At 43.6% G+C, this 72,089-nt stretch overlaps 1 protein-coding gene across 1 annotated transcript; it reads left to right on the forward strand.

Moving 5' to 3' along the window:
* The first annotated feature begins 34,678 nt into the window (after window positions 1-34,678).
* Window positions 34,679-39,906, forward strand: LOC123448066 (MACPF domain-containing protein CAD1-like). The gene is made up of 7 exons (XM_045124835.1): window positions 34,679-35,344; window positions 36,037-36,275; window positions 36,391-36,586; window positions 36,663-36,740; window positions 37,583-37,769; window positions 38,109-38,272; window positions 39,074-39,906. Exons 1-7 carry the CDS (start codon window positions 35,081-35,083, stop codon window positions 39,707-39,709), a joined length of 1,764 nt encoding a protein of 587 aa, XP_044980770.1. The 5' UTR covers window positions 34,679-35,080; the 3' UTR covers window positions 39,710-39,906.
* Window positions 39,907-72,089: the final 32,183 nt, after the last annotated feature.

A 72,089-nucleotide genomic window follows, 5' to 3' on the forward strand; every position in this document is an offset into this window, starting at 1 on the left:
CCTAGCATGTCATCCCTTACTTGGAATTCTATGCACTTATGATTGGAACTATTAGCAAGCATCCGCAACTACTAACGTTCATTAAGGTAAAACCCAACCATAGCAATAAGATATATTGGTCCCCCTTCAATCCCGTATGCATCAATTTCTATGCTAGGTTGAAGCTTCTGTCACCCTTGCCCTCCAATACATAGTCCTATCAACATACTACTAACCCTATGGTGTGATCCACGCGCACGCTCATATGATGGGCATCAAAGGACAGCAACATAACCACAAGCAAATTAAACCAATCATAGCAATTCATCAATCACCGATAGGACAACGAATATCTACTCAGACATCATAGGATGGCAACACATCATTGGATAATAATATGAAGCATAAAGCACCATGTTCACGTAGAGGGTACAGCGGGTTGCGGGAGAGTGGACCGCTGAATATAGATGGGGGAAGGTGATGGAGGTGTTGGTGAAGATGTTGGAGGTGTTGGTGTAGATCGCCGTCACACGATGATGTCCCGGGTGGCGTTCCAGCGCCGCCGGGAGAGAGGGGGAGAGAGACCCCCTTCTTCTTCTTCCTTGACCTCCTCCCTAGATGGGAGAAGGGTTTCCCCTCTGGTCCATGGTCTCCATGGCGGCGGAGGGGTGAGAGCCCCTCCGAGATTGGATCTCTCTGTGTGTGTCCTTTTGTTTCTGCGCTCCTAGATTCTGCCTTTCACCGTTTCTTAAATTCCCAAAGATCCGTAACTCCGATTGGGCTGAAAATTTAACACGATTTTCTTCCGGATATCATCTTTCTTGCAGCGAAAGAAGGGCTCCAACCGCCTTAGGGATTGGTCACAAGCCTGCCTGCTGCGCCCTAGGGGGGCCGCGCCTCCTCGGCTTGTGACCTCCTCGGGCATCGTTTCGCGTAGATACTTCTTCCCAAAAATCATAAATATTCCAAAAAAAATCATCGTAGGTTTTTTATTGCGTTTGGACTTCGTTTGGTATGGATAATCTGCGAAATAAAAAACATGCAACAAACAGGAACTGGCACTGGATCGATATTTTAGTCCCAAAAATAGTATAAAAAGTTGCCAAAAGTATATGAAAGTTGTAGAATATTGGCATGAAACAATAAAAAATTATAGATACGACGGAGACGTACCAAACATCACATCAAATGAGTTACCGACACTTATGATCATATGCAATGGAAATACTTGCTATCTTAACATGCAATGATGGAACATTTTTAAAATCAACCAAACAGAAGCAAAACTATTCCAATTTAGTCATTTTTATTATTGCAAAATAGAATAGTTGTTTGAAAAATTCATCTCAAGGTCTTATTAAATACTACATATTTTTAGAAGAATAACAGTGGAAAAAATATATTTTTACACTGGTTAAATGTTTTTATAAAAATCTTAGAAATCGGATTTTAAAAATAAAAGAAAAATGGCTAAGTCCATGGGCTCGCTCGGCCTGGAACTGTGCCGGCCCGAGGCCAATCGACAGCCTGCCCAGGCACGCACGCCGTCAGGTTTGAACCTGATGTGCGGAGCCCTGGGGTCAGCGGCTGCGAGCATCGCGGGGGAGGGAGCTGGGCCACCGACATGTGGGGCACACCTGTCAGGGTCGTCTCCTACCTCTAGCCAGAGAGGAGGAGGAGCACGCCGGTGAGGCTGGCGACGTTCTCAAGCCCCAACGAGAACAGAAATTGGTCGGCATGGTGCTGCCTACCTGCTGGTGGTCGGAACAACGACGGAGAGGCAAGGGTTCGCCGGCGACGGGGAGGCCGCGGTGGAGGAGTTTCGGGAGGTGATCGAGGAGTCAGCTAGGGGCATGGAAATGCTCGGAGAAGTTGGGGGAAAGCTTCCTGGGGTCGAGGGACGCAGGAGGCATCATGTAGCCGGAGATCGACCGGAGCTCCGAGGTGGAGGGCCTCGGTCGATCTCGAGCACCGGGGCTCTGCTGGTTCGCTCGGGTGGCTAGGGAGGTGCTAGTGGTCGTGGTGAAGTTGTCTGAGGGGTGCAGGAGCGAGGGGGAGGGCTATAAATAGGCCCGCGACGGTGAGCCGATTCGGGAGTGCCGGTGACTCACCATGGCGCGCATGGGGGTCCAGGGAGGAGCTGGGACCGAAACCACGGTCTCAGGATGTGGTTTTGGACTGCTAGAACCATCTGCAACAGAGGGAGATAGAGAGGAGACGAGCATCCGTGGCCGCGCAACCTTGGTCGGTTCTGTCGCGCGCGGGCACGCGTCGCACGAGCTCTAGCGCGGGAGAGAAGGGGCCCTGATGGTTGCTCGATGCAGAGGGATTGTCGGGGAAGAGGTTGGACACTTCGGGGGATGCCGGAACTGGCCGAGAGCGTCGCCCCCACCTTGGTGGCTTCCTGTAGCGCGCCCAAAGCGCAGTTTTGGCATGACACGGCATGCTGGTGCGCTCTGAGGCACTTTGGAGGTGTCTAGCATGTCCTGGCACTGGCTGGGAGTGAGGCTATCCGTTTGGGTCTCGTGGGAGCTTTGACAGGTCAAGGGAGACAAGGAATACTGGTGTTGTCAGCTTTGAACTGAAGCTTAGATTGGGGTTTTTTGGCATTTCCACTTTGAACCAGTGAGGGGCGAGTTGACTGGGGTTGGGCATTGATACTGTCCACCTAGTCTATGAGCTTGGAGCAAAGGGGTTGGGTTTAGATGTGGCTAAGAGGGTTTTTTCCCATCTGACAGAAGGTGCTCGACAATGGTTTGAGGGGGTTGCACCCCACCACTGGTGCTGCAACTTAACAGGTTTGGGTGTGGTGCTAAAACATGGGGTTTCACCAAGTTTGAGCTCCATTGGACAAATTTAGCTTTGTAAACTTGAAAACACCACTATTTGACCAGATATGTCCCTTCCAAAGATAGTGTGGGCAAACTAAGTCCCACAAATCCGATTTTTGGTGTGGAACCCTCATTTGAGGAATTAGGCACTCCTGCAAAGTTTCAGCATCATAGGACAAACTTTTCTATGTAGAGTTGCTCTAACTCCAATATGGACAGAAGGGTTTTTTGGGTTATTTGGGGTCCTTAATCACCTTGGATCAAAGTGATACTTTATGTGGACATCAAATATGGCTTAGGGATACCACTGGAATTTTCTAGGATTTTATTGAGAATATTTCCTTTGGAAATATTTCAAAAGGTCAAAACAGACAGAAATGGTTTTCAGGGTTTTACTCAAATAATTGTAATATAAATAGGGGTTTAAAATTTTATGTATGGAAAATATATGTCCTTCTGATCATCTCCAAATTTAATCAGATTTTTCTAAGGCAGAAAAGTATTTTTCCAAGTAGGAATACCAATTCTGGCCTCAGAAATGGACATGTAATTTAATTAGGAAAATAATTCTGAAACTAATTATCTTGTGTTTTTGAAATACTAAAATAAGTTAAAATCAGATCATCAACTTTGGGTAGAAACTAATCTTGCCATCAAGGGGAAGTAGTGCAACTCAAAGTAGGGTTTTACCCTCATTAGAAACAAGAAGAAGGTTTTAAAAATAATTCAATATTGTGAAATGGGGTTTTATCATCACATGATCATCACACAAGTCATTCAATAACAAACATGGTACTCACATAATTAGTTTTGAAAAAAAATTAACAAGCTCAGATTTTTGCATTACACAGAAAAGTGGTAGCAAAAACAGGGTGTGACATGTTGTCGGGCGCGTACCTCGGCAGGTTCTGCGAAGCCTCCGGCAGCGATGCCAGGATGCGTAATCTCCGCGCGCCGATCAGCTCTAGATGGCGGAGGAGGCACCGATACCCCACCGGCGCTCAGCCTCCACGAGCTCAGCATCCTGCATGCCCGTGGAGCCGGGTAGTCCGCCTCATAGAGGAGGCGGGCTTCGGGCTTCTCCAGGCGGCGACAGCCGAAGCCATTCGCCGCCGCTTCGTTGCCGGGGTAGTGATGACCCACAAGTATAGGGGATCTATCGTAGTCCTTCCGATAAGTAATAGTGTCGAACCCAACGAGGAGCAGAAGGAAATGGCAAGCGGTTTTGAGTAAGGTATTCTCTGCAAGCACTGCAATTATCGGTAACAAATAGTTTTGTGATAAGGTAATTTGTAACGGGGAGCAAGTAACAATTGTAACAAAGTTGCAGCAAGGTGGCCCAATCCTTTTTGTAGCAAAGTACAAGCCTGGACAAACTCTTATTTAAAGCAAAGCACTCCCGAGGACACATGTGAATTTCTATCAAGCTAGTTTTCATCATGCTTATATGATTCACGTTCGTTACTTTGATAACTTGGTATGTGGATGGACCGGTGCTTGGGTGATGCCCTTACTTGGACAAACCTCCCACTTATGATTAACCTCTCTCGCAAGCATCCGCAACTACGAAAGAAGAATTAAGATAAATCTAACCATAGCATGAAACATATGGATCCAAATCAGCCCCTTACGAAGCAACACGTAAACTAGGGTTTAAGCTTCTGTCACTCTAGCAACCCATCATCTACTTATTACTTCCCAATGCCTTCCCTAGGCCCAAATAATGGCGAAGTTTCATGTAGTCGACATTCACATGACACCACTAGAGGAGAGACAACATACATCTCATCAAAATATTGAACGAATGCCAAATTCACATGATTACTTATAGCAAGACTTATCCCATGCCCTCAGGACCAAACGTAATTACTCACAAAGCATATTCATGTTCATAATCAGAGGAGTATTAATAATCATTAAGGGTCTGAACATATGATCTTCCACCAAGTAAACCAACTAGCATCAACTACAAGGAGTAATCAACACTACTAGCAACCCACAGGTACCAATCTGAGGTTTTGAGACAAAGATTGGATACAAGAGATGAACTAGGGTTTGGAGACGAGATGATGCTGATGAAGATGTTGATGGAGATTGACCCCCTCTCGATGAGAGGATCATTGGTGATGACGATGGCTTTGATTTCCCCCTCCGGAAGGAAAGTTTCCCCAGCATAATAGCTCCGCCGGAGCTCTAGATTGGTTCTGCAAAAGTTCCGCCTCGAGGCGGCGGCACTTCGCCCCGAAAGTTCTGATATGATCTTTTCAGGTCAAAACCCTTCATATAGTAGAAGATGGGCACCGGAGGCCTGCCAGGGGCCCCACAAGCCATAGGAGCGCGACTAGGGGGGTTGGCCGCGCCCAGCAGGCTTGTGACCTCTTAATGGGTCCCCTTTGGTATTTCTTTCGCCCAATATTTTTTTTATTCCAAAACAATTCTCCGTAACTTTTAACAACTTTTGGAGTTGTGCGGAATAGGTCTCTCAGATTTTCTCATTTTCCAGTCCAGAATTTCAGCTGCCGGCATTCTCCCTCTTCATTTAAACCTTGTAAAATAAGAGAGAAAAGGCATAAGTATTGTACCATAATGTGTATTATCAGCCCATAATGCAATAAATATCTATATAAATGCATGATGCAAAATGAACGTATCAGGTAGCGTTCGGCCATTGCTGGAAAGGGGAGAGGAGGCGTCGATGAAGAAAAGGGCGAAAAGAGGAAAGGGCGTCGACGGCGAGAGTCTCGCAAGAGGTGTGTGGTCATCGGCGAGGGGAGGGACGGCTTATATATCCGCGGGCGGGCGACACACGGGACGGTAGTTGTGTGAACGCGTGGTGGGAGTGGACGGGACGCGAGTTGCCGCGCCTTCACTGCGTCGTCCGTGAAGAATCAATGGAAGGCTGACCAACGAGGCAACGTTCGCATTGACTCCCCCGTTAAACGAGGCGATGAGGACGACGAACGCGTCTATTCGCTGACTCGATGGTCCACACACGTTTCGTGCAATCTCGCGTCAAAAAGTTTCCACAGACGCTCCCGGGCACCCCGAGTCCGCTGGGTTCGGCCTGGGACAGCCGAGGCTAATTTCCACACTCACCAACGAAAAACAGATTCCGAGGACGCAACTATACCGTTTTTTGGACCGGCGATAAAAAGAGCCTTGGGATCTTGTTGGGGGCATGCTAAAGATGCTCTGCTGTGATATTGGAATGCATGGTGTGGCAAAATTGACAAAAATGACCTCTGTAGCGAAAGAATTCACGAAGTGAACGCGAACGCAAAAAAATTCACCCGTCTAACCCTTTCGTGTGGCGCTCGACACCTAGGCGCCACACTACACTGTGTGACGCCTAAGTCGTCGGTGCCACACGCCCCGGCCACCTGGCAGGGAGGGCCCACCCCCTAGGCAGTGCGACGCCTAAGACTCACGCGTCGCACACTGTAAAGTGTGGCGCCGAAGGCTTAGGCGCCACACTGCCACTTATCCAGCCACGGGCCAGCCCCCCTCCCCCACCCCCCTCCTCATTCCCCTCCCCCATCCCCCTCTCCCACACTGTGTTCAAATCGCCCCTTCGTCAAATCCCTCTCCAAATCACCAAATTTGAAGGTTTGGACCGGGCATTTGTTGTCCAATCCCTCCCCTAAGGTAATCCCCACCTATCCCCTCATTCTCATCCAAACAAAAATCTCTTGTGGTCATTTTGTTGCAAATTTTAGGAAACCCTAGTTTTTCATGAAATGTGGGTTGTATATGATATTGTTGTATTTGTTTGTATGTTAGGATAAGGGGTATGATGGGGTTAGGATTAGGGTTGTTTGGATGTTTGCATTATGGTTGTTTTAGGGTTAGGCTAGGGTTAGGCTAGGGTTAGGGTTAGGGTTATGGATGTTTGGTCGTGTTAGGGTTAGGCTAGGGTTAGGATTAGTGCTATGGATGTTTGGAAGTTAGGAATAGGGTATATTTTTAGTAAGTAGATATTGTAGTATTTGCATGATTGCTTATAAAAAATATTGTATGTTGTGTTGTTTAGGGATGGGAAGAACATGTGTTTTTAAAAGGCAATATTGATCCGGACCCGGATGAGCTTGACATGGTGTTCAATTTCTGTCCTAGGTATGCTAAATTGTTGGAACAAGTCCGAAAGGATTTGAATTGGATGGACCCTAGTGATGTAGTTAAGTTTGATGGTAGGCATAATGTGGGATTCGGAATGCACATTCGGTGGAAGACCATGCGTGTCAACTCCGAGCAACGTTGGCTTGCATACAAGGATACGGTGGCCGAATCACTAGACAAGTCTCTAGAGTTATTTGCCATCAAAACAAATGTTCCTAACTTGCAGTTAGATTTGAACCGGGTTGCCTCTCTGATTGTTGAAGCTAGTCCTCCACGCATCAACGAAGAGACCAACATTGAACCTCTTTCAGCACAACTATCTTGTATCCAACATAAACCATTGCTAGAGGCTAATGATGAGCACGATGATGATGAGAATGATGGTATTGTTCTTCATGACAAGAGCCTTGGTGATTTGGACAAATATAATTTGCAAGAGACAATGGACCATTCTATTCCGTACTCATGTGGCTATGCATCTGAGTCTGATGATGAGGGTCCCGATGAAGAAGTTGATGAGGAAGGGTTCACGACAAAGGAGGCTGAAGCTTTCACGAAGGTATTAGGGCGGGATCACCGGACACCATTGTTCGAGGATCCTAGCCTTGCGGATGAAGCCGTGGTTGATGGAGGCGAAAGCATATTGTTTGGAGTTAGGCCACCTTCTCACCGGGACAAACATGGGAAGAATATTATTTCGCAGGGGTCAAAGTTCCAAACATTCCTTGAACTGAAGATGTGGTTGGATGAACATTCTGTTACACATTATAGGCCGCACAAAGTTGTTCATTCAAACATGAAGTTGCGTTACACGGTTGCATGTGAGGATAGAGGATGTCCTTGGATTGTCCGTGCAAGACCATGGAAAGGAGGGCCAGGATGGAACATTGTCAGTTGTATGCCTCACACGTGTCGAGGCAAGAGGGTTGATGGTGACCTTTTGTCGCAAAGCCATAGACAACTCACCTGTGAGTTCATCGCTTATAGGCTTTCCAACTCCATCTCCTCTCTTCCTATAATGAGCACAAAAATCGTACAAGACCTTGTGAAAGCCCTCTTTCACTACGAGGTAAAATATGGTAAGGCATGGAAAGCAAAGCAAGACGCATTCAAGATGTTGTATGGTGATTGGGAGCAAGCATACAACCGACTACCTAGGTTGTTGGGAGCTATTGTCGCCACTAACCCGGGCATGGTTCATGTGGTCAAGCCGTATGGGGATAAAACAAGGATTCTGAATGGATATAGGGTTCGCGTATTTGGCCGTGCATTTGGGGCATTTGAGCAATGTGTGAGGGCTTTTCAGCACTGTCGACCTGTCATCTCCATCAATGGCACGTTTTTGACCGGACAATTCAAGGGCACTTTGTTGGTTGCAATAGCAAGTGATGCCAATAACCGGTTGATGCCTTTGGCTTTTGGGCAGAGAACAATGTTAACTGGGAATGGTTCTTGCATATTTTGAGAACCAAAGTATTACCGTTTGAAAGGGAAATATGTGTCATATCGGATCGCCATCAAGACATACTTAACGCGGTTGACATTGTCATTCCCGGCCATGCTCCTTTGCATCATCGATGGTGCATGAGGCATTTCTGTGCAAACTTCTACCGGGCATGTGGTAGCAAGGAGTTGGCGGATGATCTTCAAGGTTGTTGTCAAGCATTTTCGAACAAACGATTTGCAAGATTGTACAACACTTTGCTTGCAAAGAAAAAACTTGATGCACGTGGGCTTCAGTTTCTCAACAGGCACATTCAACTTCGGCCCAAGTGGGCACGAGCTTATGACGAAGATGGCCGAAGATATGGTCAAATGACAAATAACATGGCAGAATGCTTCAACCGGGTGTTGAAGGGTGTCCATGCGTTGCCGGTGACGGCAATAGTTCAATACACATTCGACAAGTTGAGAGCATACTTTCTGAAGTACTCGCAAGAAACGGATGATCAGATTGCGGGAGAGAACAAGAAAAAGTACAAGTACCAGTTTCCACCAAAGGTTGACAAATGGATGGTATTTCAATCACGGAAGGCTGACTCCCAAATGGTTACGTTGTACAACAACGAGGATTGGACATACCAAGTGAATGAGCCCGGAGGAACGACAAACGATGGCCAGCAACACGGAAACATGGTGTTCAAGGTATCTTTATCGTTGTGTGATTGCTCTTGTGGGAGGCCAAGGTTGCTTCATCTCTCATGCTCGCATTTGTACACGACAGCTCGCACTAGGAATGTTGACGTCAACCATCCACTAACTGTGAGGGAGTCTGAGTTCTCGATCATTACCACAAAGCATACATGGGCTCCTAGATTTGAACCATACTTTGATCAATCACAATGGCCGGAGTATCATGGAGTACAACTATGGCCCGACCCGGAGTGGAAGGTTGTGAAACGGGGAAGACGAAAGAAAAGCGTTTTAGAGGAGACATGGATGGATGGGGCCATGGTGGTGGCAGAGAAATGGGGAACAACCAATTCCAAGAGCCTACTGAGAGATCACATTGTGGAGAGTGCGGTGTAACAGGGCACAACACAAGAAGGTGTACGAAGCCAAAGAAGAAGTCCAAAAACAATGATTCCAGGTCAAGCCAACAAAGTCCTAGCCAACATGGTCATAGCCAACCAAGTTCAAGCCAACAAGGTCCTAGTCAAGCAAGCACAAGCCAACAAGTTCCTACTCAACAAGTTCCTACTCAACATGCTCCTAGCCGACTTGGGCTTACTAGAGGACATGGTGGTGGTGATGGTGCTAGAGGCAGGGGTGGGATAGGTCGTGGTGGTGCTAGAGGCAGGGGTGGGATAGGTGGTGGTGGTGCTAGAGGCAGGGGTGGGATAGGTGGTGGACTTAGTAGGATTGGTATCCGTGGATACCTACGAGGACCATTTCCGTATGTCACATATTTGGCTTATCTTTATCATGTTGTTTTTCATGCTCCTTTGTATGTTATTTTACTAACTCTGAGCCTTGATGTTTTTATGTAGGTATGGCGGCGTCTTAACCCAACAAGGCAAAAGCGGAGTGGGGGAGGAGAAGGATGCAACCAGTGAGGAGCAGCGGTTGATGGAGAGGGCTGCAAATAAGTTGAGAGAGGAGGACGCAGCCGAAGCGCGGAAGAAGAAGGAAGAGGAGTATAACGCAAGGATGGAGGAGGAGTTGCAAATAGACCTTGCGCACTGGAGATATGAGAAAAGGATGAAGGAGCAGCACAAGAAGATGATGGAGAAACGTCAAAAAGAATGGGAAGCTAACTTTAAGAAGGTGATGGCAGAGGGCGCAACAAAGAGAGAGCGGGAGCGTTAACACTTTGAGGAGAGGGTGATGGAAGAGGCTTCAAAAATGCGCAAAAGGGGAGAGGAAGAGGAAGAAGAGAGGAAGAAGAAGGGAAAGGGGCCTTGCTCGACCCAATAGATCCGGATGCTTCTATTCTCATACGCGCTTTCATCTTCGTACCCTATGTGTTGTTGAACCCTATGTGTTGTTGAACCTTGTTTGCTTGCGCGCTGTCTTACTATGACACTCCACTATTATGTACTTTTGGACGTATGTACTTTGAGAACCCTATGTATGTTTGAACTCCACTATATTTGTGTTGTATGTTTGAACTCCAGTATTGTTGTGTTGTATGTTTGAACTCCACTACTATGTGATGTATATTTGAACTCCACTACTATGTGCTGCAGTTTTCAGCATGCCAGAATGTGTGGCGCCTAAGCCTTGGGCGTTGCATATGTGTGGCGCCTGAGACTTAGGCGCCACACATGTGAAACAGAGACTAACAGAAAGTCCACTTCAGATGCCAGTAGGTTTTCACATGTGTGGCGCCTAAGCCTTAGGCGCCACACATGTGAAACAGAGAGTAACAGATGCTTGGCTACTCTCTTTAACAAGAATTATTTTTGAAGTAAAAAAAGCTTGGCTACTCTCTTTAACAAGAATTATTTTTAAAGTAAATAAAGTTTCTCTTCTTGGTTTTTCCTTTTCATCTCATCAAGAAAAGCCCTCTGCTCCACATAGTACTCTTCCCACTCTTTCTTCTGCGCTGCTTTCTCCTCTGCTTTAGCCTTCTCGCGGCACTCTTCCAAGTCCAAGCTAGCCCATGCACGGTGACCTCTTTCATGAATCTCGGTCACCGCCCAGTCCGGCATTTCCGTGTCAATCCAGCGATAGTACAGGCAGAGAGGAGGAGGAGACTACAAATATATATATATATATATATATATATATATATATATATATATATATATATATATATATATATATGAAATAAACAATAATATCAGGTAAACAATAATCTGGATGACTTGAGCATACTGGAGGCCTGATGTACGCAGAAATAGATTCGGGTGGATCAGATTCATAATTGGCGCACATGAAAAATTTCATGCCCAACCAATCTGAAAAATCCGTCACCTCCTTCACCTTGCAGAGATCACCGCACCAACATCGAACTGCTTCCACCCCCCGAGGCAAACTCGCACTCTTCATTTTCTTAGGCCTGATGCTTTGATCCGAGCAAGGCAGACCCATATTGACTAAAGCGGTGGTAGTGTTCTCAAGTGAGGCTGGATGATGGAGGAAGACAGTCCAATGACTCCTTTTATAGACTCGGATGACCACGAAGATGGCAGGAAAATGAGGAGGGAAAATTTTGGCGAGAAAGAAGACGTGGAAATATTGGCGGGAACGGAGGAGGGAAAGGTGGCGGGAAAGGGTGTGCTCAAAATTTGGCGGGAATGGAGACGTGGAAATATTGGCGGGAACGGAGGAGGGAAAGGTGGCGGGAAAGGGTGTGCTCAAATTTTGGCGGGAATTGAGACGTGGAAATATTGGCGGGAACGGAGGAGGGAAAGGTGGCGGGAAAGGGTGTGCTCAAAATTTGGCGGGAACGGAGGAGGGAAAGGTGGCGGTAAAGGGTTTGCTCAAAGGGTTAATACACTGTCGCGCCTAAGTCTTGGGCGTTGCACATGTGTGGCGCCTAAGCCTTGGGCGTTGCACAACACATGTGAAAACCTACTGCCATCCCTACTTTCACATCATTTTCACAACAATTGACAGCATATATTTCACACTAGTTCCACAGCACTTGACAGCATATATTTCACACTTGTTTCAGAGCACATTTATGCATAGCAATTAACACAACAACCACAAATGCAACACGCACGGTAAGCAAATGAATCACAATTCATACCATTAAAACAGAAAATGGTTCACAACACCCACGGTAAGCAAATGGTTCACAATTCATAGCATTAAAACAGAAAATGGTTCACAACACCCACGGTAAGCAAATGGTTCACAACACCCACAAGTGCAACACCCACAAGTGCAAATGCTTCACAACTGCAAATGACTCTAGTTCACATCTTGGGGCCTCGTCCCCTCTTAGAAGCTAGCTTCTTTCTTCTCACAACTACAAATGGCTCCGGTTCATCCAACTCATCGTCATCCTCATCCTCATCCTCATCGTCCATGCTTCTCATCCTTGACAAACGAGAGCCCCCGGCGACCGGGTTCTTTCCTTTGTGCGCATAATCATCCGGTGAGTACCGCCTAAATTCCTTCCTAGGCTTCAACATGTAAGCGGAGCGTTGGAAAGCCTTCAACGTCATTTCGTCCGAAACCTATGATGCGAAAACGATATCGTCATACATATGAAGGTTGAAAGTGCACAATGTATGATGGCTAGGTCATACCTCTGAAGTGTGAACATCATCCTCTAAATGAGCTGCCGAGGTAATGTCACCATCGTCCATACGAGCTCCCGAATAAGTTGAATCGTCTAGAGTATTTCTTTGGGATGAACCGGATCTCGAAGGTGAAACATATTCAGGGTCACGACAACCTAAAATGTTGGATAGGCGCCGCAACTTCTTGCCTTGTTCCTGTTAGATTGAAATATAAATGACATATATAAGGTAGCGTATGTTGCATTCATCGGCAAAATCTTAATAATGACACAACACCTTTATGAAAAGTCAAAGTGCAGATTCTCCCTTTTTTTCCTCCAGGTGTCTTGTCTAGAATAGCTTCGGTTTCTTGACCTCTTTGCGCTATGATCACAAGAAAATGACATGTAAGGCAAGCGCATATGTGTACTAGCGTTCATACTTAACATAGGTGAGCACACTTACCACAAAGTTCAGGACAGGGGCGAAGGAAGTTTGGTACCCTTCGCGAATTAGCCTATTGTATTTGCCATGGGCAAGTGCATCGTACTCAGTGGGTTCTTCCAATATGTCCTCCTCGTAAGCCGACGGACAAATCTCGACACGAGTACTCTCCTGAAACCATCTTACGTAGTTGTTGAACGCAAGCGGACAATGCTCGCGGGGCTGGGTTCCTTGCGTACTCGTAGCTGCCTGCACACTTTGCTCGAACATGATGACATAGTTCTTATGATGCTTCTGCCAATCCTTGATCTTTCGCTGCATCCTCCTATCCAACCTGCTAAACACAAAACCCATCAGTAGCTCGCTCAACACTAAACACAAAACCCATCAGTAGTTCTTTATTGTGCATGATTTGTTACCTGTGAAGTTGTGTGTCGGTGTCCACCCACTCCGGCGGGTGTGGCGGAAACAACCCAAATTGATGCATCACACGATGCGGGAGATGAAGCTCAACCGCCCAATTGCATATAAGGGGACAACGCATTAGCCAAAGATGTTTTTCCTGCAGGCATATTGGATTGAGCTGAAACGTGTGTGCATCACCAAAGCTTGCCCCGGCACCATATGGCTGCCATTCCACCTACAACACAACATAAAAGGCACAATTCATTTTACTCACAACAAAAGTGGGAGTCAACTCTGAGATGTTTACCTGCTCGGCGGTAAGCGAATCCATCTCGTTGGTGTATTGCTTGTACAATAGATTCACTTCGCTCGCCACCTACGATACCACGTCCCACTTGTAAGCCCAGGTAGGAAGCTGTACAGGGTTGCCGTGGTCATCCCAGGTATTCCACTTTGCGGCTTTAGGGCGTCCAACAGGAAGGCGTTCCCAGCTCCATATCGAAAGTAGGAGCATACAACCATCAACTCCACCGTCCTTTGTGGACATGCGACAAGCATCGTCCAACTACAAATAACAACAAACATGGATCAGTTTAGCAGAAAAGTATAACATAGAGTACTTACTATTAACAGTTTATTACCTGCCGATACAAGTAGGCCAGTGCGGCCGAGCCCCAACTGAACTTGTTGTCGAAAACAGTCAATGCCTTCAGCCACATCCATGGAGCATTCTTGCCAGTGCTGTAAGCGAAGATAGTCCTAGATATGACATACCACATGTACACGCGAGCATAAGTCTGGATGACCTCGTCATTTGCGTCCTCGGGAAAATGAGCAAAGTTGACGGCAATCCAAGTGAAAGGAGCGCCGGCCGGGACTCTATCTTTCTTCCCTCCATCTTCTACCTCCGGCTCTGGAGGTGACATACCAATAAGGGCCTCCATTTGTTGCTGCCATCCCTCGGAATCAGTGCTCATACAAAGAGGCTTCCTCTCGATCGGAAGTGCAGTGATCATGGAAACATCTTGAAGAGTCACTGTCATCTCTCCAGTCCGGAGGTGAAAACTATGGGTCTCCGGCCTCCACCGATCAATAAGTGCAATGATTGCCACAGCGTTCAGGTTGGGCGTTGACCGACTCACAAGCTGAATGAATGGAAGGAGTCATGTCATCTCGATATATGGTGTGTACCGCTCATCGTACTGCATTACAGTCGATTCCCCATGAGACCGGATCTTCAAGGGCATAAGCTCGTGCAAACAGATAGGAGTGAGTGATATCATTACTGTTGGAATTATGCCCTAGAGACAATAATAAATATAGTTATTATTATATTCCTGTATCAAGATAATTGTTTATTATCCATGCTATAATTGTATTGAATGAAGACTTATATACATGTGTGGATACATAGACAAAATACTGTCCCTAGCAAGCCTCTAGTTGGCTAGCGAGTTGATCAAAGATAGTCAGGGTCTTCTGATTATGAACAAGGTGTTGTTGCTTGATAACTGGATCACGTCATTAGGAGAATCACGTGATGGACTAGACCCAAACTCATAGACGTAGCATGTTGATCGTGTCATTTTGTTGATGTATCATCGTCGAGCTGTACGTGTGCTAAACGCGGAGGTGCCGTCCGTTCGGCACTAGATCGTGGGACGGATCGCGGGACGGTTCGCAGGGCGGATCGAGGGACGTGAGGACGTTCCACTACATCAACCACGTTTCTTAACGCTTCTGTTGTGCGATCTACAAGGGTACGTAGATCGAATATCCCCTCTCGTAGATGGACATCACCATGATAGGTCTTCGTGCGCGTAGGAAAATTTTTGTTTCCCATGCGACGTTCCCCACAGTGGCATCATGAGCTAGGTTCATGCGTAGATGTCTTCTCGAGTAGAACACAAAAGTTTTTGTGGGCGGTGATGTGCGTTTTGCTGCCCTCCTTAGTCTTTTCTTGATTCCGCGGTATTGTTGGATTGAAGCGGGTTGGACCGACATTACTCGTACGCTTACGAGAGACTGGTTTCATCGCTACGAGTAACCCCCTTGCTCAAAGATGACTGGCAAGTGTCGGTTTCTCCAACTTTAGTTGAATCGGATTTGACCGAGGAGGTCCTTGTATAAGGTTAAATAGCAATTCATATATCTCCGTTGTGGTGTTTGCGTAAGTAAGATGCGATCCTACTAGATACCCATGGTCACCACGTAAAACATGCAACAACAAAATTAGAGGACGTCTAACTTGTTTTTGCAGGGTATGCTTGTGATGTGATATGGCCAATGATGTGATGTGATATATTGGATGTATGAGATGATCATGTTGTAATAGATAATATCGACTTGCACGTCGATGGTACGGCAACCGGCAGGAGCCATAGGGTTGTCTTTAAACTAACGTTTGTGCTTGCAGATGCGTTTACTATTTTGCTAGGATGTAGCTTTAGTAGTAATAGCATGAGTAGCACGACAACCCCGATGGTGACACGTTGATGGAGATCATGGTGTGGCGTCGGTGACAAGAAGATCGTGCCGGTGCTTTGGTGATGGAGATCAAGGAGCACGTGATGATGGCCATATCATGTCACTTATGAATTGCATGTGATGTTAATCCTTTTATGCACCTTATTTTGCTTAGAACGACGGTAGCATTATGAGGTGATCTCTCACTAAAATTTCAAGACGAAATTGTGTTCTCCCCGACTGTGCACCATTGCTACAGTTTGTCGTTTCGAGACACCACGTGATGATCGGGTGTGATAGACTCAACGTTCACATACAACGGGTAGAAAACAGTTGCACACGCGGAACACTCGGGTTAAGCTTGACGAGCCTAGCATGTGCAGACATGGCCTCGGAACACATGAGATCGAAAGGTCGATCATGAATCATATAGATGATATGATAGCATAGGGATGCTTACCTCTGAAACTATACTCAACTCACGTGATGATCGGACTTGAGCTAGTTTAAGTGGGTCATGAACCACTCAAATGACTAGAGAGATGTACTTTTTGAGTGGGAGTTTAGCAAGTAATTTGATTAAGTTAAACTCTAATTATCTTGAACATAGTCTAAGTCCACTTTGAATATATTTGTGTTGTAGATCATGGCTCACGCGACAGTCACCCTGAATTTTAATACGTACCTAGAGAAAGCTAGGTTGAAAGATGATGGAAGCAACTTTGTAGACTGGGCTCGTAATCTTAAGCTAATCTTACAAGCTGGGAAGAAGGATTATGTCCTTAATGCTGCGCTAGGAGATGAACCACCCGCTACGGCTGACCAGGATGTTAAGAACGCTTGGTTATCACGTAAGGAGGACTACTCAGTAGTTCAATGTGCAGTCTTGTATGGCTTAGAACCGGGACTTCAACGTCGCTTTGAGCGTCATGGAGCATATGAGATGTTCCAGGAGTTGAAGTTTATCTTTCAGAAGAACGCCTGGATCGAGAGGTATGAGACCTCCGATAAATTCTATGCTTGCAAGATGGAGGAGAATTCGTCTGTCAGTGAACATGTGCTCAAAATGTCTGGGTACTCAAACCGCCTAGCTGAGTTGGGGATTGAACTCCCGCAAGAGGCTATCACTGACAGAATCTTTCAATCACTGCCGCCAAGCTATAAGGGCTTTGTGTTGAACTACAACATGCAAGGGATGAACAAGTCACCCGGCGAGTTGTTTGCGATGCTGAAAGTCGGAGAGTCTGAACTCCGTAAAAAGCATCAAGTGTTGATGGTGAATAAGACCACTAGTTTCAAGAGAAACGGCAAAGGCAAGAAGGGTAATTCAAAGAAGAGCGGCAAGCATGTTGCCAATCCGACGAAGAAACCCAAAGCTGGACCTAAGCCTGAAACAGAGTGCTACTATTGCAAGGGTATGGGTCACTGGATGCGCAACTGCCCCAAGTATCTGGCTGATAAGAAGGCGGCCAAAGAAAAATCAGGTATATTTGATATACATGTTATTGATGTGTACTTAACGGGCTCTCGTAGTAGTGCCTGGGTATTCGATACTGGTTCTGTTGCTCATATTTGCAACTTGAAACAGGAACTGCGGAATAGACGAAGGCTGGCGAAGATGAAGTGACGATGCGCGTAGGAAATGGTTCCAAGGTTGATGCAATCGCCGTCGGCACAGTTTCACTTCAGTTACCATCAGGATTAGTTATGAACTTGAATAATTGTTATTTAGTGCCTGCGTTGAGCATGAACATTATATCTGGATCTTGTTTATTGCGAGACGGTTGCTCTTTTAAGTCAGAGAATAACGGTTGTTCTATTTCTATGAGTAAACATCTTTTATGGTCATGCACCCAATGTGAGAGGATTGCTCATATTGAATCTTGATAGTGATACACATATACATAACATTGAGACCAAAAGAGTTAGAGTTAACAATGATAGCGCCATATTTTTGTGGCACTGTCGCTTAGGTCATATTGGTGTAAAGCGCATGAAGAAACTCCATGCCGATGGACTTTTGAAGTCACTTGACTTTGATTCACTTGACACGTGCGAACCATGCCTCATGGGCAAGATGACTAAAATTCCGTTCTCCGGAACAATGGAGCGTGCCAGTGACTTGTTGGAAATCATACATACTGATGTGTGCGGTCCGATGAGCGTAGAGGCACGCGGCGGATATCGTTATTTTCTCACCTTCACTGACGATTTGAGTAGATATGGTTATGTCTACTTAATGAAGCACAAGTCTGAAACATTTGAAAAGTTCAAGCAATTTCAGAGTGAAGTTGAAAATCATCGTAACAAGAAGATCAAGTTCCTACGGTCTGATCGTGGGGTGAATATCTGAGTTTCGAGTTTGGTGCTCACTTAAGACAATGTGGAATTGTTTCACAGTTGACACCGCCTGGAACACCACACCGTAATGGTGTGTCCGAATGTCGTAAACGTACTTTATTAGAGATGGTGCGATCTATGATATCTCTTACCGATTTGCCGTTATCATTTTGGGGTTATGCATTAGACACAGCTGCATTCACTTTAAATAGGGCACCATCAAAATCCGTTGAGACGACACCATACGAACTGTGGTATGGCAAAAGGCCAAAGTTGTCGTTTCTTAAAGTTTGGGGATGTGATGCTTATGTCAAAAAGCTTCAGCCTGAAAAGCTGGAACCCAAAGCGGAAAAGTGCATCTTCATAGGTTACCCAAAAGAGACAGTTGGGTACACCTTCTATCTCAAATCCGAGGGCAAAGTGTTTGTTGCTAAAAACGGAGCTTTTCTCGAGAAGGAGTTTCTCTCGAGAGAATTGAGTGGGAGGAAGATAGAACTTGATGAGGTTGTGGAACCTCTCATCCCTCTAGATGGTGGCGCAGGGCAAGGGGAAACCTCTGGCGTTGCGACACCGGTTGAGGAGGAAGTTAATGATGATGATCATGAAACTCCAGTTCAAGTTCCTGTCGAACCACGCAGGTCGACGAGACCACGTGCTGCTCCAGAGTGGTACGATAATCCCGTTTTGTCAATCATGTTGTTAGACAACAATGAACCTGCAAATTATGAAGAAGCAATGGTGGGCCCAGATTCCAACAAATGGCTAGAGGCCATGAAGTCCGAGATAGGATACATGTATGAGAACAAAGTGTGGACTTTGGAAGTACTACCTGAGGGCCGCAAGGCTATTCAGAACAAATGGATCTTTAAGAAGAAGACGGACGCTGACGGCAATGTGACCATTTATAAAGCTCGACTTGTGGCAAAGGGTTTTTCACAAGTTCAAGGAGTTGACTACGATGAGACATTCTCACCCGTAGCGATGCTTAAGTCCGTCAGAATCATGTTAGCAATAGCTGCATTTTTCGATTATGAAATCTGGCAGATGGATGTCAAAATGGCGTTCCTTAACGGTTTCCTTAAGGAAGAGTTGTATATGATACAACCCGAAGGTTTTGTCGATCCTAAGAATGCTAACAAGGTGTGAAAGCTCCAGCGATCCATTTATGGACTGGTGCAAGCATCTCGGAGTTGGAACAAACGCTTTGATGAGGTGATCAAAGCATTTGTGTTTATACAAGTGGTTGGAGAATCCTGTATTTACAAGAAAGTGAGTGGGAGCTCTGTGGCATTTCTAATATTATATGTGGATGACATATTGCTGACTGGAAACAACGTGGAGTTTTTGGAGAGCATAAAGGATTACTTGAATAAAAGTTTCTCTATGAAGGACCTAGGAGAAGCTGCTTACATTCTAGGCATTAAGATCTACATGGATAGATCAAAACGCCTGATAGGACTTTCACAAAGCACATACCTTGATAAAGTTTTGAAGAGGTTCAAAATGGAACAGTCCAAGAAAGGGTTCTTGCCAGTTTTACAAGGTACGAGATTGAGTAAGACTCAGTGCCCAGCAACTGATAAGGATAGAGAGCATATCAGCACCGTCCCCTATGCTTCAGCCATAGGTTCTATCATGTATGCAATGTTGTGCACTAGACCGGACGTTAGCCTGGCCATAAGTATGGCAGGCAGGTTCCAGAGTAATCCAGGAGTGGATCACTGGACGGCGGTCAAGAATATCCTGAAGTACCTGAAAAGGACTAAGGAGATGTTTCTCGTGTATGGAGGTGACAAAGAGCTCGCCGTAAAGGGTTACGTCGATGCAAGCTTTGACACAGATCCGGACGACTCTAAGTCACAGACCGGAGACGTATTTATTCCTAATGGGGGTGCGGTAAGCTGGTGCAGTTCCAAGCAAAGCGTCGTAGCAGATTCTACATGTGAAGCGAAGTACGTGGCTGCCTCGGAGGCAGCTAAGGAGGGTGTCTGGATGAAGCAGTTCATGACGGATCTTGGAGTGGTGCCAAGCGCACTGAATCCAATGACCTTGTTCTTGTTGAAAATATGCCCTAGAGGCAATAATAAATTAGTTATTATTATATTTCTTTGTTCATGACAATCGTTTATTATCCATGCTATAATTGTATTGATTGGAAACACAGTGCATGTGTTGATACATAGACAAAACATTGTCCCTAGTAATCCTCTAGTTGACTAGCTCGTTGATCAAAGATGGTCAAGGTTTCCTAACCATAGGCAAGTGTTGTCACTTGATAACGGGATCACATCATTAGGAGAATCATGTGATGGACTAGACCCAAACTAATAGACGTAGCATGTTGATCGTGTCATTTTGTTGCTACTGTTTTCTGTGTGTCAAGTATCTGTTCCTATGACCATGAGATCATATAACTCACTGACACCGGAGGAATGCTTCGTGTGTATCAAACGTCGCAACGTAACTGGGTGACTATAAAGATGCTCTACAGGTATCTCCGAAGGTGTTCGTTGAGTTAGTATGGATCGAGACTGGGATTTTTCACTGCGTGTGACGGAGAGGTATCTCAGGGCCCACTCGGTAATACAACATCACACACAAGCCTTGCAAGCAATGTGACTTAGTGTAAGTTGCGGGATCTTGTATTACGGAACGAGTAAAGAGACTTGCCGGTAAACGAGATTGAAATAGGTATGCGGATACTGATGATCGAATCTCGGGCAAGTAACATACCGAAGGACAAAGGGAATGACATACGAGATTATATGAATCCTTGGCACTGAGGTTCAACCGATAAAGATCTTCGGAATATGTAGGATCCAATATGGGCATCCAGGTCCCGCTATTGGATATTGACCGAGGAGTCCCTCGGGTCATGTCTACATAGTTCTCGAACCCGCAGGGTCTGCACACTTAAGGTTCGACGATGTTTTATGCATATTTGAGTTATATGGTTGGTTACCAAATGTTTTTCGGAGTCCCGGATGGGATCACGGACGTCACGAGGGTTTCCGGAATGGTCCAAAGACGAAGATTGATATATAGGATGACCTCATTTGGTTACCGGAAAGTTTCCGGACATTACCGGAAAAGTTTCGGGCTCATCGGTAGTGTACCGGGAGTGCCGGGAGGGGTGACGGGGACCATCGAGAGGGGTGTCACGCCCCAAGGGGTCTCATGGGCTATGGGAAGAGATAAACCAGCCCGTAGTGGGCTGGAATAAGTTCCCACCAAGGCCCATAAGGTTTGAGAAGCAAAAAACACAAGGTGGAAAGAGTTTCCAAGTGGGAAGGTGGAATCCTACTCCAAGTAGGATTGGAGTAGGACTCCTCCACCTCCAATTTCGGCCAAACCTTTAGGTTTTGAGGCTGCCTCCTCCCCTCCCTCCCTCCTATATATACTGAGGTATTATGGCTGATTTGAGACAACTTTTGCCACGGCAGCCCGACCACATACCTCCATGGTTTTTCCTCTAGATCGCGTTTATGCGGAGCTCGGGCGGAGCCCTGCTGAGATTAGATCAGCACCAACCTCCGGAGCGTCGTCATGCTGCCGGAGAACTCATCTACCTCTCCGTCTCTCTTGCTGGATCAAGAAGGCCGAGATCATCATCAAGCTGTACGTGTGCTGAACGCGGAGGTGTCGTCCGTTCGGCACTAGATCGGAGCGGATCGTGGGACGGATCGCGGGACGGTTCGTGGGACGGTTCGCGGGGCGGATCGAGGGACGTGAGGACGTTCCACTACATCAACCGCATTTCTTAACGCTTCTGTTGTGCGATCTACAAGGGTACGTAGATCGGAAATCCCCTCTCGTAGATGGACATCACCATGATAGGTCTTCGTGCGCGTAGGAAATTTTTTGTTTCCCATGCGACGTTCCCCAACAGTGGTATCAGAGCCAGGTTCATGCGTAGATGTCTTCTCGAGTAGAACACAAAAGTTTTTTGTGGGCGGTGATGTGCGTTTTGCTGCCCTCCTTAGTCTTTTCTTGATTCCGCGGTATTGTTGGATCGAAGCGGCTCGGGCCGACATTACTCGTACGCTTACGAGAGACTTGTTTCATCGCTACGAGTAACTCCGTTGCTCAAAGATGACCGGCGAGTGTCGGTTTCTCCAACTTTAGTTGAATCGGATTTGACCGAGGAGGTCCTTGGATGAGGTTAAATAGCAATTCATATATCTCCGTTGTGGTGTTTGCGTAAGTAAGATGCGATCCTACTAGATACCCATGGTCACCACGTAAAACATGCAACAACAATTAGAGGACGTCTAACTTGTTTTTGCAGGGTATGCTTGTGATGTGATATGGCCAACGATATGATGTGATATATTGGATGTATGAGATGATCATGTTGTAATAGTTAATATCGACTTGCACGTCGATGGTACGGCAACCGGCAGGAGCCATAGGGTTGTCTTTAAACTAACGTTTGTGTTTGCGGATGTGTTTACTATATTTCTAGGACGTAGCTTTAGTAGTAATAGCATGAGTAGCACGACAACCCCGACGGCGACACATTGATGGAGATCATGATGATGGAGATCATGGTGTGACGCCGGTGACAAGAAGATCGTGCCGGTGCTTTGGTGATGGAGATCAAGAAGCACATGATGATGGCCATATCATGTCACTTATGAATTGCATGTGATGTTAATCCTTTATGCACCTTATCTTGCTTAGAACGACGGTAGCATTATGAGGTAATCTCTCACTAAAATTTCAAGACGAAATTGTGTTCTCCCCGACTGTGCACCGTTGCGACAGTTCTTTGTTTCGAGACACCACGTGATGATCGGGTGTGATAGACTCAACGTTCACATACAACGGGTGCAAAACAGTTGCACACGCGGAACACTCGGGTTAAGCTTGACGAGCCTAGCATGTGCAGACATGGCCTCGGAACACATGAGACCGAAAGGGCGAGCATGAATCGTATAGTTGATATGATTAGCATAGAGATGCTTACCACTGAAACTATTCTCGACTCACGTGATGATCGGACTTGAGATAGTGGATTTGGATCATGTACCACTCAAATGACTAGAGAGTTTTTGAGTGGGAGTTCTTAAGTAATATGATTAATTGAACTAATTGTCATGAACCTAGTCTAATGGTCTTTGCGAATTGCGATGCAGCTTGCGCTATAGCTCTACTGTTTTTATATGTTCCTAGAGAAAATTTAGTTGAAAGTTGATAGTAGCAAACTTTGCAGACTGAGTCTGTAAAGCCGAGGATTGTCCTCGTTGCTGCGCAGAAGGCTTATGTCCTTAATGCACCACTCGGTGCGCTGCACCTCGAGCATCATATGTAGATGTTGTGAACATCCGACATACACGTTTCTGATGACTACACGATAGTTCAGTACGAAATACTTAATGGCTTAGAAGCAAGGCGCCGAAGACGTTTTGAAACGTCACGGAACATAAGAGATGTTCTAAAGAGATGAAATTGTGATTTCATGCTTGTGCCCTTGTTAAGAGGTATGATACCTCCGACAAGATTCTTTGTCCATGAAGTAAAGGATAAAAGCTCAATCGTTGAGCGTGTGCTCAGATTATCTGAGTACGACAATCGCTTGAATCAAGTGGGAGTTGATCTTCCAGATAAGATAGTGATGGTTCTCCAAAAGTCACTGCCTCTAAGCTGTGAGAACTTCGTGATGAACTATAACATATCAAGGATAGATACAATGATCCTTGAGCGATTCGCGATGTTTGACACCGCGAAAGTAGAAATCAAGAAGGAGCATCAATAGTTGATGGTTAGTAAAACCACTAAGTTTCGAGAAAGGCAAGGGCTAGAAGGGATACTTCGTGAAACGGCAAAGCAATTGCTACACTAATGAAGAGACCCCAGATTAAACCCAAGCCCGGGACTAAGTGCTTCTGTTATGAGGGGAACGGTCACTGAGGCGGAGCAACTCTAGATACTTGGTAGATAAGAAGGTTGGCAAAAGTCGAAAGAAGTATATTTGATATACATGATGTTGATGTGTACTTTACTAGTACTCCTAGTAGCACGAGGGTATTGGATACCGGTTCGGTTGCTAAGTGATTAGTAACACGAAATGAAAGCTACGGCATAAACGGAGACTAGCTAAAGGCGAGGTGACGATACGTGTTGGAAGTGTTTCCAAGGTTGATATGATCAAACGTCGCACGCTCCCTCTACCATCGGGATTGGTGTTAAACCTAAATAATTGTTATTTGGTGTTTGCGTTGAGCATGAACATGATTGGATCGTGTTTGTTGCAATACGATTATTCATTTAAAAGAATAATAGTTATTCTATTTGCTTGAATAATTACCCTCAATGGTTTATTGAATCTCGATCCTAGTGTTACACATGTTCATAATATTAGTGCCAAAAGATAAAAAGTAATAATGATAGTACCACTTAGTTGTGGCACTGCCACTTGAGTCATGTTGGTGTAAAATGCATGAAGAAGCTCCATGCTAATGGATCGTTTGGACTCACTTGATTTTGAATCACTTGAGACATGCAAACCATGCCACATGAAACAAGTAGAGTAACTTGTTGGGAGTAATGCATTTTTGATGTGTGCAGTCCAATAAGTGCTAAGGCACGCAGTGGATATCATTATGTTCTTACTTCACTGACGATTAGAGTAGATACAAGAGTATTTACTTGATGAATCACAAGTCTGAAATGTTGAAAAGTTCAAAGCTATTTTAGAGTGAAGATCGTCGTGACAAGAGGATAAAGAGTCTACGATATGATCATAGAGATGAATATCTGAGTTACGAGTTTTGGTACGCAGTTAAGACAATGTGGAAATTGTTTCGCAGTTCATGCCACCTGGAACATCATAGTGTGATGATGTGTCTGAACGTCATAGCCACGCACTATTTGGTATGGTGCAAGCTATGATGTCTCTTATCGAATTACCACTATTGTTTATGGGTTATGCATTAGAGACAACCGCATTCACTTTAAATAGGGCACCGCGTGTTTCTGTTGAGATGACACAGTATAGACTGAAGTTTAGAGAAATCTAAACTATCGTTTCTTGAAAGTTTGGGGCTTCGACACTTATGTGAAAAAGTTTCAGTCTGATAAGCTCGAACCCAAAGCGGATAAATGCATCTTCATAGGATATCCAAAACAGTTGGGTACATCTCCTATCTCAGATCCGAAAGCAAAGTGTTTGTTTCTAGAAACGGATCCTTTCTCGAGGAAAGGTTTCTCTCGAAAGAATTGAGTGGGAGGGTGGTAGAACATGATGAGGTTATTGAACCATCACTTCAACCAGTGTGTAGCAGGGCGCAGGAAGTTGTTCCTGTGGCGCCTACACCAATTGAAGTGAAAGCTAATGATGGTGATCATCGAGCATCGGATCAAGTTACTACAAACCTCGTAGGTTGACAAGGTCGCGTACTACTGCAGAGTGGTACGGTAACCCTGTCTTGGAGGTCATGTTGTTGAGAAACAGTGAACCTACGAGTTATGGAGAAAGCAATGGTGGGCCCGGATTTCGACAAACGGCTGGAAGCCATGAAATCCGAGAGAGGATCCATGTATGAAAACAAAGTGTAGACTTTGGAAGAACTACTTGATGGTCATAATACTATTGAGTAAAGATGGATCTTTAAAAGGAAGACAGACGATGATGGTGATAAGTCACTATTAAGAAAAGCTCGACTTGTCGCAAAGATGTTTCCGACAAGATCAAACAGTTGACTATGATGAGACTTTCTCACTCGCGGCGATGCTAAAAGTCTGTTAGAATTATGTTAGTAGTTGCTGCATTATTTATGAAATATTGCACATAGGATGTCAAAACATTGTTTCCTCGACGGTTTCCTTGAGCAAGCATTGTATGTGATACAACCAGGAGGTTTTGTCGATCCTAAAGATACTAGCAAGTATGCAAGTTCCAGCGATCCTTCAATGGACTGGTGCAAGCATCTCGGAGTTGGAATATACACTTTGATGAGATGATCAAAGATTTTGGGTTTGTACAAGGTTTATGAGAAACTTGTATTTCCAAAGAAGTGAGTGGGAGCACTATAGAATTTCTGATAAGTATATCTGGTTGACATATTGTGGATCAGAAGTAATGTAGAATTTCTGTAAAGCATACAAGGTTGTTTGAAAGGAGTTTTCAAAGGAGTACCTGGATTGCGCTACTTGAACGTTGAGCATCAAAGATCTATGGAGATAGATCGAAAGCGCTTAATAGAAGTTTCAACAAGATGCATGCCTTGACAAGTTTTTGAAGGAGTTCAAAATAGATCAGGAAAGAAGGAGTTCTTGGTTGCGTTGTGAGGTGTGAATTAGAGTAAGACTCAAAACCAGACCCCGACAGAATAAAGAGAATAGACGAAGGTTGTCTTCTATGCCTTGGCCGTAGAATCTGAAGTATGCCATGCTGGGTACCGCACCTGATGTGTGCCTTGACTCAAAGTCTGTTGAGAGGTACAGAGAGTGATCCATGATTGAATCACTAGCAGCGGTCAAAATTTATCCTTAGTAACTGATGGACTAAGGAATTTTTCTCGATTATGGAGGTGGTTAACAAGTTCGTCATAAAGGGTTACGTCGATGCAAGCTTTGACACTAATCCGAATAACTATGAGTAGTGAAACGGATTCGTATAGTAGAGTAGATATTTGGAGTATTTCCGAATAGCACATAGTAGCAGCATCTATAAGATGACATAAAGATTTGTAAAGAACACACGGATCTGAAAGTTTAACCGTTGACTAAAACCTCTCTCACGAGCAAGAGGTGATCAGACCCCATAACTATATGGGTGTTGGATTCGTTGGAATCACATGGTGATGTGAACTAGATTATTGACTCTAGTGCAAGTGGGAGACTGTTGAAAATATGCCCTAGAGGCAATAATAAATTAGTTATTATTATATTTCTTTGTTCATGGCAATCGTTTATTATCCATGCTATAATTGTATTGATTGGAAACACAGTGCATGTGTGGATACATAGACAAAACATTGTCCCTAGTAAGCCTCTAGTTGACTAGCTCGTTGATCAAAGATGGTCAAGGATTCCTGACCATAGGCAAGTGTTGTCACTTGATAACGGGATCACATCATTAGGAGAATCATGTGATGGACTAGACCCAAACTAATAGACGTAGCATGTTGATCGTGTCATTTTGTTGCTACTGTTTTCTGCGTGTCAAGTATTTGTTCCTATGACCATGAGATCATATAACTCACTGACACCGGAGGAATGCTTTGTGTGTATCAAACGTCGCAACGTAACTGGGTGACTATAAAGATGCTCTGCAGGTATCTCTGAAGGTGTTCGTTGAGTTAGTATGGATCGAGACTGGGATTTGTCACTCCCTGTGACGGAGAGGTATCTCAGGGCCCACTCGGTAATACAACATCACACACAAGCCTTGCAAGCAATGTGACTTAGTGTAAGTTGCGGGATCTTGTATTACGGAACGAGTAAAGAGACTTGCCGGTAAACGAGATTGAAATAGGTATGCGGATACCGACGATCGAATCTCGGGCAAGTAACATACCGAAGGACAAAGGGAATGACATACGGGATTATATGAATCCTTGGCACTGAGGTTCAACCGATAGAGATCTTCAGAATATGTAGGATCCAATATGGGCATCGAGGTCCCGCTATTGGATATTGACCGAGGAGTCCCTCGGGTCATGTCTACATAGTTCTCGAACCCGCAGGGTCTGCACACTTAAGGTCCGACGATGTTTTATGCGTATTTGAGTTATATGGTTGGTTACCGAATGTTGTTCGGAGTCCCGGATGGGATCACGGACGTCACGAGGGTTTCCGTAATGGTTCGGAGATGAAGATTGATATATAGGATGACCTCATTTGGTTACGGAAAGTTTCCGGACATTACCGGAAAAGTTTCGGGCTCATCGGTAGTGTACCGGGAGTGCCGGGAGGGGTGACGGGGACCATCGAGAGGGGTGTCACGCCCCAAGGGGTCTCATGGGCTATGGGAAGAGATAAACCAGCCCCTAGTGGGCTGGAATAAGTTCCCACTAAGGCCCATAAGGTTTGAGAAGGAAAAAACACAAGGTGGAAAGAGTTTCCAAGTGGGAAGGTGGAATCCTACTCCAAGTAGGATTGGAGTAGGACTCCTCCACCTCCAATTTCGGCCAAACCTTTAGGTTTTGAGGCTGCCTCCTCCCCTCCCTCCCTCCTATATATACTGAGGTATTAGGGCTGATTTGAGACAACTTTTGCCACGGCAGCCCGACCACATACCTCCACGGTTTTTCCTCTAGATCGCGTTTATGCGGAGCTCGGGCGGAGCCCTGCTGAGATTAGATCAGCACCAACCTCCGGAGCGCCATCACGCTGCCGGAGAACTCATCTACCTCTCTGTCTCTCTTGCTGGATCAAGAAGGCCGAGATCATCATCGAGCTGTACGTGTGCTGAACGCGGAGGTGCCGTCCGTTCGGCACTAGATCGGAGCGGATCGTGGGACGGATCGCGGGACGGTTCGTGGGACGGTTCGCGGGGCGGATCGAGGGACGTGAGGACGTTCCACTACATCAACCGCGTTTCTTAACGCTTCTGCTGTGCGATCTACAAGGGTACGTAGATCGGAAATCCCCTCTCGTAGATGGACATCACCATGATAGGTCTTCGTGCGCGTAGGAAATTTTTTGTTTCCCATGCGACGTTCCCCAACAGTTCTGTGACAACACGGGTGCCATTGCCTTAGCAAAGGAACCACGGTTTCACAAGAAGACCAGACACATCAAACGACGCTTCAACCTCATCCGCGACTACGTCGAAGGGGAGGACGTAAATATATGCAAAGTGCACACGAATCTGAATGTAGCAGACCCGCTGACTAAACCTCTTCCACGGGCAAAGCATGATCAACACCAGAACTGTATGGGTGTTAGATTTATTACAATGTAATTCGCATGATGATGTGAGGGCTAGATTATTGACTCTAGTGCAAGTGGGAGACTGTTGGAATTATGCCCTAGAGGCAATAATAAATATAGTTATTATTATAATTCCTGTATCAAGATAATCGTTTATTATCCATGCTATAATTGTATTGAATGAAGACTTATATACATGTGTGGATACATAGACAAAACACTGTCCCTAGCAAGCCTCTAGTTGGCTAGCCAGTTGATCAAAGATAGTCAGGGTCTTCTGATTATGAACAAGGTGTTGTTGCTTGATAACTGGATCACGTCATTAGGAGAATCACGTGATGGACTAGACCCAAACTAATAGACGTAGCATGTTGATCGTGTCATTTTGTTGCTACTGTTTTCTGTGTGTCAAGTATTTGTTCCTATGACCATGAGATCATATAACTCACTGACACCGGAGGAATGCTTTGTGTGTATCAAACGTCGCAACGTAACTGGGTGACTATAAAGATGCTCTACAGGTATCTCCGAAGGTGTTCGTTGAGTTAGTATGGATCGAGACTGGGATTTGTCACTCCGTGTGACAGAGAGGTATCTCGGGGCCCACTCGGTAATACAACATCACACACAAGCCTTGCAAGCAAAGTGACTTAGTGTAAGTTGCGGGATCTTGTATTAAGGAACGAGTAAAGAGACTTGCCGCTAAACGAGATTGAAATAGGTATGCGGACACTGACGATCGAATCTCGGGCAAGTAACATACCGAAGGACAAAGGGAATGACATACGGGATTATATGAATCCTTGGCACTGAGGTTCAAACGATAAGATCTTCGTAGAATATATGGGGTCCAATATGGGCATCCGGGTCCCGCTATTGGATATTGACCGAGGAGTCACTCGGGTCATGTCTGCATAGTTCTCGAACCCGTAGGGTCTGCACACTTAAGGTTCGACGTTGTTTTATGCGTATTTGAGTTATATGGTTGGTTACCGAATGTTGTTCGGAGTCCCGGATGAGATCATGGACGTCACGAGGGTTTCCGGAATGGTCCGGAGACGAAGATTGATATATAGGATGACCTCATTTGATTACCGGAAGGTTTTCGGAGTTACCGGGAATGTACCGGGAATGACGAATGGGTTCCGGGTGTTCATCGGGGGGGGGGGGGGCAACCCACCCCGGGGAAGCCCATAGGCCTTGGGGATGGCGCACCAGCCCTTAGTGGGCTGGTGGGACAGCCCAAGAAGGCCCTATGCGCCATAGGAAGAAAATCAAAGAGAAAAAAAAGAGGAGGTGGGAAAAAGGGGAAGGACTCCTCCTTCCAAACCTAGTTGGATTCGGTTTGGAAGGGGAGGACTCCCCCCTTGGCTCGGCCGACCCCCTTGGGGCTCCTTGAGCCCCAAGGCAAGGCCCCCCTCTCCCACCTATATATACGGAGGTTTTAGGGCTGATTTGAGACAACTTTGCCACGGCAGCCCAACCACATATCTCCACGGTTTTACCTCTAGATCGTGTTTGTGCGAAGCTCGGGCGGAGCCCTGCCGATATTAGATCACCACCAACCTCCGGAGCGCCTCACGCTACCGGAGAACTCATCTACCTCTCCGTCTCTCTTGCTGGATCAAGAAGGCCGAGATCATCGTCGAGTTGTACGTGTGCTGAACGCGGAGGTGCCGTCCGTTCGGCACTAGATCGTGGGACGGATCACGGGACGGTTCGCGGGGCGGATCGAGGGACGTGAGGACGTTCCACTACATCAACCGCGTTTCTTAACGCTTCTGTTGTGCGATCTACAAGGGTACGTAGATCGAATATCCCCTCACGTAGATGGACATCACCATGATAGGTCTTCGTGCGCGTAGGAATTTTTTTGTTTCCCATGCGACGTTCCCCAACAATTACAGTTTCATCTTATTAAATAAATACATGATTTTTTAACATATGATCTACTTACCATTTTCTTCTCCGACATCAAATAGGCCCGATGTTCAACGTCATAAACATCATTCAAAAGCCACACCATCCTATATATCACAAAAAAAAACTTATGAATGTACTCATATTTAAAAAAAATAATCATATGAACCTACTCATCTACTAATCAACTCATCTACTCATCTACTCATCCACTCATCTACTAATCCACTCATCTACATATTACTAAAAAAATACTCATATGAATTAACTCATCTTAAAAAAAATACACATATTACTCATATCCTAACTACTCATCTACGATATTACTAAAAAAAATCCACGCCATCTACTCATAGAAATAGTAATAGAACACAACTACTCATCTAGGATTAATAAAATAGGACTAACTCCTCATCTACATTTCAAATCCAATCAAAATATGAATATCAACCTAACTAACCCAAATCTGAAAAATAACCAATTCCATTTGGATAGATAGATGGAAAACGGAAGAGATTACCTCGTAGACAAGCTTGGGGGATCAATCCACGGAAGAAATCACTAGATCTGAAGGATTTAGAAGAGGAAATTCGGATGAGGAGAAGAGCCAGCCGCCGGTCTGAATGGGAGGGGAATGAGGAGGGGGTGGGGTAGGGGGCTGGGCCGCGGCTGGATAAGTGGCAGTGTGGCGCCTAAGCCTTCGACGCCACAATTTACACTGTGCGACGCCTGAGGCTTAGGCGTCACACTGCCTGGGGGATGGGCCCTCTCTGCCAGGTGGTCGGGGCGTGTGGCGCCGACGACTTAGGCGTCACACAGTGTAGTGTGGCGCCTAGGTGTCGGACGCCACACGGAAGGGTCACACGCGTGAATTTTTTTGCTTTCGGGTTCACTTCGTGACTTCTTTCGCTTCAGGGGTTATTTTTGTCAATTTTGCCGCATGGTGTTTCACGTAAAAAAACCACCAACCAAAATCTACTGACAGAATTTGTTAGAGCATCTCCAATAGCCGCGCTTCGCGCCGCGCCCAAAAAATTTATTTGCCGCGCGCGCTTCGGCTGGTTTGGCGCATCGCGCAGCGCTGGCTCCAGCAGTAGCGCTAAAATGCAGCGCGCGCGCGCCGTTCCAGCAGCGCGCGCAAAAATGCAAACATGTGAGTTTGACATATAAATGCAAACATGCCCACAAGTTGATGCATAGTTCATGCCCACAAGTTCATCCAACCAAGTTCAAAATGCAAACAAGTTCAAGACATATAAATGAAAGACACATCAATCATCATCTTCCTCGTCTTCGTCCTCATCTTCCGAAGACGATTCTTCCGTCTCCGTAGATGAATCTTCCTCCCTAACCTCATCACGCACCGCATCACGTGAAGCTCCGACGGTGTTGGCAAGATCTTCAACGGCGGCCGGAGGTGCACCCATGCCTCCCATGGCGGCCGGAGGTGCACCCATGCCTCCCATGAGAGAAGCAAAACTCATGCCTCCCATGGCGGCCATAGCGTCGGAGGGTGCTCCAAAGCCACCCATGCCTCCCATGGCTCCAAAGCCACCCATGCCTCCCATGGCGCCGAGACCACCGCCACCCATGCCGCCGAGGCCACCGCCACCCATGCCGCCGAGGCCACCGCCACCCATGCCACGGATCATGGCTCTTTTTTGGATCAAGACTTCCTCACGAGCAAGGTTGACATATTCCTTTTGCGCATCATTGAACAAAGATGTGTCCAAGAAGAACAAGTGCTTCTCCCATTCCAACAACTTAGCTCGCTCCTCCATGCCCACCTTCCTCTCCTCCAATGCCACTTTCCTCTCCTCGGCGTCCACCCTCCTCTCCTCGGCCGCCAACCTCCTCTCCTCGGCCGCGGCATCTTGGTTCCTTGACATTTTCCTCACCTCGTTGGCTTCTTTTCTTGCCTTCACAATAGCTTCCATAGCATTTGTGAGCCCATCATCTCCTTTCCTCTTCTTCTTTTCGGTTTTGTCCTTCTTGCACCCATCCGGTCGTTTTGGTTTCGAGTATGAAACCGAGTTGGGTGTGGGGCTTCTCTTGCCGTCATCACTTGATGCATCATCCTCCTCCTCATCATCATTCAACTCAATTGTTCGCTTGCGTTTGTTGCTCAAATGCAAATCATCCAAATCGTCACGCTTCTTCCATTTCTCATCATCCTTCAACACTTCATAGCAGTGAGGCAAGGTAAAGATCTTTCCTTTCTTGATCTTCCCCTTCTTGGTTGTCCTCGTCTCTTCTTTGAACAAGTTTTGGGCAATGTTGTACTACAAGAAAAACAAAACAAGTTAGCACTTCGGACACCAAAAAAAAGTATGATGAACATGTATGAGATGCCACTTACTCTATCATCCTCATTTGTGACATTTGGGTTAAGCTTGTCAGCTGCCTTTTGTGCGGCCGCCCACTTTTGACAATCCGAGTTGATTGTCGACCATCGGGACCGAAGTGATCTCTCGGAGCGGTCAATTCCACTCACGTTCTGAGCATCAAAGTATTCTTTCATTCGCCCCCAATAAGCATCTCTACTTTGATGACCTCCAATGGATGGATCCCTCGACACTTGCAACCAAGTATTGCATAGTAATTTGTCATCGTTGGTGGTGTAATTGCCCGCTCTTCCTTTCGGCGCCGCGACAATGCCCTCACCCTCCTCGTCCACCTCAAACTCATGGTCGTCCAAATGGATGTCATTGGTTTGAGACCAATGCGAATTGTTGGACCCAACACCCATAGTTGACATGTATGCATCATCGTTGAGACTACAAAGTTTTTGAACAATGCAAATATAAGCTATCTATATGATGATGCATTGAAAAAATAACAAGAAAATAAAAGTTGAATTTTTTTTTCACCTTGGGGGCATTTCGTCGAACACGTGGTGCGCGTCGGCCGCCGGCTCAACGAGTGAGCTCGCCGGCGCTTCGGTAGACGCCGCGCCGGTCCGCCGTCCTGCAAGCTTCTTCTTCGACTTCGAGCTCCCGGAACCGTCCGCCGCCTTCTTCTTCGCGGATGTTTTTCCTTTCTTCGCCCCCGCCGCATTGGGGAGCTTCGACGGTGCGGCGGCGGCACGGGACGGCGCTGGCGCGACGTCACCCGTCGGTGTGGTCATCCGCGGCGGCAAGAAGAGGCTGCGTGCGAGGCTGACGGCCGGCGGAGCTCCGGCGCTGGCGGCGCCAACGCTCGGCCCGCTAGGGTTTTCGGCGGCGGCGGCGGCGGGGGGGGGGGGGGGGGGGCTCGCGGCTGTACAGCGGGGTGAGCGGGGTGCCGGTCTGCGCGTCCATGGTGGCAGGGGCGCTAGCGCCGGCGCGCGCGGTGCGAAGGAGGAAGAAAGAGAGAGAGTTCGCGCGCGCTCGAGTCTGCCGCGCGCGGAAGTGAGCGCTTCAAATTACCAGCGCGAGATAAGGCTATGGACAGCGCGTCCAACTTGTTTTAGCGCGCGCGCGGTTTTTACGCGCCCGCTGAAGCATCCCGCTGCGTCGCGCGCGTTAAAAGGCATTTTTTTGGGCGCGGCGTTTGTTTTACGCTGGTGTTGGAGATGCTGTTAGACGTCCTTGTCACTCCTTTTCGCGTTTCCACGCTGCAAAATCCATTGTGTGTGTTTGCCAGCGACAAAGTTGCAAGGAGGACCGGCGAGTCTTTGCTTCCGTCATACGAGCCTTTATCCCCTTCCTTGCTTTTCTCCCCCGCGTTCCACCCAAGCACCAGCGGAAAATTCTCCTCTCCTCTCGTCGCCTTCGCCATCGTCGTCTCTCTTCCGCTCTACCTGCTTCAGCTGCCCTCACAGTCGTGTTCAGGCCCTTCTTGCTGCAACCCAAGGATCTCTCCCACTCCAATCCATCCAGTTCGTCGTTCCGGACTTACTTTTCCGCTTGATGGGACGCAGCCGGCAGTTGAAATTCCGCTGAAAAACCTGAGGATCTGCGAGATGGGTTCCGCTCTCCCCGGAATTCTCGACGCATCGTAGAACCCGCGGGGGTTCTTGGGCCACTGCCAGTTCCTGAAATGGAGGAAGAGTGCGCCCCGGCGCTGCGCGTGATCCGGGGCTCCATCGACGCGCTGGGGCGAGGGTTCGACGCCACCCACGACACCAGGCTGCTCTACTGCAAGGGGTCTCGCCTCGTCGACGTCGATGACGGCAAGCTGAGCTCCAGGGATCTGGTCATGCCCGACGGGCTGACTGTCCCCGGTGTACCCAAGGATGTTGACTGCTCCAGCGAGAGTGGGGTTGGTGTGCTGGAGACCGCTGGCCCCTGCGCCTTCCACGAGGTGCCCATGACTGACGCTCTTTATTGTGTTTGTCTCTGAATTTGGTCGTTTGTCTTTGTTAATTCCTTGCTAGATGCCTGATTAAGTGCGTGCTGTTTCTGAACTGTTCTTCCTAGTGCACCGTTAAGCATATGCTATACGTATGTAGGAACACAAGCTAGCGCCCCAATGAGTTAGTGAACACGTGCTTTGTCTTCGTTGTTTCCCGTCTTGTGCTCTTACTGCATAATCTGCATAATCTTATATTTGTTTCCTATCTTAGATTTTAGGTTTCGACCCATCATGAAATCTGCATAATCTTTCTTGCAGGCTGTTGCCACATACCAGTAGTTAAGTACTCCCTTCATTCACAAACATAAGATGTTCCAACTTTTTAATGAATTGGATGTATATAGACACGGTTTAGTGTATTTGTTCACTCATTTCAGTCCGTATTTAGTCCATATTGAAATATCCAAAACATCTTATATTTGTAAACGGAGGAAGTAATACTTTAGTACACATATTTCTTCTAGGCTGTGTAGTTTTTATTGCCTCATCGGCACTTGTTTGATTATAAATTTCTATTAATACTGGCACTAACAAATCGTTTTTTGGTCTGACATCAACTGCTCAGTTAATTACCATCTTCCTTCAAGTGGTCTTCAGTCTCACGTGTTCTGTTTTCCTTACCTGTTTCCGAGGGACTGTAGATGGCTGGGTATTTCAACAAAAAAACCCATCTTGCAGGAGATATACCTCTTGGAAGCTTTAATTCAGCCTATAGCTTTACTGGATCCAAGAAATTTGATGCCATGGCTACCAAAAGTCTCGGGATGGAGGGGAAGACAATTCCTTTATATAAGGTCCAACTTGTGCGACAGCCTTTGTCAGTGGTAGATGAAGTTAAGCATGCAGTGCCACACTCATGGGAACCGTCATCTCTCGCAAGGTAAACAAATACACGCAGGTTGCTCTAAAAAGTGGAAGGCCCTTAACAGTGTTTTTGATATAGCTCACCACTCATGCCCAATGGAAGGCGCTTAACAGTGTTGAGCTTTTAACAGGTTTATTCAGAATTATGGAACGCATGTCATAACATCCATTACCATTGGCGGGAAGGATTTGATTTACATCAAGCAGCATCCATCATCATTACTTTCTGTGGTGGAAATTAAAAATTATATACACGATCTTGGGCATCAGAGGTTTACTGAAAATGAAATCCATACAGGCTCAGGCCCTATAAGATCAATGAACAAGGTTTGGTTTTCTTTAGTTAGATTCATCCAGAATATAAGTTAAATCTTATTGTACTTCAGTTATGATTTTGGGCCAGGAAACAGAAACTCTTGGGTTCAACAGCCAAGGAGTACATCCACAACCTCCAAGTACACCATACATTGCTGCAAAAGAGGCAAGTACATGCCACCCTAATTAACATTTCCATGCTGCATCTTCTTTATGTTTTGATAATGCTGATTGTGAATGGTCTTTTTGTTGAAGTGTATATGTGGATTGCCTAGTCCTTTCCATCAGTTCGGACTTTTGGTTGGGTTGACTAGTGCATGAAGCGCAACACTTTTGTTAAGTCTCTCTCAACAAAGTACAAAGGGGTGCTTAACTGATATCAGAGTTTGAGCTAGCACTTATGCCCAACCTTTTCTGGTTATAGAGTGTCCTGTAGGAGTTTATTTTTTGTTTAATTGAGATCCTCCCAACCAGCCATTGCAATTATGAATATCCTTTCGATATTTGATAAATACAAATTGCCAGCAGTTCACTCTGTATCATGGTATCTGGATTTAGTACTAACGTGTCCCTTGCACACCACTATTGCACCATGTACCCAGTCATCATCAATATGCTGTTACAATTGTTTTGTAGCTACTTGACTGTAAAACATTACAGTTCACATGTAGATCTATTGTGGATACCCCTTCATATATTTTTGCTAGACGAACTTCCAGAAAGCAGATGCTTTATTTTCTAGGCTAAATTGGCTCCTGGACCCTGTGCTTGGTAAGCATTTTCTGATATGCACTGCATGATTGAATCCGTTGGCGCGCTCTGCAATTTCATGGCCATTTTCTAGAACAAACTATGCCTGCAAATCTCTGCCTAGTATTTCCTAGTACATCAGTGAACAGACCAATTGATCTTGCCAGTCATCTCTTTCCATGTATCATTGTTTTATCACTTAAGTAATGTTGTGCAGCAAACTGAAACTCTTGAGCCTTCCAACGAATTATCCTGCAGGATGTCACTGTGATTTTCAGAAGGAGAGGAGGAGATGATTTAGTTCAAAGTCACTCGGAGTGGGCAACAACTGTTTACTCAGCACCTGATGTTATACATATGACCCTTTTTCCTATAACAACTCTGTTGGAAGCAGCCATCCCTGGAAAAGACCATCTCATCCGTGCAATCAACCTTTATCTAGAATGTAAACATTGTTTCATATATATTTATGTTTTGAGTGAGTATCTTCACAAATTGTTGTTGCTGTACTGCTTGCATGCACGAACTTTCTGTAGAAATTGTATGGGGATAAGAGAAATCTCTGTTCAAGAATAATAGAATATATATAACAAAAGATGGTCCATCGATTGCATATTTGTATATCTGGACCAATCCGCCATTCTATTGACCCAAAAATATGCTATTATAATGAAGGTATAGAATGTTTCAAATTCAGTAGCGTTGGTGTTATATTTATTTAAATTGAATTCTTCTCTAGAAATAATGATATTTTGATGCGATCATTAACCATTTCTTTTCTTAGATAAACCTCCGATTGAGGAGCTGCGTTACTTCCTAGAGTTCCAGCTTCCCAGAGTTTGGGCGCCAATTCGTGATGAGCACTCTCGCCATCAAAGGAAAGAGCCCGTGTGCCCATCCTTGCAGTTCAGCTTGATGGGGAAAAAGCTGTACATCAGCCAAGAACAGGTACAAGGATATCACGGTGATGTCTATTGACTTCATCAGAAGCTTATTGATGCATGCATGCCATTGTTATCTTTGATGTAACCATAGTCAATTAAACATAAAATTAACAAGTGAGGAAACACAAATATGCTATTACGATAAACTTTGTCCTTTGTGCCAATATTTCTTTAGTATTGACCTCACTTTTTCTATAATAACTTTACTTGGTAGTCATACCTTCTGATACAACTGTATGTTTGGAAATTTATCACTCAGAAACATACAGTGCCTTGTTGCCTGAATTCCAGGGGCTAATGTAACTAACCTCTATGCAACTCTGCTGTAATTACAGAAGATGGTTAATGTACACATAAAAGTAAATGCTTTCTCTCTCTCTCTCCATGCGAGGCAAGGAGATTGTAGTGTTTGAGAGACAATGCCATTTTACAATTTTAATTTGTGCCTAGAGGACAACCAAATGATACAAGAGGAACTGGAATTGCCAAAGTTACTTTATCAATTTGTTGAGCAGCTCGGATCCTTGCATCCTCTGTCCAGTGCTCTTTGCATTAATTTGTTGCAGGACCTAAAAGGTGTTATGTTTTATGACCGATCTAGAATTTTGCTGACCAAGTTTACGTACATGCCCCAAAGTTGTGGTCTTGAGTCATGCTATCTCCATTAAATATGAAACATTAAGTCAACAAACCACCAACTAAAAACTGGCACACGTCTCTGGACCATTGTAATACCTGCACAACTTCTCCCACAGTGCCCCTTTAGGCATCGGTCACATATCAATATCATGTCATATCTTTTCAGGTGTCAGTGGGTCGCAAGCCAATAACTGGCCTAAGGTTATGCTTGGAAGGTGCTAAGCAGAATAGGCTATGTATCCAACTGCAGCATCTAGCATCTCTTCCAAAGATCCTCAAGCCTTACTGGGATGCACACATCACCATCGGTGCGGCGAAATGGCAGGGGCCAGAGGAGCAGGACAGCCGCTGGTTCGAGCCTGTCAAGTGGAATAGCTTCTCCCACATCAGCACAGCTCCAGTGGAGCACCACGAGGTGCTCATCGGGGACGCCTCCGGCGTGTACGTTGTCACCGGGGCACAGCTCGGGGTGTGGGACTTCGGTTTGAAGAACGTCCTGTACATGAAGCTTCTCTACTCGAGGGTCCCCGGTTGCACCACCCGGAGATCGCTGTGGGATCATAGCCCTTCCGCCGCCAGCAACGGTCCAACAGCTGGTCCTTCTAACAACACATATCTGGACCCGGGGGGCTCTGGCGCTGGCTCGAGCGACGCAGGGAAATTCGTAAAGATCGTGGACAGGTCGGAGCTGTGCAAAGGCCCCGACGACATGCCGGGGCACTGGCTGGTGACCGGCGGGAAGCTTGGCGTTGAAAAGGGTAGGATTGTTCTGAGAGTGAAGTATTCCTTGCTGAATTATTGACAGCAGTACCCGCGTCGTTGAAAACTTGGGAGTGCGGAATATGGTGTTGTAAGTGCTGTTGCAGTTGTGATTTTCACTTTTCTTGTTCTGGTAGTCAAGTGATAGATTAATCTGGTACGCGGTTGTTTGCAGCCGATCGCTGTTCCTATAGTTTTCACATGAGATTTTTCTCCATGCAACGGAACAATTTTGGTGGAGTTCTTCGCGGTGTTTGTACAGGGCTTCAGTCTTGTAAATGCATATTTGTCATTCAAGATCGGCGAAGTGATCACAGGCACGTTGCGATTGATCAGAACGTCGTCTCTCATCAAAAGAATAATCTGCTTCTCATTGAGCGTACGCAGCGTCAAGCTGTGATAGCAAAGGATCCCGCAATTCCACTTCCGTTGGGTCCAGCAAAAATCCTCGAATTTATCAAAGAATGGATGCATGATCTGAGCAAGCCGCTTTATGAACTAGAGATTCTGCATATGATTAAGTTCATATATTGCTGAAGAAAAAGAAAAGAACAGGCAGGCGATGAAATTGAAAAAGCTTATTCGCAAGATGAGTGCACCAGTGTGATGCTCACAAGGTGACTTTAGAAGCAATCCGCACCAAGGAGCATGGAATTGGCATCATGCAATGCAAGATCAACTGAATGCCAGGGTCGCTAACTGCAATGGAACTCGTAAGAGGCTGGATTCTAACATAATGAGGATCAGCAAAGACTACAATCGTAGAATGCAGAAACCAGCTACATGTCTCCCCTCACAGAAGAAAATTTCTTCCCCAGCGGAGAAATTTGCTCCTTTTACACCGAAGAAAGTGCCTTATCCATTCCCGGAAAAGATATGCCTTATCCATTGATGAAAATGACACTTCCTTCCGCTTCTGTGCCGAAGAAAATCAAGGCCGTTGAAGCGATGGCGAACAAAAGAAAGGCTTCCCTGTTAAGTGCATCTATTGTCTTCTTTGTGGTTTTGAATTATTTATGATAAAAATAGTTAAGTGATTAATGTGTTTGTGAGTATACACATGTTAAAGTCCCTAAAGATTTGATTTAATCTATGAATGTGACCCCTGGAAATGTGATGGAAATATCGAAGATTTCACTGCATCCATTTGAAGAATTAGCCCAAGAACTGGAACATGAAAACTTAGTCTTTTTGTAGTTTTTTTTAATTCTTCATGTGAGTCATAGGGCAATCTCTAATGTTAAATGGGGTTCAGGTGATATGAAGATTGTATTTTGTGAGCGTGCACAATCCAAATCTATTTCATCAAATGAAGACTTTAAAAATCTCCTCAAGCATAATATCTTTTCCTTTAGTGCTCGGGATGATATTCTTCAGGACTTTATTCAAGGTCCTCGCTAAAGAGTTAGGAAGCCAATAGTTTGGTTCTTCTACGTGAGGAATTTGAGATTTTAAAATTTTAACCATTTCGTCACATGCGATAGCTGGTTGGCAGGCCCGTATTGTCCAATGACCATGTCTATCCTCGGGTTACGATCTTGGCTACAAATAGCCATCCCTCCACCATTAGTTGGTTGGCCGTTCCTTGTCAAATTTAGGAAAGTGTTATCTGAGCAACTCATCCTCTCGAATAAATTATGTGTATCCTAAGTGGAGAAAAACCTAGTGCCTAATAGACATAGTGACTGAGGCATCACTTAAGAATATGTTCGAGTGAACCAAAAACTTATTACTTCAAAGATTTTGATCTTCCAAACGATTAGGCGCCAGTTCAGAGCATCCAACAAATATAAGGATACAACCCCCACATATTTGGCAATAATAAGGATACAACCACTTGGGTTCTTAACTAGTTGACTAGCAAGACATTTTTTAAAGGGAGGCAAAAGTTTTGCTTCATCTACTAATTAAAAAGAAAAGATTGTCACACTAATTAACAGAAAATAACCCTAAAGCCATCACAAACCGTTGAGCGAGACACACATGATGCCCCCACACACCTCAACACAAAGCAGGGGCGGAGCTAGGATTGGGCCAGGCCCCAGGCCCCATGTCGCTACAGTACATGTACATTGGTACAATGCACATTCTGCTACAGTACCTGAACAAACTAGTCTCCACGTCCCGGGCCCAGCCTCCCCCCCTCCCCCCCCCCCCCCCCCCCCCCCCCGGTCCTGGGTCCTGGATCCGCCACTGACACGAAGGAGGTGTTTGTTTTGGTCACTGGTAATGTAAACGTAAATGGGAGCTGATTACACAAGGTAACGACACTGGAATGGACAAACATCATTTTGTTTGGTTGTATAGTGTAAAGGAAACGATTACCTTACCAGTGTTTGGTTTGGCACACAGTAACAACAAGCATTTTTCCCATTTTTTTCACGTACAAAACATAACACAGGCTTTCACACACAATTTGCAAGTGCTTCACCAGCACAATTTCAAATTCATCAAACAAGTATTTTTTTACATTCATCCAATGCAAAGACATCTTTGAACAAGAATTTGGCTCAACTTTAACGACATTACACATTTTTAAAATGCATATTAGGCCATGGATACAAACCAAAAATTCAACGACACACTTTGAAATAAACTGCATAACTACTTCATAAAATTGTTTTCATAGGATAAATAGAAAGGCCAAGTTCACGATCTTGAAAGCAGCTTTTCCGTCGATTTCATCTTCTAAGGCACACCACTGAACACATTTTCTAATCAACCTTGCTTATTTTTTTATTTGCCAATAAGCAAGAGTTAAAATGAGAATAAAGAAATACACAAGAGACAACCAGTAAAATTAATAAGAAAAATATACCAGCAATATGCGGTGCACATAGATAGCTCACATTTCACAATAAAATGAACTAAAAAGAACAATGAACCTGGCAGCATCAAGCAAGCATATTTCTCTCATTTATTGTGTAACTCAATAAGAACAAGTCTCTGCTCATCCTTGCTTCGCTTGTAGGAAAGTAGTATAACTAACTGAAGATAAGAACAAGTCTCTGCTCCTCCTCGAGAAGAAAGAAGAGGCAATGCTGACCTGGTCACTCGGCCACACATTTTTACAAATTTACCACTTGCTTTTACAAATTAGTTATGATCCAGTTCCAAGTCCAACCTACCTACTGGTGCTGTAAAAACAAACAAGATTCCTGGAGCAACTTTATTACAATTGTAGCTGGATGGTGTATAAATAATTGAAACGGCACCAACTTTAAGCCAAACGCCACATGAATCATGACCAGCATCATTATCCACACCCTCAATCATCTATCTATCTATCTACAGACTTGAACATTTCTCCGTTTCCAGAACGGAGAATGGAACTGATAACAGTAGCTTTTGCAGTGGAATCTGCCGCACAAAGCAGGCATATGTTTATGGTTCAAATTTAAGCCAAACGCCACATGAATCATGACCAGCATCATTATCCACACCCTCAATCATCTACCTATCTATCTACAGACTTGAACATTTCTCCGTTTCCAGAACGGAGAAAGAAACTGATAACAGTAGCTTTTGCAGTGGAATCTGTCGCACAAAGCAGGCATATGTTTATGGTTTAGAAAGGCGTTAATAATTCGCGCCGGCACTTTTGAGGCGGCAAAAACCGTGATCACCCGTCCACTGGTGAATTTTCAGTGGCACATCTGATGAGCCAAAACTTGGCACTAAGGAAAAGTAGGCAAGTAGAACAGTAGTAAAATGAGGTGGGTTTTATACACACCAGTCATGTCACACCAATAGTGGAGAAGGGCCTTCTTTCCCATCAACCTTGCTTCTTTCTTTCATCTGCCAATGAGCAGCCAACAAGCACGAGTTAGATATAAGGAACACAAGATAGCACATATTATCAAAGCTGATGATGTAAACTGGAGAGTTTAGAAAAAGGGATACCCGAGAGCATTTTGAGGACGAAGTCCCTCCTAAGGATTTCTCGAAGCACAAGCATCATGTTCATGTGTTCTGGAGTTTTAGAAAATATAGTTGCAGCGTCAACAATCTCGCTCCCAGTGAATGCAAGCCTAGATAATGCACTAATTGCCTTTTCTCTTGATTTCTGTTGAGGGTCCTCTTGGGTTGTTTCTCGTTCCATTGCTGCTGAAAATGTTGTTGCCATTGTACCAACATGTTGTGTCACACTGTTTAGCTGGTTGTTGACATCTTGAAGCATGGCTGCAAAAGGATCGCTTGGTCCCGTCGCCCTCTTTGGCCTTGGCTCCTTCTTTTGCCTCTTAGAACTAGTTGTATCAATAGAGCAAGTGTCAATGGACCGTCTTGCTGTCCCTGTTGAGATCATATCCTCTTCCTCATTTTCTTCTTCCTCCATAGCAATTTCCTTCTCCAAGTTTCCGACTGCCTCTCCAAAGCCTTCAGCATTTTCCCCTGTTGCGATGTCCTTGCCATAGATAGCAGCCAATTGCTCAAAGTATGGAAATGATACACCATACAATCTCTTAGCCTCATTGTGATTCTACATGATTTTTACAAAAGAAGAAAGTTGGTTTTAGCATGGACAATAAGAAAAAAGTTACACTACAACAATAGGTAACCAAGGTGCAATTGCAAACAAATTCAGCACAATGCATTAGTGAGAAATTCAGTTTTAGTGGTTGAAGTGATCTACCTTACAATGTTCTTCATATTGTGCCTTCTCGCATTGAATCATCTTCCTATTTCCATCCCATGTAAAACCACTTTTCGATATCATTACTTCAAGACCACCAAATTTCTTCCTGAAGTGCCTCACTCTTGATTCAATGTGTGGAACTCCGGTGATACCACGACCTGGACACTTCTCAGCAAGATGTTTTTCCAATATTGCCAAGTACCCACCTTTGAATGCACCATCGGCTTTCCACCTCAGATCCAAAGACAACTCATACAAGGCTTTAATTAGCTCATCGTCCTCATCGGAAGTCCAATTCCTTTTGTTCCTGCCTCTTCCACGCAACGTGGTTGAGCTATCCACGCGATCCATACCTACACAAGAAAGAATGGCTACAAATGAGATGGCAAATATATATGAAAGAAATCAAATGCAAATGTGATGCAATCATAGCTTATTTATTAAAACTAAAAGAAACATAGAGAAATAAAATGAACAAACACAAATAGTTTATACCTCATTGCGCCCTAGCAGCCCTATGTCTATTATACATGCTCTGAGCAAGACCATTCCGAAAATTTGTCCACTCATTCGAAGCAGATATAGAAGTGATGAATTCTGGTTGGTCTACTTCTCCGTCCATGTCTTCTAGTGTTTCTTGCATTAATTGCTCGTCGATATCAACTGGGTCGATAGGCATATTTTGCAATATAAGATTATGCAAGAGCGCGCATGCCATGATGATTCGACATTGGGTCTTCATAGGAAAAAATGAAGGGGACCTCAAAATTGCCCAACGACCCTTGAGCCTTCGAAAGGCCCTTTCTATGATATTTCGGGCTCTAGCATGGCGCATGTTGAAATACTCCTCCGCACTACGAGGTGGGTTTTGTGGTGTCCAACCACCCAAGTGGTATCTTTGACCTCGGTATGGAGCTAGAAATCCTCTTGCGTTTTTGTAGCGAGCATCGACAAGGTAATATTGGTCTTCGGGGACACGTAACCCATTTGGCCTTGAGATGGCATCCCTAAGAACACGGCCATCGTGTGCAGAAACCTCCCAACCAGGTAATATGTAGATGAACTGCATGTCAGGTGCACATACACCTAACACATTTGTATCTATATCACCCAACCTTGATCTATATCTTCCTTTCAGATTAGCTGGGATAGTTACGTCTATGTATGTGCCGTCTAACGCTCCAAGGCAATTCTACAATATAAACAACAATGTGAAAATATTAGCATCTTTTACCACTATTGAGATCATCCGGTGAATAATATTTTTTTCTTAGTAGTTATTTACCTTGAAATACTTCCATTTATCATCCGTGCAATCCTCGGGTATAGGTTCAGGTTTCTTAAGTAGCAGATGGTGCAGCTTCAGGACAGCTAGAAGACAAGCATTGAAGTTTCTACTAAACGGCTCCGAGCTTCGATAGAAGAATTTTCCTGCTGTCCTATTTTTAAGATGGTGTGATAATACATACAAGAACGATGCCACTATCTCCTCTAAAGATGTGTTCCTCGTACCCTTTAGACCACTAACATCTCTCACCATCTCACATAATATATGAAATGTTCTCCTATCCATACGAAGTTGACTTATACACATAGCATCGCTCTCACCAATTAGCCGGTACAAGTTCTCTCCTCTTAACTCTCTAATTTTAATTCTCCTTTCTATTTGCCAACATTTTCTCTTATAAGCCAATGCAAACATGAACCACACATAATAATATACAAGCATGATGGAAGTGGTCACATTCAAAAATGTTGCATTTCTCCTTCCACGTCTCGCACTCAAGGGAAGACGAGCCATAACTGAAAAGTAGAATACGATATATAAGCATAAGGAAAATATACCTAATTAAGGTGCAATTAGTCATGCAATGGTGCACTAGTTCCAAATAAACTTGTACATTATAAGCCTAAATAAGTCATAGATTTGATGGGCAATTGACATACTAACAGGTCAAGCAATGTTCCATGACCCAAAGCAGAAATAATAATCCACCATGTTAAATTAATTAAGAATATTGTTGGCCAATTATGTACACAAACGAAGAAATGCAAAAACAAACCAGAAAGAGATTTGAGGAGGATTGCTAGAACCTCCGTTTAGTACTAAAGGATTGTACTAGTACATGTTTATCATCAGTTCTGGATTTTGGAAAAACAGCATAACTTATGCACTATAACTCAATAACAACTAACCATGTAAACAACATGTCAGCACTTTAATGGATCTCTGAACACAACCTCACAATTACACATCTCTGATTCTCTGAACATGCGCACGGTGACTCATAGAATTCAGAAAAGCAGGCCAACATTAACGATCATCCAACGATCAAGGCGCCAGGGATCAGCTTCTACTAGATCGCTCATCCAAGGACAGTTACATCGCTGAATACTGATCTACAGAGTCTCATTACACTCGTTGCGCTACAATGGGATAGTTTTGTGCTGATTGATCTGATGTGCTTCTACACAAATTGTGACATAGTAAAAGGTCTACCAAATCTACAGGAAGCAATGAGAGAGCTGCAAGTATATGCTACACATCGCCCATCACAAATAACTAATGGATCAAGAACAGATAAAGAACATATATTTTTCTTACTTCCAGATCAAGAACAGGGATCGGTAACCTAACCTCCAGATCCACGACACGAGGTTGATGGAGGAGGGATAGATCAATTGGAAATCCGGAGACGGGCCTTGGTGCTCCTCGTCGCTAGCTTCAACCGTCCATCTTCATCGGCGGCGCGGCGGCGGCGGCTGGCGTTCCGGCGAGTGATGTGATGTCTTCCTTCCAAGCGGCTAGACCAGGAGGAGAGGACCGAGGGGAATCGTCGGCGGCTAGACGGAGATCGAAGGGAGGTGGCGGCGGTGTTGGACTTGAAGGAGATCGAGGGGAGGCAGCGGCACAGAAGGGGATCGAGGGGAGGCGCGGAGGGAGGAGGAGGGCTTGGGGCAGAAGGGGATCGAGGGGAGGTAACGCGCGTTACCGGTGGGGGTGAGAGGCAACGAGGGATACTAGCCTGGATCTGATTACAGTGGAACTTGATTACGTTGTGTTATTACCAAACATGGGTAAAGGTATCTGTTTACACTGTAAACCGATGCGGGGCAAAAAAAGATGAAACAAACACGTTCAAAGGGTTTCATCAAAATACAGTCTCACAACATCGTCATCACTTCTCCCCTACATGTGTTACCGTCCTTCCTCCGAGCAAGCGACTCCGACTTCGTCGAAGATGAATGTTGACTGAAACCCTCACCGTAGAGGTCGGGTGAAAACACAACACCCGTGCCAACCTTAGCCACATGCACTGAGGGCAGTGCATCTCCGATTCCGATAGAGAGCTCTGAAGAGGAACTATGCAAGTCTGTCACCTTGGAAGATAATTGGATGTACCACCCGCTGCCCGTCATCATTGCTACAGGGACCCCGCTGCCGCAACTCTGACTTCACATCAACAAACTAGCCGAGGTAATCCCGCAAAGACGCCAAAGAAGAGCTGAGTACTATAATCATTTTTGCATTTTCGACATCACTCACCAGATCATCGTTGCCATAGAAGCCTCGATGCCACCCCTGTCACCTTCCACTGGTCCCGCTTGCCGATGCCCATAGCTCAAGATGAAGCCCACAAGAGGGGATGCGACATAACAATGTATCCATCATTCGATCACATATGATCTAGGGTTTCCCCCAAAGTTGTAGCAGTGGCCGAAACAATACGGAAGAGGTGTAGCAACAAAGCGGTGATGCCTCCAACAAGGTCTACGACACATGTAGGCGTCACCATTGCTGATCACGGCCAAGACAAAGTGTTCACGCAAGCTCCCAAACATCCACAACCACACACAACCACACGGGCAAGCCCACCAACCACAATCATCAACGAACTAACCCCTCGATGAAGTGGCCGCCACCACCACAACCAAGCTCACCTCATGAATACCAATGATGACCAATCACAAGCGCTAGCTGCCAGATCCATGAACGACCACCAAATGCATAGCCACTGGACGCGGCATGGACCGTCGCGCCCTGCCGAGCACCATGCCGACAAGGAACAAAGGTGCGTCGCCCGAGACCGTTAACCGCCATGGTTCGAGGTCGTAGCCAAGCATCAACTGATGAATTACTTTGAACACTGGTTTGCACTACTGAGCTTCTAGTTTCGTTTTGTCTGTTCAAGGCCACAACACCTAATGCTTCACATCAAACACAATAAGCATGGCTAGAATGGTGGCCAACCAGCTACACCACGTGAAGTATGCTGGTTGATCGTATTAAAAAATGTTTTTGATTTTTTAGTTTAAAAAAAAATAAAAACTAGACTTTTTTTCTTTTTAAGAAATTTTTTTGTAGGTTTCTTTTTTTCTTTTTATGATGAATGCGATGTTCACATGATATAATTTTTTAATTTCAAGATGAATGTATGATGCGTACAACTTTCTTTTAAACGACCCGCAACGACGGGTCCCAACCAACAGTATGTTGTCAATGATGAAGCCTTTGGTTGAAGGAGAAAATGTTTCGACACACTTCTTGATGAAGAATTTAGTCTTCTTGATGAAAACGTTTCCCTTGACTTGCACAATTCCTTTCTAAGTACGATGACCGCATCTGCCCAAGCACCAAATGACATGAAGCCATTTACACCATAAATATGCGATTCATCATGACTTACTGTTCTAATGTAATATTAGGCGCGTGGTCCAAAACATCATGGTTTTCTATCTCCGGTTGTATATTAAGACTTGACGGTAGTTTGTGGTTGTATTTTTAACTTCTCTTCATGTAAAACATCAGTAAAGACATTGTTATTGATTGTATGTTTGCCGAGTGTTTTTTTATCGAGTGTGACACTTAAAAAAACATTGCGCAGAAGTATATTTTGTCCTTCACTCAGTGTTCTGGACACTCAGTAGTTAAACAAGGCGATTTCGGTAGTTTTTTCTTTGAGCCACTGACCATAATCGTTCTACGGTAATTTTTATTAATATTAAAATTTCTCTCTAATAATAAAACGTTGATTGCTTCTGTCGTCCGTCGTGTCACTTTTATAAAAAAGCTCTCGACGTTTTCTGAAATCAACCCATAGTCCGGATTTAAGTCAGAAAACAAATTGTTTTTGCATTTTTTAGAAAACCCCCTAATGTTTCAGGTAATCAACCCGCAGTCCGAATTTAAGTCAGAAAACGAATTGTTTTTTTGCATTGTTCAAAAAAAAAATTCCTATGTTTCACGTAATAAACCCGCCCTCCGTATTTTAATAGAAAAACCCTAACTTTTCAGTTAATCAATCTAAATTTTATCTAAAACAAAATTATCCATATCTTTTAAACCGTAACTCCGATTTTAACATGTTATATATGAAATTTGAATACAAAATTATGTAGAATCTAAATAGGATGTTATTTTTAGCTGTTGAATACTCCTTAAATATTATTTTTGATGCAAACTTAATTTGTAGTGTACTGTCCTTTTTTTCTCTCTTTCCGACAACGATACGAATTGCAATAAACATCCGTTAAATTAAAACCAAATTGAAAGGAAAAAACATCGTTAATCATACATGCACACCTTTGAACAACCTCGTGGGGAGAAACAACATATTTCTCATCTTATTTTGAGTGACTGTACATTCAAACGCGTTTTCGTTATGTGAGCACTAAAGCCATCGTCGACAACACAAATATGATGCCATGTGAAAATATATTGCGTTTAGAGCGTTTGTTATTTTCTCTTTCGTTGCAACGCACGGGCTTTTTTACTAATAAAGTACAAAAGTAAGTATCAACTCCTACATCATCCAATCCCCGTTCCGGCCAACATGGTAAATTAAATCACGGATGTTGCTCCACCCAAGATCTGATCTGGTCAGCGTTGCTTTGTTTTGCTTTGATCTGAGCAGCCCAAAGACATTCTTTCATGTAGTCCTGAACCGGCACATACTCTCCTTCATTGTTCGTAGTCCCGTCCGTATAAATCGCATTAACCGGGATTATTGTCGACTTAGAGCAAATACAATAAAACTGAGTCAGCTGGTTATAAGGAATAAAATAATATATTTTTGCTTAGTTGAAGAAGAGGGAAGATGAGAGAGAAGGTAAGCGGGCTCTTAGTTAAGAGCCAGCTCTAGCACGTGTTTCTAGACATTTTGTGAGAATGAAAAGTGGGTCATATAATAAATAAGTAATACACTCTTCTAACCAACTATTGTACATGTTAGCTATAAAATGAGCTATAGGTGACATGACGTGAGCTTACAGCCGGCAGCCGGCTCTACTATTGTACTTGCTCTTATGTGTGCGGCAAACAGTACAACGCCTTTTGCCCATATTAACTACGGGGTGCCGGGGTGGCCGGATTCGCTGGAGTGCATGTGTTTATTAAGTATTACCTTTGTTTTAAAATAAATGTCTCATGACACTTATTTTAGGACAAAAGAAGTACTTCCTCCATCTCAAAATAAATATCTCATCTTTATACTAGTTTTAGTATAAAGTTGTATTAAGCTTAAAACACTTATTTTAAAACGGAGTGATGCATACTACTGTAGATGGTAGTCCTTCCATTATTCGGACTCCTAGCTAGTAATGCACGGGGCACGTACATGTGCGTACACAGATCACCTCCATAATCCTTTTCACTGGAGACATGATATACCTGCACATCACATTCAGATTCGCTCTGAAAATCAAGTATACACGCACGGGTCCATGTATTTGGAACAGATACAGACATACAGTACGCAGTCCTCAAGACCTTCCCGCCTAGTTTGGCACTGCATGTAAACGGGTTGGTTGTTTTCCACACGCATTCGCGCTAATTCGTGTACGGGTGTCGTGTGGACGTGGACTTATGTATGGTAGACTGGTAGTAGTACTGTACTACTAGCTGGCTAGCCTGCCAGCAATTAAGCCTGCAACGGTATACTTGGCCACGTCTACGTGACAGTGAAGCTTGCATGCATCGACGCACGTGGAGCCGGTGTTAAAAACAGACACCCACTCCACCGAACAAGCAGTCACTATTTTCCGAAGGCATTTCCAACAAGTTAAATATAATTTTGTAAGTAAAACATTTGTGTCATCAATCGATAAATAATCATATAACTAGTTCAATACTAGCTAAGTGTCCGTGCGTTGTCATGAAATTAAAAGAAATAATTTTATTTATTAATCATATGGTTACTTTTCAATGTTTGATGTGCTTACTTTAAAGAATAGGATAATTTGATTTATTAGATTAAAAAAATGCATGACTTGCATTTGTTTGTGGGCACCATTTCATGGTTCGAGTTTCATAAATACTTCAAATATTGAAATTCACAATATTGTCCTTGTATGGTCATCCTAAGTGAGATTATGGTACATGGTCACATCATTGAAGCGACATAATCCAGAAATGGAAATTCACAATATGAAATAAAGACCTTTCAGTATTTTTGCCTCTTCAATTTAACTCGGTGTGAAGAACAATCCGAATCTTCATGCACTAATATTGTCTCTATATGGTCATTTACGTGAATGTGCATTTCCGCATTTGTATTCTGCTCTGCATATTTGGATCGACCTTCATGCTTGGTTATGAACCTAGATGGACAGTGCTAACACTAGTAAGAATCACATATCCATATTCCTGACTACTGCATCTCCAACAAGTTAACTATAATTTTGTAAGTAAAACATTTTTATCATCAATCGATAAATAATCATACAACTAGTTCAATATTTTGTATCTAAATTGTTCAATAGGAAGTGAGAACAAATGTGTTTCTTCTCTATTTTGTCTTGGAGCTAGTGCAAAGGTTGTTGACTACTAATTTACAAAATAATACATTTTTATCGGGAGCAGCGATTTGGCTCCCGGGCTCAGATGAACCCGGACGGGATGAACCGTAACGCAGTTTGAAGTACAAAAATGTCCATTTTTTGTTGTTGTGCAAGATATTTTTGTGCATGAACTTCGTGTAAATTTTTGTGAAGTTTAGACATTCGAGGAGCTTGTGGCAAATAAGGTTTTTAACGATAAAAACACTTCTCTTATGCACACATGTATCGTACACTTTATTTATGGTCATCTCCACGACGTGTGAAGGATTGAGACCTCCCTCCGTCCGAGAAAGGTTGTCCTCGTCAATAGTTTTATGAAACCCCCCTTTCCTTTCCTCCAATAAACCAAGAAGCCCACCACGTATGCTCAGTCCTCGTCACGCGCCGGTCGCTTGCTCCGTCGCCCCGCCGGTCGCCTTCTCTCCATTGCCTCTTCTCTTTGTCTGCACCAGGAGATCAAGAGGGAAGGGATCTCCCTTTCTACAAATCCCGTAACTTGCCTGCTTCGGTTGTGATGCTCATGTCCCTGCGAGCAGCTTCGGGTTCGGAGGAAGGAAGGGAGCCACCGGGGCCATTTATCACCACCACGAGGCCTCCAACGCCCATCCAGTTGTCCTCCTCTGGACGCCGACCTTCCTGCCCATCGCCGGACCATGCTAGCACCAGACCTCCCTCGATGATCGCCGGATTTGCTCTAGATCTGATGCCCCTCTAAAGCATAGCCCACCGATACGTCCATTTTACATCATGAAATCTTATTGATATTTATGTTATTTTTGTCCATTATACGTCATTACTATAAAATTCTTATGCGTTTTCTCTCTGAATATGCAAGGTATATCACAAGGAGGGAAATTATTGGAAACTAGAATCATGGACCTGAAAACCAAGAAAAGGCTGAAAAATCACTAGACTCCAAATGACCTTAAACTTTAGGGAGGATTTTTATGGAATATATAATAATTATTATGCCAAAAATATTCCAGAGGGGGCCACCTGATGGCCACAAGCCAACATGACGCGCTCACCCCCCGAGCGCGCCCTGTTGCCTTGTGGGCCCCCAACAGGCCTCCTGATGTTTACTATGCAACTTTATTCTTGTAGACGTTGTTGGGCCTTCAAGTGCAGAGTTTTGTAGGACAACATAAAATTTCCCTCAAGTGGATGACCTAAGGTTTATCAACCCATGGGAGGTGTAGGATGAAGATTGTCTCTCTCAAACAACCCTCCAAGCAAATACAAGAAATTTCTTGTCTCTCCAACACAAACAATACAATGGAAAATTGTATAGGTGCACTAGTTCGACGAAGAGATGGTGATACAAGTGTAGTATGGACAATAGATATAGGTTTTTTTAATATGGAAATAAAATAAAATAATGTAGCAAGTAGAAAACAACGAGCAAAACGTATATTAATGCTTGGAAATAAGTCCTAGGGTTCATACTTTCACTAGTGTATTCTCTCAACAATGCTAATATAGTAGAATCATATGATCACCCCTCAAAGTGGAACAAAGAATCACTCCAAAGTTCATAAGTAGCACAAAACATAAGATAAAATTGGTGTAGGTAGTAGAACACCTCAAAGTTATTCTTTCCAATCAATCTTTTGAGCTATTCCTATAAGTGTCACAAACAACCCTAGAGTTGGTACTAGAGTAACATCTATGACACATACAATCAACCCTAATGTCACCTAGATACTCAAATGTCACCTCAAGTATCCGTGGGCTAATTATACGACATGCATCAAATAATTTCAGATTCATCATATTCAATCCAACACAAAGAACTTCAAAGAGTACCCCAAGATTTCTATCAGAGAACATAGTATGAAAACTGCAATCAACCCCTATGTATAGATCCCCAAGGTCATCAGAATCCGCAAGTTGATACCATAACATATATCAAGTGAATCAATAGAATACCCATTGTCACCACTGGTATCCACATGCAATACATACATCAAGTGTTCTCAAACCCAATATTCAATCCAACATAAAGAGATTTCAAAGGGAAAGATTCAATTCATCACAACAAGGTAGCGAGGAAATAACATCATATGATCCAACTAGATTAACAAAGCCCGTGATACATCAAGATCGTGCCTGCTCAAGAACACGAGAGAGAGAGAGAGAGACTGAACACATAGCTACTGGTACATACCCTAAGTCCCGAGGGTGAACTACTCCCTCCTCGTCATGGCCTCCGCCGGGATGATGAAGATGGCCATGAGAGATGATTTTCCCCCTCCGACACCAAATGGGTTTTCGTTGAAACAGAGAGTTGCGTTGGCAGACCGTAAGTTCTGTGTTTATTTTCGAGGGTTACTATATATATAGGATTTTTTGACGTTGGAATCACGCTAAACATAGCCACGTGGGCCCCACAAGCCATAAGGGTGCGTCGAGGGGGTAGGCGCACCCTGTTGGCTTGTGGCCCACAGGTGGATCCCCTCTGGTGGTTCTTCACTCCAATATTGCTCATATGTTCTAGAAAAAATCATCAAAAAGTTTCGGGCAATTCCGAGTATTTTCATTTTCTGCACAAAAAACAACACCACTATAATTCTGTTGAAAATAGAGTTAGTCCGGGTTAGTTCTAAATAAATCACAATAAATGCATCAAATCCATATAAAAATATTGTAGACATAGGTGAATATGGCATGAATACTTCATAAATTATCTATATGTTAGAGACTTATCAGCATCCCCAAGCTTAATTCCTATTCGTCCTTGAGTAGGTAAATGATAAAAGAAATAATTTATGAAGTGTGAATGCTAGCATAGTATATAAGTTTAATCAATGATAATTCCAATAACTTTTTCTAGCATCATAAGAAGCAACTTCATAAAAATCATCATGGTTGAGTAGCAATCAATTCACATGTCATGGTTCAAACAATGCATTCTCTTGAAACTTAACAACCCATGTTCTTAGTCACCAATCAACTTCAATGCATCATGAAGTGTAAGTAAGAGCTCCACATACTAAATTATCATATAGTCTTATATGATTGCTAGTACTCAAGGCATATTTTTAGAACAAACAACATCCATCGAACACACAGAAAGATAGGGGCTTAATGTTTTGCCTCCCAACATACTTATCATAAAGATAATTGTCAATAATAATGAATCATGATCAAATATATTTGACTGGATATATATGTTTGGATCTTTCCCCACCACATGGTGTTTGCTAACGAATAGATTGAGGTTGGAATAATAAGTTGACTCAACATGAAAAGTAAGTAACGTGAAAGTAAATAGATTGTCCCTTCGTAGAGGGAAGCAGGGATTTGCAGAGGTGCGAGAGCTCATTGTTTTAAACAGAGATGAATATGTAATTTTGGGTGGTGTGCCTTTCATGTCAACGTCACAACAGAGTTTTCAATATCTTCCATGCTAATCACATTATTGGTAGTTCCCAAATGGAATTGAAATTTGACTCCCCTCCACCATTCAAACATATTCCATGGCTAGCCGTATCAACGAGTATCATCCAACCAATCAACTTTCTTGGGGGAGTTCTTGTTTATTTATATTTGTATTATGCAGGACTGGGCATCCTTTTTACCAGCCGCTATCATGCAATGGCAAGTGAATAGACATTCAGCTTGAGAATAACTCGCTTAGCGTGGAAGATAATGACCGCCACGTCGCTCCATGAGCGGTACGAGCACACAAAACAGATGTTTATTTGAATGTTTAGAGTTGGCACATGCAAATTTACTTGAAATGGCAGTAAAATACCATATATATGTAGGCATGGTGGACTCTCATGAAATAAACTTGGCTCAATGATTTGAATGCACAAGTATCATCTCTACTTAGTACGAAGTTTTGGCTAGCAAAAGGTTCTAAACACGCACCACATGATGAAGGATCCATAACAAAATAACTTCTATGCAAATATACCCAAACATAACCACTAAGTCTTCCTTGTCCAACTTCAGCAATTTGATCAAGTTTAAAAATAATTAATGCGTATTCAAAATCATAAAAGATGTCCAAGATAATATATTTGTATGTGAAAAATCTCTTTCTTATATTAACAATTCATTAGATGCTTGTATGACCAATATTGTAGTTGTCAAACTTCAATATTTTTTACTTACTAAATCAAATGTGAAACTACTACTAATCATAAAGCACATTGATGATTTCAGATTTATGATATTTCATTCATTAATAATTTACTCTTAGTATATAAGTGAAGCACAAGAGTAGTCAAACAATTAAGTAGCTATGTGAGGTGTCTCTGTGAATAAAGATTTTCCGATCTTATAATTGTATTAAAACAGAAAATAAAACAAAAATGCATTCCAAGAATAACACATATCATGTGGACAAATAAAAACTTAGGCTCAACATAGGCTAACCGATATTTGTTGACGAAGAGAGGTGGGACGCGTAGCATCCCCATGCTTAGATGCTTGAGACTTCTTGGCATATTTACTTGGGGTTCCTTGGTATCTCTTTTAGTCCTCTTATAACCCTGTTTCACCCACGTCTCAAAAAATTCATCCACACAAAATTCAAAAAGAACTCGTGAGATAAGTTAGTACACATAAGAATAAATCAACACTTCATGTAAATTCAAGACAAGTGAAATAATAATTTTAAACATATGGTACTGTATACTAACATTTCCACAATTTATATCTACCAATATAGGCCATGAAAACTCTAGGATAAGTAGATAACAAAACTATGACAACAATCTATCCAAACAAAAAAGTGTATAGCAATCTATTTAAACAATGTACTTATGTAACTCCAACAATTGTGAAAATTTAGCACCGGCTAAATAATTTGTGTTAACGCACTATATAAAAATTTCAGAAACTTTCCACGTTCTAGTAAAATCTGATAATTGAAATGCTACAGCAAAATTTTCTGTTTTTTATAGCACACATCACACATGCAATTGAAGCATTCTAAAGGAAATTATTGGAACTTTTTACTGAAAAACAAGATTATAATTAGCATATAACAGGGAACAACAAAATAAAGCGACTCTCCAAGCAAAACACATATTATGTGATGAATAAAAATATAGCTCCAAGTAAGATATACCAATAATGTTGGAGACCAAAGAGGGGATGCCTTCTGGAGCATCCCCAAGCTTAGACGCTTGAGTCTTCCTTGGCTATTATCTTGGGGATGCCTTGGGCATCCCCAAGCATAGTTTATTGATTCTCCTTATTCACCTCATATTGACATCTCACCAAAACTTGAAAGCTTCAAGCACACAAAATTAAACGGAATTTCGTGAGACGGGTTAGTGTAATAAATATAGATCATTCTCTTAGGTACTGTCAAGACAAGATTCATAATTGTTCTCAATGATACCTACTGTATTCTATCATTCCCATAATTAATATCACTGAATATAAGCTATGGAAACACTAAAACAAGCAAAATATGCACGCAAAACAGAATCCGGCAAAAACAGAACAGTCTTTGAAGATCTCAAAGAACACCATACTTCCATGACTTAATTTTTTTGAAACATTAGGAAAACGCTCAAAATTTGCACGAAATTTTGTGTAAAAATTTCAGAATTTTTGACTCTCAAGTAAAATCAGAGAATTCTGCACTGGACGTAAAAGTTTCTATTTTTATACAGAATCAAACAAGGAAGCATCCACACTGTCCTAAAGGCTTTACTTGGCGCCTTATTGAAGTAAAAGCTATAAAACATGACTACTAAAGTAGATTAATCATGTGAACACTCAAAAACAGTAGGTAGAAGTATTGGGTTGTCTCCCACAAGCACTCTTATTTAATGCCTTTTAGCTAGGCATGATGATTTCAATGATTCACACATAAGAAGGTAGTAAATGAAACATGCAAGAGAGCATCATGAATCACATGACAAACACATTTAAGTCTAACCCACTTCCTATGCATAGGGATTTTGCAAGCAAACAATTTATTGTAGAAAGAATCAACTTGCATAGAAAGGCAAAACAAGCATGACTTCAAAACTTTCAATGCATAGGGAGGAAACTTGATATTATTGGAATTCCTACAAGCATATGTTCCTCTCTCATAATAATTTTCAGTAGCATCATGAAGGAATTAAATGTTGGAAATATGCCCTAGAGGCAATAATAAAGTGGTCATTATTATATTTCCTTGTTCATGATAATCCTTTATTATCCATGCTAGAATTGTATTGATCGGATACTCAAATACACGTCTGGATACATAGAGAACACACTGTCGATAGTAAGCCTCTAATGGACTAGCTCATTGATCAAAGATGGTCAAGGTTTCCCGGCCATAGACATGAGTTATCATTTGATAATGAGATCACATCATTAGGAGAATGATGTCATGGACAAGACCCAAACCATGAACGTAGCATATGATCGTGTTAGTTACTTGCTATTGTTTTATACATGTCAAGTATCTATTCCTATGACCATGAGATCATGCAACTCACTGACACCGGAAGAGTACCTTGTGTGTATCAAATGCCGCAACGTAACTGGGTGACTATAAAGGTGCTCTATAGGTATCTCTGAGGGTGTCTGTTGAGTTGGCATAGATCAAGACTGGGATTTGTCACTCCGTGTGACAGAGAGGTATCTCAGGGCCCACTCGGTAATACAACATAACAACAAGCTTGCAAGAAATGTGACTAAAGAGTTAGCCACGAGATCTTGTATTACGTAACGAGTAAAGAGACTTGCCGGTAACTAGTTTGAACTAGGTATGCAGATATCGACGATCGAATCTCAGGCAAGTAACATATCGATGGACAAAGGGAACAACGTACGAGGTTGAATGAATCCTTGACATAGAGGTTCAACCGATAAAGATCTTCATAGAATATGTAGGAACCAATATGGGCTTCCAGGTCCCGCTATTGGTTATTGACCGGAGGGTGTCTCGGTCAGGTCTACATAGTTTTCGAAGCCGCAGGCTCTGCACACTTAAGGTTCGGTGACGTTTCGGTATTATTGAGTTATGTATGTTGGTGACCAAAGGTTGTTCGGAGTCCCAAAGGAGATGCTGGACGCCACAAGAGCTCCAGAATCGTCCGGAGGTAAAGATTTATATATAGGAAAGTGGTATTTGGGTTCCGAAAAGGTTTCAGGTATTTCCGGTAGTGTACCGGGAATGACGAAAGGGTTCCGGGGGTCCATCGGGAGGGGCCCACCCATCATGAGGTGGTACATGGGCCCAAGAGGTGGTGCACGAGCCCTTGGTGGGCTAGGCAGCCGACCCCATAAGTGGCCCATGAGCCCAAGAGGAAAGGGTGGCGGGTGGGAAGAGCCCTTGTTGGAGTAGGACTCCTCCCCCACGCCCACCTCCTTCTAGGAGGTGGACTCCATCTCTTGGCCGGTGGCTAAGGCCCTAGAGGAAACCCTAGAGCAACTCATCCTACCCCTTCCTCCTTATAGTGGAGGGTTTGAGGGCAGCCACACACCTGAAAAGCCATGTGATGCCCTCTCCTCCCTAGATCATCTTCCTCCTCTAGATTAGTTTGGTAGAGCTCGACGAAGCCCTGTCGGATTAGTTCACCACCACCGCCACCAAGTCGTTGTGCTAATGGAGAACTCATCTACCTCTCCGCCCTCGCTTGCTGGATCAAGGAGGTGGAGATCGTCATCGAGCTGTACGTCTGCCGAACGTGAAGGTGTCGTCCATTCGACACTAGACCATGATTGGATCGCGGGACGGCTTACGATTTGGATCACGAAGACGCTTGACTACATCAACCGCATTTCTTAACGCTTCCTGCTTAGCGATCTACAATGGTATGTAGATTCAATCTCTCCTCTCGTAGATGTGCATCTCCTAGATCAATCTTAGTGAGCGTAGGATTTTTGTTTTGTTTCCCATGCAACATTCCCCAATAGTGGCATCAGGAGCTAGGTCTATGCGTAGATGACATCACGAGTAGAACACAAAGGAGTTTGTGGGTGTTGATATTCATATTGCTTCCCTCCTTAGTCTTTTCTTGATTCAACGGTATTGTGGGATGAAGCGGTCCGGACCAACCTTACTCGTCCACGTACGAGAGACCGGTTCCATCGACTGACATGAAACTTGTTGCATAAAGATAGCTGGCGGGTGTCTGTCTCTCCCACTTTAGTTGAATCGGATTCGATAGAGGCGGTCCTTGCAGAAGGTTAAATAGCAACTTGCATATCGCCCTTGTGGTTTTGCATAGGTAAGAAGTGTTCTTGCTAGATACCCATAACGGTCACGTAAAACATGCAACAACAAATTAGAGGACATCTAACTTGTTTTTGCAGGGTATGTTGTGATATTATATGGCCAAAGACATGATGATATATATTTGATGTATGAGATGATCGTGTTGTAATAGTTAATATCGACTTGCATCTCGATGCTACGGCAACCGCCAGGAGCCATAGGGTTGTCTTTAATTATTGTATGACCTGCGTGTCAATTATTAAGCACTATGTAATGCTTTACTTTATCGCTAAACGGTATCAATAGTAGTACAAGCATGTTGGCGCGACAACCTTGATGGCAGCATAATGATGGAGATCATGGTGTTGTGCCGGTGACGATGGAGATCATGCCGGTGCTTTGGAGATGGAGATCAAAAGCACAAGATCATGGACATATCATGTCACTTATGATTTGCATGTGATGTTAATCCTTTTTATGCAGCTTGTCTTTCTTAGGACAACGGTAGCATTATTAGGTCATCCCTCACTAAAATTTCAAGATAAAAATTTTGTTCTCCCCGAGTGTGCACCATTGCGAAAGTTCGTCATTTCGAGACACCACGTGATGATCGGGTGAGATAGACTCTACGTCCACATACAACGGGTGGAAGACAGTTTTGCGCATGTGGAACACTCGAGTTAAACTTGACGAGCCTAGCATGTACATACATGGCCTCGGAACACAAGAGACCGAAAGGTTGAACATGAGTCCTATAGTAGATATGATCAACATGAAGATGTTCACCATCGAAACCACCTCATCTCACGTGATGATCGGACTTGGGTTGGTGGATTTGGATCATGTATCACTCGAATGACTAGAGGTATGTCAATTTCAGTGGGAGTATTTTTTACAAATATGATTAACTAAACTCATTATCTTGAACAATAGTCTAAGTAATCTTTGCAAATTTATCTTTAATGCGTTTCTAGAGAAAGACAAGTTGAAAGATGATGGAAGTAACTTTGTAGACTGGGCCCGAAATCTGAGGATTGTCCTCACTATTTCCCAAAAGGCTTATGTCCTTGATGCACCGCTTGGTGATGCACCTATCCTCCCAACGAATGAAGACGTTATGAATGTATGGCAAGCGTGGGCTGATGACTACTCAAAAGTTCAATGTGCAATCTTGTATGGCTTAGAATCAGGACTTCAAAGACGTTTTGAACGTCATGGAGCATATGAGATGTTCGAGGAGTTGAAGTGTATCTTTGAAAAGAATGCCCAGATCGAAAGGTATGAGACCTCCAATAAGTTCTATGCTTGCAAGATGGAGGAGAACGGGGCTGTTAGTGAACACATACTCAAAATTTCTGGGTATTCCAACCGTCTGGCTGAGTTGGGAATTGTTCTCCCGCCATAGGCAATCACTGATAGAGTTCTTCAATCAGCACCACCTAGCTACAAAGTCTTTGTGTTGAACTTTAACATGCAAGGGATGAACAAATGAGTCGCCAAGTTGTTTGCGATGCTGAAAGTCACCGAGTCATAAATTCACAAGGAACATCAAGTGTTGATGGTCAATAAAAACCACTAGTTTCAAGGAAAATGGCAAGGGCAAGAAGGGTAACTCCAAGAAGAGTGGCAAAGTAGTTGCCTCTCCCGTGAAGAAACCCAAGGCTGGACCCAAGCCAGAAATTGAGTGCCTTCATTGCAAGGGGACTGGTTAGTGGAAGCGGAACTACGCTAAGTATCTGGACGACAAGAAGGCGGCCAACACCAAACAAGGTATACATGATATACATGTTATTGATGTGTAACTCACCAAATATAGTTGTAGTGCCTGGGTATTTGATACTGGTTCGGTTGCTCACATTTGCAACTCTAAGCAGGAACCACGGAATAGACAAAGGTTGGCAAAGGACGAAGTGACGATGCACGTGGGAAATGGTTCCAAGGTTGATGCCATCACCGTGGGCACGCTCGCTCTTCAATTACCATAGGGATTAGTGATGAACCGAAATAATTGTTATTTAGTGCCTGCGTTGAGCATAAACATTATATCTGGGTCTTGTTTATTGCGAGACGATTACTCATTTAAATTAGAGAATAATGGTTGTTCTATTTATATGAGTAATATCTTTTATGGTCATGCACCCAATGTGAGGGGTTTATTCTTATTGAATCTCGATAGAGATATCACACATGTTCATAACATTAATGCCAAAAGATGTAAAGTTAATAATGATAGTACCACTTTCTTGTGGCATTACCGCTTAGGTCATATTGGTGTAAAATGCATGAAGAAGCTCCATGCTGATGGACTTTTGGAGTCACTCGAGTTTGAATCACTTGTCACATGTGAACCATGCCTCATGGGTAAGATGACCAAGACCCTGTTTTCCGGAATAATGGAGCGGGCAAGTGACTTGTTCGAAATCATACATACTGATGTGTGTGGTCCGATGAGCATTGAGGCGTGGGGTGGATATCGTTATGTTATCACTTTTACTGATGACTTCAGTAGATATGGATATATTTACTTAATGAACCACAAGTCTAAAACGTTTGAAAAGTTCAAGCAATTTGAGAGTGAAGTTGAGAGTCATCGTAACAAGAAGATTAAATTCCTACGATATGATCGAGGAGGAGAATATCTGAGTTATGAGTTTGGCACTCACTTAAGACAATGTGGAATTGTTTCACAGTTGACACCACCTGGAACAACATAGTGAAATGGTGTGTGTGAACATCGTAATCATACCTTATTGGATATGGTGCGTTCTCTGATGTCTCTTGCCGATTGGCCGTTATCATTTTGGGGTTACACATTAGAGACAACTGCATTCACTTTGGATAGGGCACCATCAAAATCCGTTCAGATGACGCCATATGAACTGTGGTTTGGCAATAAACCAAAGTTGTCATTTCTTAAAGTTTGGGGATGTGATGCTTATGTCAAAAAGCTTCAGCCAGAAAAGCTGGAACTCAAAGCGGAGAAATGTGTCTTCATAGGATACCCAAAAGAGACAGTTGGGTATACCTTCAATCTCAGATACAAAGGCAAAGTGTTTGCCGCTAAGAGCCGAACATTTCTTGAGAAAGAGTTTCTCTCTAAAGAATTGAGTGGGAGGAAGATAGAACTTGATGAGGTTGTTGAACCTTTACTTCAACCAGAAAGTAGTGCAGCACAAAAAGATGTTTCTGTGGAGCCTACATCAATTGAACATGAAGCTAATTATGACGATCATGGAGTTTCAGATCAATTTCCCATCGAACTTCGTAGGTCGACAAGGGCACACACTACTCCTCAGTGGTACGATAACCCCGTCTTAACAGTCATGTTGTTCGACAACAATGAACCTATGAGCTATGAAGAAGCGGTGGTGGGCTTGGATTCCAACAAATGGTTAGAGGCCATGATATCCGAGATAGGATCCATATATGAAAAGAAAGTATGGACTTTGGAAGTATTACTTGAAGGGTGAAAGGCCATTCAGAATAAATGTATCTTTAAGAAGACGACAGACGCGGACGGTAATATCACCGTCTATAAAGCTCGACTTGTGGCAAAAGGGTTTTTCACAAGTTCAAGGAGTTGACAATGATGAGACTTTCTCACTTGTAGCGATGCTTAAGTACATAAGAATCATGTTAGCAATAGTTACATTTTTCGATTTTGAAATTTGGTAGATGGATGACAAAATAACATTCCTTAACTGTTTCTTAAGGAAGAGTTGTATATGATACAACTGAAAGGTTGTTTTGATCCAGAGAATGCTGACAAAGTGTGCAAGCTCCAGCGATCCATTTATGGGCTGGTGCAAGCATCTCGGAGTTGGAATCAATGCTTTGATGAGGTGATCAAGGCATTTGGGTTTATACAAGTTTATGGAGAAGCTTGTATTTACAAGAAAGTGAGTGAGAGCTCTATAGATTTTCTAATATTATATGTGGATGACATGTTGCTGATTGGAAACAATATATAATTTTTGGGGAGTGTAAAAGAATATTTGAATGAGATTTTTTCAATGAAGGACCTAGGAGAAGCTGCTTTCATATTAGGCACCAAGATCTCTAGAGATAAGTCGATACGCTTAATAGGAATTTCATAGAGCACATACCTTGACAAAGTTTCGAAGAAGTTCAAAATGGATTAGTCCAAGAAAGGGTTCTTGCCTGTATTGCAAGGTGTGAAATTGAGTAAGACTCAATGGCGATTGACTGCAAAAGATAGAGAAAAGATGTGTGTCATCCCCTATGCTTCAGCCAAAGGCTCTATCATGTATGCAATGATGTGCACAAGACCTGATGTGAGCCTTGCTATAAGTATGGAGGGAAGGTTTGAAAGTGATCCAGGAATGGAACACTTGACAGCAGTCAATAATATCCTGAAGTACCTGAAAAGGACTATAAGGAAATGGTTCTCGTTTATGAAGGTGATCAAGAGCTTGCCGTAAAGGGTTACATTGATGCAAGCTTTGACACTGATCCACATGACTCTAAGTCTCGAATCGGATACGTATTTATTCTCAATGGGGGAGCGGTAAGCTGGTGCAGTTCCAAGCAAAACGTGGTGGCTGATTCTACATGCGAAATGGAGTACATAGTTGCCTCGGAGGTGGCTAAAGAAGGAGCCTAGATCAAGGAGTTCATGACAGGTCTTGGAGTTGTGCCCAGTGCAGTGGATCCAATGACTCTGTTCCGTGACAACACCGGTTCCATTGCTCTAAAGAAAGGAACCATGGTTTCACAAGAGGACCAAACACATAGAGCGACGCTTCAATTCCATCTGCAATTACATCAAGGAGGAGGACATAAATATTTGCAAAGTGCACACGGACCCGAATGTTGCACACCCGTTGACTAAGCCTCTTCCACGAGCGAAACATGATCAACACCAGAACTATATGGGTGTTAAATTCATTACAATGTAAATCACATAGTGCTGTGAGCTAGATTATTGACTCTGGTGCAAGTGGGAGACTATTGGAAGTATGCCCCATAGGCAATAATAAAGTGGTTATTATTATATTTCCTTGTTCACGATAATCGTTTATAATCCATGCTAGAACTGTATTGATTGGAAACTAAGATACATGTGTGTATACATAGACAACACACTGTCCCTAGTTAGCCTCTAATGGACTTGCTCGTTGATCAAACATGGTCAAGGTTTCCTGGCCATAGACATGGGTTGTCATTTGATAACGGGATCACATCATTAGGGGAATGATGTGATGGACAAGACCCAAACTATGAACGTAGCATATGATCGTGTCAGTTTATTGTTATTGTTTTTTGCATGTCAAGTATCTATTACTATGACCATGAGATCATGCAACTCACTGACACCGGGGGAGTACCTTGTGTGTATCAAATGTCGCAACGTAACAGGGTGACTATAAAGGTGCTCTACAGGTATCTCCGAGGGTGTGTGTTGAGTTGGCATGGATCAAGACTGGGATTTGTCACTCCGTGTGACGGAGAGGTATCTCAGGGCCCACTCGATAATACATAATCACAACAAGCTTGAAAGAAATGTGACTAAAGAGTTAGCCACAGGATCTTGTATTACATAACGAGTAAAGAGACTTGCCGGTAACGAGATTGAACTAGGTACGCAGATACCGATGATTGAATCTCGGGCAAGTAACATACGGATGGACAAAGGGAACAACGTACGGGATTAACTAAATCCTTGACATAGAGGTTCAACCGATAAAGATCTTCATAGAATATGTAGGAACCAATATGGCCATCCAGGTCCCGCTATTGGTTATTGACCGGAGAGTGTCTCGGTCATCTGTGCATAGTTCTCGAACCCGCCGGGTCTACATACTTAAGGTTCGGTGATGTTTCCGTATTATTGAGTTGTATGTTGGTGACTGAAGGTTGTTCGGAGTCCCGGATGAGATACCGGACGTCACGAGGAGCTCAGGAATGGTCCAGAGGTAAATATTTATATATAGGAAAGTGGTATTTGGGTTCCGGAAAGGATTCAGGTATTTCCGGTAGTGTACCGGGAGTGACGAATGGGTTATGGGGATCACCGGGAGGGGCCCACCCACCTCGGGGGGCCACATAGGCCCAAGAGGTGGCGCACCAGCCCGTGGTGGGATGGGAAGCCAACCCCATAAGGGGCCCATGCGCCCAAGAGGAAATGGTGGAGGGTGGGAGGAGTCCTTGTTCGAGTAGGACTCCTCCCCCACGCCCCACCTCGTTATAGGAGCTGGACTCCACCTCTTGTACGGCGGCCAAGGCACTAGGGGAAACCCCAGGGCACATCCTCCCACCCCTTCCTCCTATATATAGTGGAGGTTCTGAGGGTATCCACACACGTAAAAATCCACGTGTTGCCCTCTCCTCTCTAGATCGTGTTTCTCCTGTAGATTAGTTCGGTAGAGCTCGATGAAGCCTTGCCGGATTAGTTCACCACCACCGCCACCATGTCGTTGTGCTGCCAGAGAACTCATCTACCTCTACGCCCTCGCTTGCTGGATCAAGGAGGCGGAGATCGTCATCGAGCTATACGTGTGCTGAATGCAGAGGTGCCGTCCGTTCGGCACTAGATCATGATTGCATCATGGGACGACTTGCGATTTGGATCACGAAGACGTTCGACTAAATCAACTTTGTTCCTTAATGCTTCCCGCTTAGCGATCTACAAGGTTATGTAGATTCAACATCTCCTCTTGTAGATGTGCATCTCCTAGATCGATCTTGGTGAGCGTGGGAAAACTTTTGTTTCCAATGCAACGTTCCCCAACATTAAACAAAGTAACTATCACATAAAGAATTCTTTTCATGATCCACAAGCATATAATTTTTATTACTCTCCACATAAGCAAAATTCTTTTCATTCATAGTAGTGCGAGAAAACTCAAAAAAAAATTGTCATGCGATACTTGATTGATATAATCCAAAGGAAAATTAAAATCATGATGACAAGTTTCATGCTTATCATTATTCTTTATAGCATACATGTCATCACAATAATCATCATAGATAGCAACTTTGTTGTCATAGTCAATTGAAACCTCTTCCAAAATAGTGGACTCATCACTAAATAAAGTCATGACCTCTCCAACTCCACTTTTATCATGATGAAAAGATTTAACGCCCTCCAAAATAGTGGGATCATTAGTACCTAGAGTTGACGTTCTTCCAAACACAATTTCATCAATATAATCATCATAAATAAGAGGCATGCTTTCATAATAATAAATTTTCTCATCAAAACCTTGGGGACTAAAAATATCATCTTCATCAAACATAGCATCCCCAAGCTTGCGGCTTTGCATATCATTAGCATCATGGATATTCTGAGAATTCATAGTGACAATATTTATATCATGCTCATCATTCAAAGAATTCACATTAAGCATTTTTACAAATTCTTCCTCTACCAATTGAGCACAATTTTCCGAACCATCATTTTCATGAAAGATATTAAAAAGATGAAGCAAACAAGGCAACCTAAACTCCACATTTTTTCTAGTTCCATTTTAGAAACCAAACTAGTGAAAAACAATAAACTAAAATATTTAATTGCAAGATCTAAAGATATACCTTCAAGTAGTCACTTCCCCGACAACGGCGCCAGAAAAGAGCTTGATGTCTACTACGCAAGTTTATTCTTATAAACATTGTTGGGCATCCATGTGCAGAGTTTTGTGGGACAACAAAAAATTTCCCTCAGGTGGATGACTAAGGTTTATCAATCTGTGGGAGGTGTAGGATGAAGATGGTCTCTCGCAAACAATCCCGCAATCAAATAGAAGAAATCTCTTGTGTCCCCAACACACCCAATGCAATGTTAAATTGTATAGGTGCGCTAGTTCGGCGAAGAGATGGTGATACAAGTGTAGTATGGATAGTAGATATAGTTTTTGTAATCTGAAAATATAAAAACAGCAAGGTAGCAAGTCGAAAATAACGAGAAAAATGGTATACTAATGGTTGGAAATAATGCCTAGGGTTTATAATTTCACTAGTGCAATCTCTGAATAATGTTAACATAGTAGAATCGTATGACCCTCAACGTGCAACAAAGAATCACCCCAAAGTTCTTAAGTAGCGGAGAACATAAGATGAAATTGGTGTAGGTAGTAGAACCACCTCAAAGTTATTGTTTCCGATCAATCTTTTGAGCTACTCTTGTAAGTATCACAAACAACCCTAGAGTTCGTACTAGAATAACACCTACGATACATATCAATCAACCCTAATGTCACTGATGCCTACTACACAACTTGTTCTTGTAGACTCGTGTTGGGCCTCCAAGCGCAGAGTTTTGTAGGACAGTAGCAAATTTCCCTCAAGTGGATGACCTAAGGTTTATCAATCCGTGGGAGGTGTAGGATGAAGATGGTCTCTGATACGTCCATTTTGCATCATGCTTTCATGTTGATATTTATTGCTTCTTGGGCTGTTATATTACTTGTGGTACCATACTTATGCCTTTTCTCTCTTATTTTGCAAGGATTATTTGAAGAGGGAGAATGCAGGCAGCTGGAATTCTGGACTGGAAAAGGAGCAAATCCTAGTCCACTATTCTGCACATCTCCAAATGCCCTGAAAATTTACGTGGATCTTTTCTGGAATATATTAAAAATACTGGGCGAAAGAACTACCGGAGGGGGCCCACCAGGCCTCCACAATCTTGCCCACCACCACCACCCCCCCGGTGGCGCAGGGCAGGCTTGTGGGCTTCCTAAAGGCCCACTAGCCCCCCTCTTTTGCTATATGAAGCTTCCTGGTCTGGAAAAAAATCAAGAGGGAGCTTTTTCGTGGTTTTGCCACCACCACGAGGCGGAACTTGAGCAGATCCAATCTAGAGCTCCGGCACGACGATCCTGCCGGGGAAACTTCCCTCTCGGAGGGGGAAATCGTCGCCATCGTCATCACCAACACTCCTCTCGTCGGAGGGGAGGCATCTTCATCAACATCTTCATCAACACCATCTCCTCTCCAATCCCTAGTTCATCTCTTGTAACCAATCTTCGTCTCGCAATTCATATTGGTACTTGTAAGGTTGCTAGTAGTGTTGATTACTCTTTGTAGTTGATGCTAGTTGGATTACTTGGTGGAAGAGTTTATGTTCAGATCCTTGATGCTATTCATTACACCTCTGGTCATGATTATGATTATGTCTTGTGAGTAGTTACTTTTGTTCCTGAGGACATGGGATAAGTCATGCTGATAATAGTCATGTGAATTTGATATTCGTTCGGTATTTTGATATGCTGTATGTTGTTTTTCCTCTAGTGGTGTTATGTGAACATCGACTACATAACACTTCACCATATTTGGGCCTAGAGGAAGGCATTTGGAAGTAGTAAGTAGATGATGGGTTGCTGGAGTGACAGAAGCTTAAACCCCAGTCCATGCGTTGCTTCGTGAGGGGCTGATTTGGATCCACTAGTTTAATGCTATGGTTAGACTTTGTCTTAATTCTTCTTTTGTAGTTGAGGATGCTTGCGAGAGAGGTTAATCATAGGTGGGATGCTTGTCCAAGTAAGGGCAGTACCCAAGCGCAGGTCCACCCACATATCAAACTATCAAAGTAACGAACGCGAATCATATGAACATGATGAAACTAGCATGACAGAAATTCCCGTGTGTCCTCGGGAGTGTTTTTCCTCCTATAAGACTTTGTTCAGGCTTGTCCCTTGCTACAAAAGGGATTGGGCCACTCGCTTCACCGTTGCTACTACTTGTTACTTGTTACTCTTTGCTTGCTACGTTTCACCTCGGTACACAATCACCTGTTACCGCTACTTTAAGTGCTTGCAGTTATTACCTTGCTGAAATCCGTTTATCAGAGCCTTCTGATCCTCGTTGGGTTCGACACTCTTACTTATCGAAAGGACTACGATTGATCCCCTATACTCGTGGGTCATCAGTCTCTCTCAAACAACTCTGCAACCAAATAAAAAAAGTCTCTTGTGTCCCCGACACACCAAATACAATGGTAAATTGTATAGGTGCACTAGTTCGGTGAAGAGATGGTGATACAAGTGTAGTAATGATGGTAGAAATAGTATTTTGTAATCTGAAAATGTAAACAACAACAAGGTAGCAAGTAACAAAAGTGAGCATAAATGGTATTGCAATGCTTGAAAATGAGGCCTAGGGTGTGTACTTTCGCTAGTGCAATCTCTCAACAATGCTAATATAATTGGATCACACAACAATCCCTCAACATGCGATAAAGAATCAATCCAAAGTACCTATCTAGCAGAGAGCATAAGAAGAATTTTTTTTAGGGTACACAACCACCTCAAAGTTATTCTTTCCGATCAATCTTTCCAAGAGTTCGTACTAAGATAACAAGTTATCCTTTCCGACCGATCTATCAAGAGTTTGTACGAAAATAACACCGTAAAAAAATTCATATTCATAATACACATTCCAACACAAAGAACTTCAAGTAGCACACCAAGATTTCTATTGGAGAACATAGTATGAAAACGTGCAATCAAGCCCTATGCCTAGATTACCCCAATGTCACCTCAGGAATTCATGAGTTGGTGCCACAACATATATCAAGTGAATCACTTGAATACCCCAATGTCACTATGGGTATCCGCATGCAGGACGTATATTATGTGATCTCAAACCTGAATATTCAATCCAACATAACGAGATCTTAAAGTGAAAGACTCAATTCATCACAACAATAGCATGGGATAAACACCATATGATCCAACCATATTAACAAGGGACGTGATATATCAAGATCATGACATCTCAAGAACATGAGAGATAGATAGATAGATAGATAGAGAGAGAGAGATTAAACACATAGCTACTGGTACAAACCCTCAGCCCCGAGGGTGGTCTACTCCCTTCTCATCATGGCCTCCACCGAGATGATGAAGATGGCCACCGAAGATGATCTCCCTCCGGCAGGGTGCCAGAACGGGCTCCCGATTGGTTTTCCGTAGCTATAGAGGCTTGCGGCGGCGGAACTTCTCATCTAGGGTTATTTATGAAGGTTTCTATATTTACAGGATTTTTGGGCGTTGGAATCACGCCAAGATGGGCCACGAGTGGCCCACTAGACACCACCCCACGCTAGGGGGCTGGTGCACCCTCGTGACTATTGGGCACTAGGCCTCGCTCTGGTGGTTCTTTGCTCCAATATTTCTCTTTTCCTCCAAAAACAACCGTGAAGAAGTTTCGTCCAATTCCGAGAACTTTTATTTCTGCACAAAAAACAACACCACGATAGTTTTGCTGAAAACAGCGTCAGTCCGAATTAGTTCTAGATAAATCATATAAAGTGCAGCAAAACCATATAAAAGTATTGTAAACATAGGCAAAGATAGCATGAATACTTCATAAATTGATACGCTGGAGATGTATCAGTCACCTAGATACTCCATTGTCACCTCAAGTATTCGTGGGCTAATTGTACGACATGCATCAATCAATTTCAGATTCATCATATTCAATCCAACACAAAGAACTTCAAATAGTACCCCAAGATTTCTATCAAAGAATGTAGTATGAAAACGTGCAATCAACCCCTACGCATAGATCTCCAAGGTCATCGGGATCTGCAAGTTGATGCCATAACATATATCAAGTGAATCAATAGAATACCCCATTTTCACCACGGTATCCACATGCAATACATACATGAAGTGTTCTCAAACCCAATATTCAGTCCAACATAACGAGATCTCAAAGGGAAAGATTCAATTCATCACAACAAGGTAGCAAGGGAAATACATCATATGATCAAACTAGATTAATAAAGTCCCTGATACATCA

This window comes from Hordeum vulgare, chromosome 4H (assembly GCF_904849725.1).
Source record: "Hordeum vulgare subsp. vulgare chromosome 4H, MorexV3_pseudomolecules_assembly, whole genome shotgun sequence".
In the NCBI taxonomy this organism is placed as follows: Eukaryota; Viridiplantae; Streptophyta; class Magnoliopsida; order Poales; family Poaceae; genus Hordeum; species Hordeum vulgare.

Excerpts from the sequence above, each read along its gene's own strand:
- LOC123448066 (XM_045124835.1), top strand. The coding sequence starts at position 35,081 with ATGGAGGAAGAGTGCGCCCCGGCGCTGCGCGTGATCCGGGGCTCCATC. Across the intron at positions 36,276-36,390 it reads GAACCGTCATCTCTCGCAAG|GTTTATTCAGAATTATGGAA; the intron begins GTAAACAAATAC and ends AGCTTTTAACAG. Across the intron at positions 36,741-37,582 it reads CATACATTGCTGCAAAAGAG|GATGTCACTGTGATTTTCAG; the intron begins GCAAGTACATGC and ends ATTATCCTGCAG.